The sequence below is a fragment of the Wolffia australiana genome, chromosome 1, assembly GCF_029677425.1.
Source record: "Wolffia australiana isolate 7733 chromosome 1, ASM2967742v1".
In the NCBI taxonomy this organism is placed as follows: Eukaryota; Viridiplantae; Streptophyta; class Magnoliopsida; order Alismatales; family Araceae; genus Wolffia; species Wolffia australiana.
Genome location: NC_135835.1, coordinates 15,933,515 through 16,005,603, shown reverse-complemented (window position 1 = coordinate 16,005,603; position 72,089 = coordinate 15,933,515). Strand labels below are relative to the sequence as shown.

The following is a 72,089-nucleotide window of genomic DNA, read 5'->3' as shown; positions in this document are numbered from 1 at the left end:
ACGGCAACGGCAGCTGCACGCGACCCAAGTTGTTGTGCAAAAGCAGGCGCGAACAATGTCACATGCAATTGCAGGTTAAGGCAGTGTAGGCGGCGGGTATAGGTGGCAGTAGCAGTGACTACATGTGGCATCACCGGTGTCTCGGGTGGCACGGTTGTGGCACACTCCAGGCTTGAATCAGTGCACCGACACCGACTGTAGCGGCAACGTGACCGTTATGGTGTTAGCGAAACACACTTGTGTGTGCCCGACAATCACTGTCGTCGACAGGCTGGATTTGGCGGGACGTGGGGGGGGTTGATGGGGCACGCCATCAAGGATCGTCAACGATGCCGTTCACGCCATCCGCCATCGGCATCGAAGACCGGGTGAAAGAAATGCTCGATTATCATTTTTGATTTTCACCGTCTCTTGTCGTGTTTTGTGCTTTGTTCGTGTTGTCATCACCGGGAGGGATCCTTACCCAATTTGGAACCCCTCCTTTGTGCCCTTTTATTTCTTTCCTTTTCTTTATTTTAATTTCCCTTCTACTTTGTAATGGGGGAGCCCATTTGTATAAGGGCTCCCCTAATGGACCATCCTTTCTCCCCTTTTGACCCAATTGGGGAGCCCATTGACCTCTTCCACTTTATAAGGGAAGAGGGGGGGGCGCCCTAATTCCTTAGACCAGAAAGAGAAAGGAAAAGGATTGTGTTGTTTCGTCTGGTCTCCCCCCTTCTTTAGAGATTAAATTGCACAAAGGAAGGGGGGAAGACGAAAATGAGGAAGAAAGGAAAAGGGAGAGTTCTACCTGTTCACAGGACTGAATTTGTTCCCGAATCCCTAATCGCTGGGTGAAATTCCACCAGTTGGTGAATGTCGGGCTCCAGCAGACAAAGGAACAAACGGTGGTCGCCAGAAGAATGACCCTCGATCGTGATCGAGTTTCCTCTTGCTGCCGCGGCGCGATCGAACGACCCCGAGGCCGCTCATCGATGGTCACCCCAGGCCGCTGTGGGATTTCAACCCCGGGATAACAAACATAAACCTCAGGAATTACTTGTCGACATTTCCTCATCGTCATTGACCGCCATTGGTCCGGCGGGACTCGTGAGATAGCTCGGCTACCGCCCCTAGTGTCCGGGAAGTCGCTCTGCCACCACCAATCCAGTTGACAATCTAAGAACCCACCCCCCTGCTACTGCCGTTGGTGTCGTGAATGAATTTGCCGCCGCCATTTCAGCTTTCGCCTCAGAAATCTCCTTCTGCTGCCGTTGGTGTCGGTGGACAAATTTGCTGTGGTCATTTCAGCTATCATTCCAAAACCTCCTGCTGGTGCTGTGATGGAGGCAAATTGCGGTGTTAGTTTTAATGGTCGTTGTAATTTTAATTTGCCTACAATCAAATAAATTTATAATATGTAGAAACTTACTCAAGTGTATACGTGGGAGTAAGGTCGTCTCTACAGGGACTGGCCTTTAGGTGTAAATTCAATAAAAGAGTTGTTACTTATTAAGATATAGGAATAATACTAAAGCTAATAAGAAGAGTTAAGTAATTAGTAAGTATATAGATTAATAGGGTAGTAAGAGGAATAAGAACTTATCTGATATTATAGGTATATGTATCAGGGTACTAAGAATAATAAAGAAGTGAGATATTAGATATTAGTTTCAAGAAGGATAATAATGGAGTAGTAAAGAGGTAGATAAGAATTCAATAGTAATAAGTAGTTTAATAAGAGTAAGAAGAAGTATAATTAGAGAAGATTTTATTATAATAAAATAGGTATAAAAGGGAAAATATTAGATATATGGCTATATACTTTATAGCTACTAAGAAGAAGAAAGAATTAAGGTATTAAGTATTATATTTAAGAATAGGGGTAACGTAGTTAGTAAAGAAATGTAGAGTACTTAATAAGATTAATTAGTAATAAGAAGATAGAAGAAAGAAGCGGAGTTATGTAGATGAGTGTGTACATTAAGAGAAACAGATAATATAGGGAAGTATTTATGCATTAATAAGACAGTTAGGAAGAGAATAAATAAGTATCTAACTATAATATGATAAGTAAGAATTTAGGTAAGTATAGATAGATGTTAGGAAGGGATAAAGAGGTAGTAATGAAACTTAGTAAGTATTTATACTGATATAAAGAGGTAGAATACTATTTAAAGTTAGTTTAGGTATTTATATATATTTATGTATATGATTTATACTCTTATATATAGTTTATATAATCAATTCCTATAATTAATAGGTCGATTTAGTCGAACACCCGAGAGGTGTTCGACTAAATGCCCGATAGGGGGTCGACACTAGAGAGATATGTATAGTATTTAAGTATTAGTAAGTTTTTTTGTATATATTTTATATAGATTTTATAAGGGGATATCGATTATAGAAGGGTATTTCTGTCGAAAGCCAGTGAGGTGTTCGACAGAATGCCCGTAAGAGGTCGAGTAAGAAGATGTTTATATATATATATTTATAAGATAGATATAGATCGAACTTAGGTAAAATAAGAAATATTCATCGAACACACTAGTTGTTTGATGAAATGCCTGACAGAAATCTAGGTAGCAATGTTGGATTGAAGTGGATCAGATCAAGGAAAAAACTAAGGTGGGATACTCAAATGAACCATACATAACAGTAAATCATCCAGATTAGATGCAAGAAAACTTACCAACTCAACCTGAATCGAGGTAAGGGGGTGGCGGTGCCGATCGCCACCGCCTAACTTCGGTATGCAGTCCCTCCTTTACTTCTCTCCCATGCAAGCACGAGTCTTCGTCTTACTCAACCTCCTCTGGAGCCTTCTGAAGCTCTAGGAGCTGTTAGAGGGTTGTCACACCCCTCTTCTTGCTCCGCCGCCACCGCCGTAACGGCTTAATGATCAAAAGATACTGAAATTGGGGCATTCAGCCCTTTTTTAACGGCCTAGGAGGGCTTCCCTTGGTCGTCTGATGGAAGGGGGCTGCTCTGGGGGTCTTTTCGGGCCATTGGATCGCCCAGCGGTCGCCCCCTCGCCGGTCGAGAACCGCCTCCGGCCGGCAAAGTCGACGCCCAAGGGCGAGGGTTGACCAAAATGCCCCTCGCCATTAGATATCCTTCATCTGATTCTGAAGACACGTCAGCGAGCCCCATCAGCTGCCCCATCATCGTTCTATCATCTTATTCGTCCAATCTTCATAAAAAGATCAGACGGCTATGATCATATCCGTCTTTTAAATAAGCCTGAAAAGATCCGGGCTTTGGGCTAGATTGGCCCGAAGCCCAATTCATTTTCTTCTTATTTTCTTCAGGTCGCAGCCCGTTGGGCCGCGATCGTATTCTCTATGTGGCTCGGCCCGATGCAAGCAAAATAAATAGTGGCATTTGCATCCCATATTGAAAATTTTACAAAAACAATTTACTTTATAAGTTCTAGCATCCACATGTTAATGCATTCAAGAGACATACGTTCGCGGCGCGAATGTGATTACCCTTGTAGGACCTCTGTAAGGCTCGCTGCGTGCTCTTTAGCCGACTCACTCTTAGGGCTCCTTGCGTGCCCATCTTGCTGGCAGCCAAGCCGGCTTGAGCGCTAAGCGCTCTCTGGTCTGGTTGCTGGTTTGAGGCATTGCGCGCCTGGTCAATTCCTTAGACGGGCCCAATAAGCCCCCTTTTTATTGCTTTTGCAATTATATATCTTTTTGTTCTTTTTTTATTTAATTTCATCTATTTGTTTCTTCAAATTTAATACAGGCTTCACCCCTGCACTTTCATAAACATACTGAATAGCACATTAGAAAATTTAACAACTCTGACATGTATATTTTAACAAAGAAATATTTCAATTGTATAACATGCATAAAATATGACGTTAAAATGCAATTTCTATCATTTCCTCTATTTAGTGCATGAAGTGCAATATTTCATAAAAGTAGGTAAAATACACATGAAATGATCCCAAAATGCCCTTAAAATATGTATAATTACATCACATATTTTGGGTCTATCACGCCGCTGGTGTTCGCGGACGAATTCTGTTGCAGTTCCGGCCATCGCTCCAAGAACTTCTTGGTGGGCTAATTCTGCTGACATTTGTTTCTCCTGACGTTCCTAGAGCCTGAAGAAATCAGTGCTGTTGCTGGTGTTCAGAAAGCCACTACCTGTGACATTGCTCGCTAGTGTGAGCTCGTTCGACCGACCACACCCCGATAGTCACCGCGTTATCGATCAACTATCTGCCCCAAGGGTGGATCGTCGTAACTGCCCTCGACGTTGGTGGAGTGCCCCAATAGGGTCGCGCCAACGATCGCCAGCTATTGGCTTGAGCCGCGGACACTGCTGCCCTCATCTTCCTCTCCTCTCATACCTTTATATAGAGCTCCAGCACCAACATTGCTCGTCGAGCTGCCGTGATCTCTCTAGCGCCTCTTCATCAAACCCGCTCTGACTGCCGACTGTCGATGACTCCCTGCACCACTCGCAATGCTGACGAGGTATGCCCTACCCTCCTATCGCTCGTTTAATTATCGCTTGCACTATAGTTTCGTCTCAACTCCACCGCGCTCGGGCTAGGTAGGTGAGCGAGGTCTTGAAAGAAAACTACAAAATATTTGAGTGTCTTACCAGTACGGACGAGTACGTCCGATACGTGCAAGCCCTACGGATTGATTCCATTCAGTCGTAGTCACCTTCGTCGCTTCGATGAGGTTCGAGAGGCCACCGTCGTCGCCACTGGCGACTCCGTCCAAGCTAGGAGTTCGGCGCGTCCCTCGAGTCAGAGCCTGCACATATGACACATAGGACACTCATCTCTCATCGTAGTTACATCGACCCGTTTAGGGTTTTGATCAGTCGGACGACGACACTTCGACGTTTGATACCATCATCCCTTATCGGCACCAAACCATCATATTCAATGTCGACCGAATGACGTCTCCGACGATGTTTGACATCAGGGGTCGTGTGAATGTGTGGTGTCTACCTAATGGGTGTGATGGTAGTGATTGATTGCACTATTGTACTGCACAGTCGCGCATCGCAACAGTGGGCGCATGTACCACAATAGGCTAGTGATGCTAAGGCAGGGCATCGAGGCCGAGGCTGACAAAGGAACACGGGTTTCTGATGATGGTGGAGAGGCGAATGACCGGCGGGCAACTAGGATAGCCAGGCGACATCGCTGGTGTTTGGGTTCAAGTGTGGGAGCAACCTGGCTGAGTGGGCTTCATGCTCAACCAATCAACAACATAGGCAGGCGTCGAACCAAAGGTGCAAGTGGCTTGTGGCGGTGCAAGTGCGGCTGGCATAGTGTACCACGATGGCGTCTAGTCCGCGATGCGAACACGCGCTGCTGTCAGGAACATGGCACCAAGGCATCACAAAGGTGTACACCGACGATGTGATCGTGGTGCGTAAGGTGAGGGGCATTGCAACGTTCGATCGACCAAAGGAACAGTTTGTGTCCATGTACACATTTTGGCGATGGTGTCAGCTATGCTGGGTGCTGCACACGAAAGTGGACAGTAGTGTTCGTCCGTCCCGATATCCGTCCGATATCCGATATCGGACAACCGAATTCCGATATCCAGAAAAAAATGGGACGGTACCGGATAGTGGATATTGGATATCAGGCGATTTCCGTCTATCAGTGGTTAGATGGATATCGGTACCAGATATCAGAGGGGGAGGGACAAGGCGGATGTCGGATGTTGGATATCGGTTTTCGATATCTGGATATCGAAAGCCGATATCCGACAATTTTTTTTCAGTCGTCTGCAATCCCATATGGAAAAATTCTAATTTCCTTGGGACTTTATATTCTCCCCAGCCATCTTACAGTTTTTTTTTAGCAAAAATCACGGTGCCGGGTACTGTCAACCCTAGGGTTGTGCCCGTAGTCCGATCCAGCCGTGCCCTGGATGCCACCCAGGGAGATTTTATTTATAAAGTGTAGTGTTTTTCAATGTTTGTGGGCGTGGATCGAGTATATATATCCCAATTACACGCGGCTCCCACTCGTCCACGCCCATAGTTAGGGAAAAGAAAAGATACATAGGTGGTACCTCACGGACGCTCGGGGAAGAGTGTACGTCGGCGTCTCTCTAGGGCGGCTGCACGAGGTCGTTGTAGCGCTTGGCGGCACTCTAGTGGGGGTGGGTCTTTGTCGTCGTCATGTGTGCTGGAAGTAGTGCGCAGTGACGCTCTAGTCGGGGCAGGCGCGGTCCATGCCTCGTACGCCAGCGCTCCAGGAAATCCTCCAATCTCGTGGGCCTATCCTCACGCAGAGGCGCCATCGGTTGATCGGACGGCCGTGAGGCGTGTGACTGGTCAAAAAAGATGGGCGTGGGTGACGTGGTATGCGCATTGATGACCGCCGCTGCCACTGTCAGAGTTGAAGAGTCAAAAATAGCGGGCATTGGCGGTAACTCCACCGCCAACGGTCCGCATTTTTGCATTGGATGGGGGTCCGCCATCTTACAGTTGCTTCTCATCTACGCCAGCTCGCTGCCCATAGATGATACTTGATGTAATTTTGAAAATTTTAAAAATCATGATAACGAGGGTAAAATTGCATATTGTAGAATTGTTTTTTTTAACTAACAACTAATGCTATTAAGAAATTAATATATTGTTATTTTAAGAAAATAAAATTGCATAATATAGTTAATAAATTGAATAATAAATTTAATATTACCTAACAACTAATGTTATTAAGAAATTAATATATTGTTATTTTTAGTAAAATAAATTTGCGTAATATAGTTAATAAATTGAATAATAAATTTAATATTACCTAACAACTAATGTTATTAAGAAATTAATATATTGTTATTTTAAGAAAATAAAATTGCGTAATATAGTTAATAAATTGAATAATAAATTTAATATTACCTAACAACTAATGTTATTAAGAAAGTAATATATTTTTATTTTAATAAAATAATGTGGGTAATATAGTTACTAAATTGAATAATAAATTTAATATTACCTAGCAACTAATGTTGTTAAGAAATTAATATATTTTTATTTTAAGAAAATAAAATTGCGTTATATAGTTAATAAATGGAATAATAAATTTAATATTACCTAACAACTAATGTTATTAAGAAAGTAATATATTGCTATTCTAAGAAAATAAAATTGCTTAATAAAGTTAATAACTTGGATAATAAATTTAATATTACCTAACAACTAATGTTATTAAGAAATTAATATATTGCTATTTTTGGTAAAATAAAATTGCGTAATATAGTTAATAAGGGTACTAGCGTGGAGTGTAATATATTAGTGGAATGGTTATGAGAATGACTGACAAGTGTCAAGTAATGTTTTAATGAAATTAGTACACTATATTCTTATGTGAATAAAATTGCAGAAAATATGTAATACCTTAACTAGGTAGTAGTAGCAGTTAGTAAGAGGAATAATGATATGTAATCTAAGAAATCTAAAAATTCATAATAACGAGGGTAAAATTGCATATTGTAGAATTGTTATTTTTAACTAACAACTAATGTTATTAAGAAATTAATATACTGTTATTTTAAGAGAATAAAATTGTGTAATATAGTTAATAAATTTAATAAAAAATATGAGGGGTAAGGGTACTAGGGTAGAGTGTAATATATTAGTGGAATGGCTATGAGAATGACCGACAAGTGACAACTTATGTTTTAATGAAATTAATACACTATATTTTTAGGAGAATAAAATTGCAGAAAATATGTAATACCTTTACTAGATAGTAGTAGCAGTTAGTAAGAGGAATAATGATATGATGGTTTAATAATAAGGGTATAGAGACCCATGAAATCTCAGGGAATGAGAGACATATTTCCATCATTCGCTTTGAATAGTGATGACATAATGACAGTAAATATCTAATTCAGATGATTTATTGGAACCCCACTTTCATCAAATTTTTAATCATTGATGAAAATATATAATTACTGCAAACAATACAGACTATCAAATCTGTTGAAAATTTTATTTGTGTTTCCGAGTATGGTCTACATGGCACTTTGATATATTTAGAATCCAATAAGACTATAAAGTAAATACCTTGTTCGGATGATTCAATGACATTGTAGTTCCATCCAATCATGATGATCATGATGCCAATGAAATTTATTTGAACATTGATATGAATAGAAACTTGATTAAGAATTAGAACAGACAAGAAAAAAAAGTGAGATATTAACACACCTCTCACAAAAGATTAGAAATTCCAATGAAATATGTTTAAAACCTCGTTACAAATATTATGATTATTTAAAATTGGAACGAAAATTTAAAAAGAAATGTGAGACATAAAACAAACCTCTCACAAATCAACATTTTAAAGCTTGATGAAATTTGTTTAAAATGTTGATGTAAATATTAGCTTAAAACAAACTTCTCTCATATCAATATTAGACATTCCATTGAAGTTTGTTTAAAACGTTGATACAGATACTAGCTTTATCAAAAATTAGAACAAATTAGAAAAACCAAACATGATACATCAAACAAACTCTCACAAATCAAGATTAGACAGTCCAATGACATTTGTTTAAACGTTGATACAAATATCAGTGAGTAAATGGTTTGATGACAAGAAAATAGAGAGAGAAAGAGAGAATACCACGAATTCTGCGTCATCTTCACAATATGTGTGTAGAGGACAGATGCTCTGGAGAGGAGTGGAAGAGGATTAGGAAAGAACTGGATGTATTTGATTGATAGAGAAGCAGTGATGTAACACGAAGAGTGTCCCGATTGGTTGGATTGTGTTACAACAGAAGGATGATGATCGATGAATGGATGCTCGCATTTTAAGAGATCCCAATAAGAAAAAAAGGTGGCTGTCGGTTGTATAGAAATATGATCAATTAAGATTTTGGGAGCAGACCATGGCCAAACTCCCCACAACCCACTATATCACTAGACACTTACGTAGTGGGGGACGCGATAGTCCAGAGGTGGCCCCACCTTCATCTGTTATATGAACTAGTTCGTAACCACAAGAAATAAATCATATCTCTCGACGAAGGTGGCTAATCCTACTAGTCATCGATGAACCAGAAGCAAAACTAATAGCGGAAGATAGCATTAAAGTAATAATACTACAAAACGTGAGGGAACCGAAGAACCTGATGAGGTCGTAGACCCAAAGTCTGTGACGTGGGCATCCGAGTCATCCGAAAGAGTATTATGGTGGGAACAAAGGCATTGACGCAATAGATGACCACACCAGATGCGTCAGGCAAGAAGCAAGAGGGTGTGGCTCGTAGGTCTCACGTCCACCGTGCCTGCGCCGGGCATAAGAATTTAAACTGGTGCCTGGCATGCACGCGCCCTGGCTGCGCATGCGCAGTATGGTGTCTTGCGTGTGCAACCTCAGGTGCGAGCTCACAGGCACGTCCATGCGTGGCGCTGCCTAGCGTTGGCATACACGGTAACTGGGCGTGCGCAAATGTTTCGGTGTTTGGCGTGCAGGGGCAAATTGCACACGCGCACAGATGGGTGTGTGGCACGCGCGGAGGATGGCGAAGCATGTGCGATCGCAATCTGGGTGCCGAATATGCGCGCACAAGCGCTGTGTTGTTGCAGGGCGAGCAGGAAACCAATAAATTCCCTTCTTCGCATCCAAGAAATCCAAGAAATCCCTTTTGTGGGAGGTGGCCAATCCAAGAAACAGATTCTTGAAGGGGAGGGGGCAAGTCAAATCTGCAAATGATCAGAGTGATGGAGTGGCAAAGTAAAGTGAAGAAGTTGTCGGATACCCGTTCTGGTCGGCTCGGGCAACAAATACTGTTTCTTGAAGCCAATTCAAGAACACATGAAGACAACAAGATGGGCGTCAGGATGAACAGGTCTTCTATGAAGCGATCACCACTTAGTAAAACTGGCAATGTGTGGATAATTCTCCCAAGATCTGTTACCTAGAAAATGGTAAATATGTTCTCCCAAAGGGAGGAGGCGGGAGCACAATTGAAGAAGAATTTTAAAATTCCAAATGAATTCCAAGGCTTCCTTGGGCATGTTGTCCATTTATATAGGGGAGGGAGTCCAAACACGTCACAAGTCTGCCAAAAAAGGGAAAACCATCTCATGACAAGGCTTTCCCCTTAAACGTACATCAAGAAACATGAAACTAAATAAAAATGGAGTTTAAAAATGGAGGCCTAATCCAAAATGTATAAGAAATAATCAAAATACAAGAAAATAAATGCATCGCTTACAGTTGTGAATTACTTCCTAAGATACTGTTTCTACTTGCTCATGGTGTAAAAGGGATGGAACAAGAAGTGGTGAAGTGTGTCATTCACTCTCTTCACTACTAAGGCTCAAGTGGCTCTGAAATTCTTTACTTTGTGGCGTTAGCTGATAGTGAACTAAATAACTACATTGAAAGTGGGACAGATTCCGCATTCAGGTGGGGTACCCATGACGTAAGAATTGTCATTAATCTTTCTAGCAGTCAAAAAAGGCTCGACCCTAAGAGCATGGAGCCTCGTAGCAACCCCTGGAGACAGCCTCTCAGGCCTCAGCCTAATCATTATGAATTCACCCTCGAACAAATTAACAGTCCAACGTCCCATATCAGTAGATGTCTTATACTTCTCATTTTTTGCGATGTGATGCGATAATGGATGCTATGATGCATGCTCCTAATATAATCAGAAAATGCATTTCCATCCTTGGAAATCCTAGTGTATTTCTGAGGGCATGAGATCTAAGGGTTAATGCTGTATTTGAACATACACTATTTCAAACGGTGTTCGACCCTAGGTATGGTTCACCAAAGAATTGAAGGCGAACTCCGCGCATGGTATAACTTGATCCCACGTGGTGATTTTTTTTTAATACAATGAACTAAAATGAAGTGTAATGCGTTCCCAAGGCTGCGATTGAGAACTTAGGTTTGATCATTTATCTGCGGCTGGTAGGGAGTAGAGAACTTCAATTAAGAACCTAGAGGGTTTTCATAAAGTGGCTCGTGAATCGCACATTGTGATCCGAGTCGATTGTTTTGGGTACTCCATCTAGTTTGACGATGTTATCCAAAAAATATTTTGCAACACATGATGCATCTGCAGTCTTGAAACATGGCACAAAATGTATCATTTTTTAGAACCCATCGCTACGACCATGATACAGTTGTGTCAGCGTGAAGTCCTTGAAAGAACAAAGACGGAGTCAATGCTAACATCATCCCATGGCCTAGTGGGCACTAGAAGGGGCATGTATAATTCAGTGTTCTGCTTGGTCACCCCGTGAACAAGTAAGGCATCTTGAGATGATTTTCCTAACATCTCTTTTAACATCATTGATGGCGCATGCCATCCTGACCCGTCGAAGGCACCATCCACGCCGCTGCCATCGTCGTCGACTGGCAGGTGAGTTAAACTCACTTTATCGTGTTTTGATTTATTGTCTTCTTTGTTGGTTGCATTTCATGCTTTCAGACTCGTTGAGTCGCCTTCATCGCATCACAATGCGTCCGTCGTTCTGTCCGTATTTTTGTGTTTTGTCGTTATGTTAGGAGGGGTCCTTAGCCATTTGGCCCCCCTCCATTTTCCCCTTTCTTTTCTGTTTTATTTTACCCTTATTTTTGTAATGGGGGCCCATTATATAAGGGTCCCCCTTAATGGACTATTCCCCCCCCCCCTTATGGACCTCTTAGGGCCCATTTACTCCCCCTTTTACAAGGGACGTATGGTGCCCTAGGATCTCTCGGACTTGTTTTTTCTTAGAATTAACTTTGTTTAGAAGAGACAGGTCTGAGCCCCCCCTCCCCACCCGCTTTGAAGAAAGAGGAAGAGGTCGAGAGGCAGGAAGTAAACGTTCCAGATCTGGGAGCACCGGAGTTGATCACTTCTTGCCATGAGGAGTCTCCGACGGAAGTTCGATCCTCCCTCCCGTCTTCGAGCCAGTCTGATGTAGCACCGGAGTTGATCACTTCCCGCCATGAGGAGTCTCCGGCAGACGTTTGATCCTCCCACCCATCTGCAAGCCAGTCCGACGTGGCATCGGGTCGACCTCTTCGACCGTCCTGCTGAGTCTGATCGTCGACGCTTGCACCAGTTGTGAATGCCGGTTAACGAGTTCTTCTGCACCATCCGAACGGTGCTGGAACTTTAACCCCCCCGGGAAATCCAGAACTCGGGCTCTGGTGGTTGTCATCCACTCTCTGGCTCTGTGAACATCCGATGATGCTACCTAGGACGAGCCTACACAGTGCTGTCGTTAATTGACCCTTGCATTGCCTGCAGTCAACCGCCGCTTGGACTAAGACATCCTGTAGTTGATCAAAAGCCCGTGTGACCTCGGTTACGGCTGGTCTATCTGGCCCCCCTCAAAAGGGCAGACCTGAGTGTGCCCCATAGTGGACCCGCACCTGTTGAGGCTGCGGAGCCCGCTCACACGGTGGTGCCTGGTTGCCGCCAAAACGTGTGGCTGAGCTTGGCGATCGCTGGCCACCATGAACTGGGCCTTGCTCTAGGGTCATCACACCAAGTCTCCGAGCTCGGACGTGGCCGTCCGCGAGGTCCCGGCCGTGGCCCATCTTTGGGTGTCGCCTTCGCCGGTTGTGGTCCTTTATTGGCCAACTGAGCTTGTACCACGCTGCCAAGAGACTACACTTGCCAAAGCTGCCTCGATACGAACGTCTCTTCCTTCCCTCTCCTCTGACCTTTGTTACAGATTCTGCACCCTTTGCCAATTGAGCCACGCCAATCCTCTCTGGCTCCTCTCCACCGCCACTCGCACCAATGGCTGCAACAACAATAAACCTGCACAATGAGCTGGCACGGTAACGAGGTAAGTCGTCTCTCTGCCACTTGTTATATTACCTTTTGCAGTGTACTTTCGATCGATTCCACCACACTCGGGCTAGATAGGTGAGAGAGGAAAATTGAGAGATAATTACGACCATTGAGCATCTTTATCGGTATGGGCAAGACCATTCATTACGTGCGAGCCCCTACAGATTGGCTCCGTTCGGTGCCATAGTCACTTTCATCCCCTCCAATGAGGCTCAAGAGGCCACCGTCACCGTCACCCGGTGACCCATTCGGAGCTCGGAGCTTGGAGCTCAGCATCTCTCTTGAGTCAGGGCCTGCAAGTACAACATGTAGGATGCATTCATTGCATCGTAGTTACATCACTCATTTAGGGTTGGTTTTATCTCTTGGACGACGATTCCGTCAACATCCGACATCCCTATCTTGATACCCAAGCATCCACTCGGTATCGACATCTCTATCCGGACGTCATCCTAGATGGCGTGCGACATCAAATTGGTATCGGAGCATCGTCTCGATACTCATCCAGACGATGAAATCGACGTTGTCCGACATCAATCATCCCACGGCTAAAAGAAATGATACTTGAGAGTGTGTATGGTTTTATTGGTCCTAAAGTGTCCACTAAGCCCTCCTGTGCATGTCTTCCAAATTAGGAAATCTCGTAGAGATGTGCGAGGAATGCACAACCTCTTCCCATTGAAGAGATGTCCCTCTAACATGTTGTTGTCTCATAGCTGGGAATTAGATCCACAAGTAAGGGATTAGACTATCTTGCCAAAATCAGAGCACTCCTCGTAGTCTTCCTTAAGCCTCTCAAATTCAAGGACTTGGGTCCTCACCATATTTAGGACTAATGGCCTTCTACTCAAGGCATCGGCCATGGCATTTTCTTTCCCATTTTATGATGATTAACAAAGGGGAACCTTGCAAGTATGTGATCCATTGAGCATGTGGATCACTAACTTTCTTTTGATCATGCAAGTGCCGGAGGGCACTCTGGTCCGAATATAAAACAAACTTCTTGGGTAGGAGATAATGTCGCCAATGACATAACAATGGTGCCAAGGTGTAGAACTCTTGGTCGTAATTGTCTTACATCTTCTTAGTATCGTTTAGCTTTTCACTTAATAATTCAATTGGATGCCTTCTATGGCTAATGACGCCTTTAATGTGGATGCCTAAGGCGTCACACACAACTTTGAAGACCCTAGAAAAATCCAGTAATCGCATGATCGAGGCTTCGATCATATGACGTTTGATATGTTGGAAGGCTTTGTCGGCCTCTAGAGTCCATTCAAACTTATTTTTGCCGACCATGTCAGTGATAGGCACGGTAACATCATTTGGGACAAACATACGGTAGAATGTTGCCAAGATGTAATTGCTCCTACTTTTTCTGGGTCAGTGGCTACTCTTTGTGCTGACAAGATAAACCGGAGAAAGGAGACCTTCATCGTAAAAAATTGCATTTCTTTGGGTGAGCATAGAGCTTCTCCCGTCGTAATACTGTACACACATCTCGTAAGTGTTGGAGGCATCCATCAATGTATAGATCAAGATTATATATCAAGATGTCGTTGGAGTAGATGACGATGAATTTTCATATGATCAGATGTAGTACCTCGCTCACTAGTCACTGAAAGGTGCTCGAGGATTGGAGAGCCCGAAAGGCATAACATTGCACTCAAAATGACCATCTTTAAACTTGAATGTCCTTTTCCATCCATCGCTGAGTCCAATACAGAGTATATGGTAACCACCTTGTTAGTGGATCTTTGAAAATATAGTAGCTCTAGCCATTTGGTCGAACAGGTCTTGCACCCTTGGAATTGTAAAACAGTATTTTAGCATGATCTTGTTGATGGCTCTAGAGTCAACGCACTTGGCCAAGTTCCACCTTTCTTAGGCGCGAGTAGTGATGGTACAGCACAAGGGCTTCGCCTCTCTTGGATCAATCCTTTCGACATCAGTCCATCTGGTGGTGGGGTAAATTCGGGAGTGATGCTCATGGAACCTGGTCATAAGCATATTGGATGTCACCTAGTGGTGGGACTAAGAATCCCAGTTTTGCTCTAATTTGTGTCTAAGAACACAGCCATTGGAATTTAGCAGATTCCTTGGCGGTCAGTATGAGTGGCGCCGTGTGTAGATGGTTGCACCTGGGATCATAACGATGGGTGCTAAATCAAGCAAGGTCCTCCATATATACATGAGCATGATGGGGAACCATCTTGCTTCAAAGACCCCGACTAACTACTTCATCGAGCGATGGTTCATGCGTGAGACCCATCCTTCAGAATACCCGCCTCATCAATGGCCAGAAAGGATTGACATTATCTTTCCTTATGTTTTCTTTGTTTAGTAGGACTTGTATGTGGGCCGCGTATGTGACTGTTTTCTGTTTGTTCGCACATGTTTGGACCGCTATATGGACCTACACGTTTGCACATGTGTGAGCCCAAATGTGGCCATGTAAGTGGGTTTCTCTCTCTATTAGGGGACCCCAATTACTCTCAATTGGGCCTTCTCCCCTTTATTTTTAAGGGAGAGGCCATATTTGCCCCTATAAAAAAGTGGGCCCCTTCCATAAGAAGAGAGAAGAGAAGAAAGGTCGAAGAAAATGTATTTTTCATGGAATTTTCTGATTTGTTTAGTATTTTTTTAGTTTTTGTCATATTGATGAAAATACCACTCCAAAAAATAGAGAGAGACAAAAAACCTTAAGTTCGCCGGCAACCGCAGCCACCTTCGCCGGGAACTACCACCACCGACGTCTTCGCTCGAGCTGCGCCGCCGCTGTTGGCGCCCTTCCCGCCTGCGACCGCCGCCACTGTGGCCTTCCGGCCACTATCCACGGCCGCAGCCACAACTGCGGCCGCCAGCCATAGCCGCGGCCTTCCAGTCGCCAGCCGCGGCCTTCTGGCCACCACCCAGGGTCATAGCCACGGCCGTTCACCTGCCACGGTCTCACCCGTTGGCTGCATGCGCGGTCGCAACCGCAGCCGCTAGCCCCAGTAGTGGCCGCATCCGTGGTTGTAACTGCAACCGCCACCACAAACTACAGCTTACGCAGCCACAACTCCTATACGCGGATACAACTGTAGTCGCAGCCGCCAGCCACGACCGCAATAGAGTCGTGGCCGCCAACTACCATTGCGGTCGCCAATTGCCACCACTACCGCCAGCTGCCGCCGCCGCCGCAAACCGCCGCTGCCGCAACTGCATGATAACTTGCAAATTATAATGTTCAATTGATGTATATGACATTACATTTATGTGTTTTAATGGCCATGTTTGCACGTTATCATATATAAATGGATATAAATTACTTGCACTGTGATTTTTATGATTGTTTTGAATTTTGAATATTTTTACACAGCATTTGACCTCTTTGCATTGAATAAATATTTTTTACACGACTTAGAATACTTGGCTAAAGGTTGGTAAGGGTTTTACTAATTTTCTGAAATTTATCCAAATTTTTTTATAATTTTCTGGCCATTATTCTGCCAATAAATGATTTTAGATTTAAAAGAACTGATTTTTATGATTTATTTAAAATTTAAATATGATTTTTTATATTAAATTTAGAGGCCTCCATGTCATTTGCCCAAAAATTCAGGCAAATGATTAAAAGTGCCGAAGTAATCAATTATTGGCTCATTATGGCATCTCGCATCGCGATGCCATAATGAGGAATCATTGTATGCTCAAAGTACAAGCGCGGGTGAAGTGGAAAAGGTGGGTTTCGTCGTTTTCCTTTTATTATTTTTTTGTGCAATAAATGCACGTGGAGAATCGATCTCCGCATGCATTTATTAAAAGACTTTTTGCATATATTAATCACTTTATAGAGATTCCTCATATGTGCAGTCGATTAACCGCGTGCATTGATTGCACGTGGCAACCAATACACGTGCATTTAAAAAGAAATAACATTCGTGTTGTATTTATTACAAGCGGCAATCGATTCGCTGTGTGTATTAAATGCTGCAGCAATAGATAACTGTGTGTAATAATGAATAACAAAAAGTGTTTTTTGTTTTCATAAATTTCTTTAAAGAGGGCGACGTGGCACAATTGGTCCAGGGAAAAACAAAAAAAAATTATCTTAACTTTGCACGTCTCTCACGCATTCATATTTTTGAAATTCATAACACGTGCATTCATGCATATATTCATCAATGTAGGAACTCGATCCTATATGTAGTATCTAACTAGACAATGGGTCAGCATCGTAACCCCATTCGAGGAAACTACATGATTGATCATGGATGGGAGAATGGCCTCACCACTTACAATCTTTCGACGGAAGATCAATTTTACAATAATTGTTCGCGCACTTACTTAGACAAAAACTACCATGACACCTATCCGGAGGATAGGAATCACATTTTCCCAATTCTACATCACCTCAGAAAGTGAGTTGGCCAAGCCAACGACCATTGTTGCGCTATCAGTCACCCAAGCTGGTTACCTTTAGTACTTATAGAGCAAGCCCGACTGGTGAGCTGACCGTTTCACCACCATCTCTTCAGCCAAAACACATGCCACGACAACCAGATGATCGTTATCAATAGTGAGACGATTCTTATCGCGTGTAGGGCTATCGTTACCAGGACGATCGCCATTAGAGCAATCATGATGCCTACCATGATGATCGTTACCAAGACAATTTCCATTAGGGTGACCACGATCCCTACCCCGCCGATCACTACCACGACGATCGTTATCAGTACAATCACTATCAACAGCAGAATGATCAGTATCGAGATGATTGTTAACAAGATGATCGCCATCTAGACAATCACGATCGCTTCCAGGATGATTGTTACCAAGACAATCACCATCAAGGCGATTACAGTCGCTACCTAGAAAATCTCTACCAGGGTGATCGCCATCAGGACAAAATATTGACAATAGAACGATCTCTATCAGGACGATTGCTATTAGGATGATCACCACCCAAATGATCGCCACCAAGATTATCACTATCGATTGCGAGATGATCATTACCATCAGTAGGACGATCGTTACCAGGACTACCACCCCCAGGATGATCGTTATCAACAGCAAGATGACCACTATCATCTGCAGGACGATGATCCTAGACAGTATGACGATCTATACCGATATCAGAACGATCCATACCTTGACAATTGCCCTATGGACGATCCCTACCACCGACATGACGATTACAATGGATATTCGGGTGACCGTCCCTAGCCACATGATGACCGTCGCGAGCAGCAGAGCACATCAGATAGGAGGACTACCTTACAACCACCAGGGCCTACATCACAAGGCGATTCCTGTCCAGTACTCAGCTTCAGGTGGACCATACCCACCGCCATCCCCTTATGTTGGCCAGGCCTCGCATGGACAAGGATACCCCCATGTGTCGTGGATGCCTTACGATCCACAAGCACCTCCTACGGTGCACACCTATGGGGCCCCACTCGCGCCCCAAGCCCAACATACATTTTTTGCACCTATCATGCCCTACGGGCATCCTGCACCCTATGTTGCACCCAACATGCCACTATCGCATGTCTATCCATTGGCTACGCCTACTCAATATGCCTCACATGCGTCGTCGATTCCCTATGGACATAATGATCCACCCGCGATGTCTGCGCCTTATGCGCTGGCTGCACACTCTTCGCTCTCTACGGGGTATTACTAGACCTCAGTGCCCTCACCACCACCTGCTACACTTGCGCCATATGCATCATGTGTCACAGACACCCTTTGAACAGTATGCTCCACTGGCACCGCATGTCCCTCAGGCGACTTATACACCCCCGACCACATACCAGTCTTCTCACATTGCTTCAAAGTATGACACTCTGTATGATGAGCCCTTGTGGACCTATGAGGATTACTATGATCCACAGTATGATGATTCCTATCCGCGACTACCCGACGACTAGTATTACGATGATGTTGTAGAGCCTCCTTGTGGACACCCGTCCTGCTAGGACTACTAGGACTAGGAGAAGTGCTCGTAATGCAGCAGATGCGCACAGATGCGACTTCAACTGAGTCCCTGCCAGTTGCTCTAGTCCTTAGCACACCTGATCTAGCTGAGCTCAAGATTTCTCATAGTGTTCCTTTCTTGGAAGACCCACCAAATGGGCCTTTGCCACTACCGACGCTACAATTTACTTTCATTACTGAGACACACATAGATATGCTCGATACCATGCCTAGTGATGACCTCCCAGTAGAGACTCTGCCACAATAGACCATTCGGGATAGTTTACCCACTGATTTGGAGCTAGTAGAGCTCGATGCTACGAGATGTTATTACTTCTCGATAGACTGTCCGAAAGAGTTTCCTCTACTTGGGAAACTTCAGTTTACCTCTCTTGATATGCCCGAGCTGGCTGAACTCATGGCTTAGTGATGGATTCCCGGACGAGCAATAGGAAGAGCCTCTGCCATTGCAAACGCTACATTATACGATTCCCGTACTCCTAGAGTTAGTTAAACCATTGGTTACAGTTAGTTGTCGATTTTCTGGAAGGACCCCTAGAAGAGCCTCTGTCCTCGGCGATGTTTCAGCTTGAATTTAGTACCGATCTAAACTTAGACCCACTTTTAGCTATTCTTCCCGTTTATATCCTGAGAGAGTTTATGGACTATTCACAATCACTGTAGAAGTTTCTGTGCATTATTGACCCCACGACCGAGATTGTGGTAGTCATGCTTTTTGGGTTGAGACATATACACCACATCTCCATGGACGCGAATTGCATTCACGACAGGAGGTCTGATGCACCTCAGTATTTCCTTTCCAATCATGTTGTTCTATCCGTGAGGTACCTCTAGAAGCTGATGTAGCTTCTCCGAGATACACTAGTCGGTCTTACTATGACTTACCCGTCTTCCATGGATAGATGGACTAAGGCAGACTCATCTCCAGTGTATTACTTAGTATGTTCTTGTGATACAAGTGATTTCATGATGTGTAAATGGGTTATTTCCTTGGCAGAGTTTTCTACCTTGTCACTAGCGATTTATGTTGTTGAGTTGATTATGCTCGAAACCATGTATGGCCAGATACCATGTAAGCCTCCTGACTTCTCCCTCTTAGTCATGCATTTTAGGCTCGCAGATTATGGAGTTGCATTTGTGCGTCATGGGAGAGAGTCACGTCATAACCTTCATGCATGCATTGTATTCCAACATGAGAAATATGAACTTGTCAATTTACAGCAACGCACAGTTAATTACTGTAAGGGTAGCTTGGTTTTGGATAGGTTGAGGGCTTAGAGATAATCTCCAAGGATCACTATAATGCTCTGCGCTCGTAGTGTCGGGCCTTTCTCGATAGTCCGCATGGTTGGGAAGATCGCATGCGTTGCAAGTATCTCCCCTAATTGGGGAATATGGCCCATCGTCATCGTGTCCAACCTTGATTCCTACCAACCCATGCCGCCTTTTTTCTCCACCAAAAAGTCATCCCCTTGTGGCCCTAGTAGTCTACATTCATTTTTGAGTGAGTTTGTAGTCCACCTTCTCTAGCTTGTGCCCCACTTAGGCATGAGAACGTAGAGGAGGTATTGGGGGAGATAAGTAACGTTGCAGGAAAAGGCGGCACGCGACAACTATTTCTTATTCGATGGGAGGGTCGGCCCCCTAACGAAGGACTCCATGATACGGAAGACAAGCTCCAACCTTTCGACGCGGTCTACCACCTCGAGACAATGCAGTTGGTCTCAAGCTCGACGATGCCAAGCTTTCCCATGGATGGGAGGATGATGGGGGACCAATCTGCTTCCAAGGCCCCGGCAAACTACTTCATCAAGTGAGGGCTCATGCGAGACACTCATCCTTTAGAGTACTCGGCCTCGTCAACGGCCACAAAGGTTTGACATTATCTTTCCTTATATTTTCTTTGTTTAGTAGGTCTTGTATGTCGGATGCGTATGTGTTTGTTTTCTGTTTGTTCGCACATGATTGAACCGCTGTATGGTCCTACAAGTTTGTGCGTGTGCGAGCCCATATGTGGCCGTGTAAGTGGGTTTCTCTCTCCAATTGCTCTTAATTGGGCCTTCTCCCCTTTATTTTTAAGGGGGAGGCCCATATTTACCCCTATAAAAAAGGTAAGCCCCGCCCATAGGAAGGGAGAAGAGAAGAAAGACTAAAGAAAATGTGATCTTTCAAGGATTTTGCTGATTTTTCTACTTTTTTTATTTTTATCATATTAACAAAAATGCCACTACAAAAATATAGAGAGAGAGAGAGAGGGAGAGAGAAAAAACCCTAAAGTTTGCTAGAAACCACTGCTGCCTTTGGTGGAAACTGTCGCCGCCATCTTTGCCTGAGCTCCGGCCCCACGACCGGCTTCCTTCCCGCCCGCAACTGCCATCTCCCCAACTGATCGGGCTGACAGCTGCGATTGCGGTCGCCAAGCGCTGTCGCAGCCGCCAGCCGCGGCTACTGATGCAACTTTAGTGCCTACCGCCACCCGCCACTGCCACCTCAACTACAGCTGCAGACGTCCGCCGCCGTCACAAGTACAATCGTGGCGGACATTGCCAGCCGCCTGCCACCGGCACTACAACCGCTAGCCGCCTGCAGCCTCACCCATGGCTGTTAGCCACCAGCTGCGTACCGCTCCAACGCCCAACTGTCACTACGCCTATCTGCCCTTCCAGTTCTGCACCGCAGTACCTTTCTCTCGCCTAGCCGTCGCGCCCTACTTACTTATGCGCATCCACACCCTGTCACTTTGCTGCCTCTGCGCACCTAGTGCCACGCCTTCCTGCCGCGGCCGCCACTGCCCTGGCTTTCTGCCTCGAGCCCACGCCATCGACTGTCACACTATAATCGCCACCGATGCGCTCATCGACATTGCCACCACGCACGTCACCGTTGTTGTTATTCCCATCATTGTCGTCGTTAGTCAGTGCCTCGTTGTTGCTCGTCATCGCCCAACCGCTCTTCAGGGGTCACCTGCCGACCTTATTATCGCTACAACAAATGTCAACCCAGCCGTCACGAATCAGGTGTGCTCACACTTCATCCCTCTAATGCGTTCAATTATTTCTTTCAGTGCCTCGCAAGCGTGTCACCACCGTCGGGGTTAGGTTAGTGATATATAGGAAAATGTTAGTGGGAATAGGTTTCTATTGGTACGATCTTGGTTAGCACTTTGAACGGTGCTCGCATATGCGGCAATAGTCATACTCGCACCGTACGCCCTTAACCCATCGTCCGGGCCATCGGGAGCCTAGCGACGTTCCTAGGTCACACTTGTTGTAGCCTAGTGGACATTGGTGTTCGTCGACACCGAGCTTATACTTCTCACAGATTTCACCGTTACATCTTCACCTGCATTATGTCCACCTTAGTTGTCTCCACTACATAACATAATTGCCCTCGCCCTCCATGTGGTGTAACATGAGCCATTCGATCCCGGCGTCCGTCGTGTTACATCAGAGCAAGTGTTTGCCTAAATATCATGGTCGAATAGCCTTGACCAACCAAAGAGAATACTACCAATTTTCATTGGTAGGACATCACGTAGCACCTTCTTGTCATGGGTGCTCATCTTTAGTGGTACATGACATTGAGACTTCACTAACAAATTTTAGGCATCAATCCATACGTTGTAGGGCGTAGGATGCAGCATTAAGGCGACTCTTAATTTTCCCACGGTGTCTTCCAAAATTACATTGATGCAGCTTGCGCTATATATTATCAACTTATAAGTACGTCCTCCGATTTTGGCATACAAATAAAAGATACAAGTCCGCTGGATAGTATCAAACACCGGATGAGACTATCTGATTTGACAGGGGTGGTAATATGACTGCAAGAGTAGGAATCGACATAGAAGGAGTGAGCTGAGGAGTCAAACTGGTGCACACCGGTGCTATTCATTGTGCCCTTCGTGTCGCCAACGCTATAGTGGATCGTGAGGTAACCGGTGTGGTTAATGCGTGATGCATGAGTGTAGTGTGTTCTTGCTCCAGAATATTCTGTTGAATCTCAAGATTGAGTAACTGTGGGGCCAGTGTGGGTGAGCTTAGGTGACTTGGATGTATCCTAGCAGCTCATCACTCTCTTTGCCGGCTGAGCACTCAACTTGGTATTCGTTAATCTCCAAATCATTGTCGGATGAGCAATCAAGCAGATTGTCATTTATATCCACATGTAAAAGTGACGCACACTCAGGACATTGATGTCCAAAGCCCTTACACTTAAAGCAATGCATGGGTTCACGATTGGCATTTGGTGCTCATGTAGCAGAGATGAGCGAGGAGGCGGGTTGAGCAGTGGTCATAGTGGTGGCTGGAGAAGAGATAGTCCTAGCTAACGAGTTGACTCCTCTCATTCACCCAGAAGTAATACTAGTTCTACCACCAATGGATGTGGCCGAAGTAGCAGGTGTGGTCCTTGGCACAACTAGAGCGGGTGTAGTTACGTCATCCAGAGAGTATTTGTTACTGTCAATAAAAGCATATGATCCATCCACGGTGGATGGATTCTGCTCATGGACTCAAACTCCAAGGTCGGTCCAAAGTCCATGGATGAAAAATGCAATTTGAAGTTCTGGAGTATCCACAAATTTGCACCGCACCCTAAATTCCTCAAATTTTTCAATAGACTCACTGACCTTTCGCTTACCTTGCTTATGATTTATCCATTTAAGCAAAAACTGGCTATGTATTTATTCATAAGCTTTCGAGGCATCTCATCCCAGGTTATGGGAGGATCTCCACAGCATCGAGCTGCTTTCTTCTCATTCTTCCAAAATATTTTAGCTTTTCCTCCAAGACAAGCTTCAAGGTATGATACACAAAGATCATCATCCATGTCATACAATTGGAAATAACCTTCTAAGTTGGATTCCCAATCCAAGTAGTCCTTAGGGTTCCTTGACCCTTTGTAAACTGGAACCTCCATGCATATGCTCTTTTGTATTATGGCACAATGTGACTCTCGTCTTCGGTCTCTATCATCATATTCGTAGCGACGACAGGCAGGAGGTTGTCGCCAAACATTTTCCATACCATAATAGTCACTATGTTTGGGAGTAGGCGCTACGGGTGGAGCCAATTGCAGTTGATAGTCCAAATCCTCATGATGTCTGTGATACTCATTTGTAATGGGTGCACATGTTGTGCTGGTGGGACCGATTGCACATAGTGAGCCGAGAGTGCGCACGTTGCATGTGGCACCGGACTGGTCGGTTGTCGCATTTGGTGTGCATGTGGTTGTGAGGGTGTGGGTGGCACCGGTGGTGGCTCATGAGCGTGGTCATGCTTTCGTGGCCCATAAGTATGCACGGGCGCATACGGCAATGGAGTTGTTGGGACCATCAGTGGTGCCCCATAGAGATGTGATGCCATAGTAGAGCGTAGTCCATAACTCGATGCTTGTCTAGGAGTCGGACCATATGGAGCCAGTGCAGATTGTGGTCTGGTGGAATAAGGTGGTCTACCAGGAGACGTTTGGTAGTTCTGCGTGTACAGCACAATAGGTGGAGCTGGGATTGCATCAGTAGTGGAAGCTGCTTCGTACATGTACACCTGGTGCTCATAATTTGCTAATGTTGCCTAGTATCCCATCAGAGAAGGATCGTCTGCTTGGGAAGGATACCTCACTTCTGGATGCCGGAAGTTCCTATCCTGAAGATAGGGGCGTTCGTCATGATATCACTGAAGGCAATACCAATTCATTCAACTCAGTTTTCTCCCAAGCTTTCTCTCTCCTTATCTGAGGATTCTTAATGCTCGATGTAAATTCTAATTAAAATCAACAAACATTTTCAAATCAAATTATACTAAAACTTCAATAAAACCTCTTAACCTCACTTTCTCTGTCAAGCATTCATTTTTCGTTGTACAGACGCCTTCAACACCTAATGTAAAATTCTCATTAAAAATGACAAACTAACTAGAACTAAATTAAACTAAAACTTTGAAAAAAATTATTCCTATCACTATTGCTCTAGGTTCCTGTTTCCTTGTCTAAATACTTTGCTGCCTGATTTAAAAGTCTTATAAAAATAAAAAACATCTCCACACCAAGTAGCAGTAAAAATTTGATCAAACCCATTATCCTCAATTTCTCTCTCTAGTTTTAGTCTCATCATCTAAAGACTTGCAAGGCCTTATATTAGATGCAGATAGAGAATAGAAATTACTGGCGCCAAATAACTCTAAATTTTTTGTTTACGAGTTCATTCAGCTCAGTTAATCTCCCAAGCTTTCCCTCTCCTTGTCTGAAGATTCTTAGTGTCCGATGTAAAATTATAACAAAAATCAACAAACATTTCAAAACATTTCAGCTCTAGCTCCCTCTCGGGCTCGGGCGCCAACTTAAGCTTCTGCTCCAGCTCGGGCTTAGGCTCCAACCCTTTCTCGTGCTCAGGCTCCTTTTCAGGCTCGGGCTCCGTCTCAAGCTCCGTCTTTGGTTCTAGCTCAGGCTATGACTCGAACTCCATCTTTCGCTTTGGCTTTGGCTCTAGCTCTGGCCAAAACTACAAGTTCAAGTTCTGCCTTGGGCTACGGCACCACTCTTGCTCAATCTCCGACTCTCTCTAGGGCTTGGGTCCCTACTGTGACTCCCTCTCGGGTCCAAGCTGCATCTACGGCGTCGTCTCTAGCTCAGGCTTGGTTTATTCAATTACTGAAATTAAATAACTCCAATTTTTTGTTTAAAAGTTCAATCAGCTCAGTTTCCCTTCCACGACTTCTCTTTTCTTATCTCAAGATTGTTAGTGCCCGACGTAAAATTTCTAATAAAAATCAACAAACATTTCGAAACCATATATCACTAAAAAATTCAGTAAGACCCATTAGCCTCAATTTATCTCTCCAGCCTTTGTTCACATTATCTAAAGACTCTCAAAGCCTAATTCATGGAAAAACGAAACTGTCTAAAACCTAAATATCACTAAAAAATTAAAAACATTTCTTCACGTTACTTTCTCTCTCTAGGTTTCTGTTTCCTCATCCAAATACTCTCATTGTGTGATTTATGATTCTAATAGAAATCAACAAGCATTTTGACATCAAATATCACTACTAGCTCAATCAAACCCATTACCCTCACTTTCTCTCTAGCTTTCACTCTCTTTGTATAAAGAGACTCTCAAGGCATAATTTCAAATTGTCATGAAAACTAGAAAATTTATGAAACTAATGAAATTGAAAATTAATTCAAAAAATACCCTCGTCTTACTTTTTCTGTCTAGTTTTATCTTTCCTCATGTGAAAATTCTAAGTGCCTGATTTAAACCTCTAATGAAAATCAACAAACATTTCCAAATCATATTTTACTAAAAATTCAAAAAAAACCTAGTAGCCTCACTTTCTCTATCGAGCGTTTATTTGTCATCTTCAAAACACTTTCGACGCCTAATTTGGATTCCTCGTGAAAAATACCTAACTAACTAGAATTAAATTTCACTAAAAAGATGAAAACATTATTCCAGATTTGTGTTTCCTCGTCTAAAGACTTTTAATGCCTGATTTAAAATTCCAATAAAAATCGAAACATCTCAACAACAAGTAGCACTAAAAATTGAATCAAACCATTGTCCTCATTTTGAATCAAACCATTATCCTCGCTAGCTTTCACTATCCTTATCTAACGGCTCTCAAGGCCTAATTTCAGATTGTCATGAAAAATAGAAAGTTTTTTAAACTAATGAAATCTAAAATTGTTTTAAAAAGTTCCTTTGCCTTCATTTCTCTCTCCTCATGTGAAGATTATTAGGGCCTGATGTAAATTTCTAAGGAAAAATCAACAAACATTTGAAAACCAAATATCACAAAAAACTTACTAAAACCCATTAGCCTCAATTTCTCTGTCCAGCTTTGATTTCCATCATCTTAACACTTTTGAAGTCTCATTTAGGATTCTCATGAAAAAAAAGGTGTCTAGAATTAAAGAACTCAAAAAACTTTTAAAAGGTACTCGTGTTACATTTTTTCTATAGGTTTCTAATTCCTTTTGCAAAGAATATTACTGCTTAATTTCAAATTATCATTAAAATCACCAAACATCTCGACACTAAATATCACTAAAAGTTTGGTAAACCCATTATGCTCAATTTCTCTCTCTACCTTTTACTCACCACATCTAAAGAGTATAGAGGCCTAATTTTAGATTCGCATAAAAAATACAACTTTCTGAAAATAAGTATCTTTAAATTGTTTTTTACATGTTCATTCAGCTCACTTTCTCTCTCAAGATTTCTCTCTTCTCATTTAAAGATTATTAGAGTCGAACGTAAAATTTTGATAAAAGTCAACAAACATTTCAAAACAAAATATCACTAAAGATTCAATAAAACCCATTAGGCTCACTTTCTCTATCCAGCCTTCATTATTATTATCTAAAGACTATTGAAGCCTAATATAGGAATCTTTTAAAGAAACGAACTATCTAGAACTAAATAATGCTTCAAATATTAAAATTTTTATTTGGGTCCCTTTCTCTCTCTAGGTTTCTCTTTCCTCATCTGAAGACTCTTACTGCCTGATTTTAAATTTAAATAAAAATCAACAGAGATTTTGACACCAAATATCACTAAAAATTGGAACTCATTATTCTCATATTCTTTCTAGTTTTCACTGTCCTCATGTAAACACTCTTAAGCTGTAATTTCTTCTTCTCATTAAAAAATAGAAAATTTCTGAAACCAAATAAGCCTAATATTTTTTTAAGTTCATTTGGCTCCTTTTTCTATCTAGCTTTCTCTATTCACATCCAATGATTTTGAAACCATGTATGACTAAAAATTTAATAAAGCCCATTAGCCTCACTCTCTAGCTTTCATTTTAATTATCTAAAGACTCTTAAGGCCTAATATAGGATTCTCATGAAAAAATAACAAACTCTTTGGAACTAAATGGCACTTAAAATGTTAAAATTTTATTTTGTCACTTTATTTTGATATGATTCAGTTTCCTTATCAAAAGAATCTTAATTCCTTATATAAGTTTATATAGAATAAGAAAAACATCTCGAGAATAAATAACACTTATAATTCGATCAAACCCATCATCTTTAGTTTCTCTCCCAAGCTTTTACCCTCCTCATCTAAAGACACTCAAGGCCTTACTCTCGACTCACCAAATAACTCTAAATGTTTTTAAAAAAAGTTCATTAGGCTCACTTTTTCTAGCTAGCCTTCTATCTCCTTATCCAAAGCATCTTAGTGCCTGATTTAAAATTCTTGTGAATTTACAAAAATTTTAAACCTAAATATCGCTTAAATTATAGTAAAACCCATTAGCCTTATTTTTCATCACTAGCTTTCATTCTCATCGTCTAAGGGCTCTTGAGGCCTAATTTAAGATTCTCTTGAAAAAATAACAATATGTGTGGACCAAAATACTACTTAAAGTTTTCAAGATTTTATCATTGTAACTTTCTCTCTCCAAGTTTCTGTTTCCTCATCTGAATACTCTTATTGCATGATTTAAAATATTAATAAAAATCAACAAACCTTTTGACACCAAATATCACTAAAGATTCGATCAAACCCATCATCTTCAGTTTTAATCTCTAGCATTTACCCTCCTCATCTAAGGACACTCAAGGCCTGATTTCTGATTCTCCTAAAAAATTGAAAATATCTAAAACCAAATAATTCTTAATTGTTTTTAAAAGTTAATTTGTCAGAAGATTCTTAGTGCCCGATTGAAAATTCTTATAAAAAACAACAAACCTTTTCAAACCAAATACCACTTTAAATTCAACAAAACCGATTTGCCTTACTTTCCCTCTAAAGCGTTCATTCTCATCATCTAAAGACTCTGAAGGCCTAATTTAGGATTCTCATGAAAAAAAACAAAATATCTGGAACTAAATAAAATTGGAAATTAAAAACAAATTCATTTCTGTCACTTTCTTTCTGTAAGTTTCTGTTTCCTCATCCAAAGGCTCTTAATAACTGGATTAAAATACTAATAAAATTAACAAACATCTCGACACAAAACATTACTAAACTTTTGATCAAATCCGTCATCCTAAGTTTCTCTCTCTAGCTTTCATTCTCCTCATCAAAAAACTCTCATGTCATAGTTTCATATTCTCATTAAAAATCGAAAATTTCTAAAACAAAATAACTTTTATTGTTTTTTTAAAAGTTCATTCGGCTCACTTACCCTCTCTAGCTTTCTCTCTCCTTACCCTAAGATTCATAATGGCTTACTTAAATTCTTATAAAAATACACAAACATTTGGAAACCAAATATCTCTAAAAATTCTATAAAACCTTTTAGCCTCAGTTTTTCTCTCAAGGTTTCATTCTCATCAGCTAATGACTCTTGAGTCCTTATTTTGCACTCTCATAAAAAATTACAAACTGTCTAGAACTAAATAACACTAAAACATTAAAAAAATTCATTTGTTTCAGTTTCTCTTTCTAGGCTTCTCTTTTCTCATGAAAGTACTCTTACTGCCTGATTTGAAATACGAATAAAAATCAACTAACATTTTGATACAAATATCACTAAAAATTTAATCAAACCCATCATCCTCAGTTTCTCTCTCTAGCTTTCACTCTCAACATCTTAAGACTCTCAAGGCTTAATTTTAGATTCTCATAACGTACAAAGTTTCTCAACCCAAATAATTCCATTTTTAAAAAAGATTATTTGGCTCACTTTCTCTCTAGCATTATCTCTCTTCACTCCATGATTCCTTGTGCTTGATTCAAATTCTCATAAAGATCAACACACATTTTAAAATAAATATCACTAAGAATTAAATTAAACACATTAACCTCACTTTACCTCTCTAGCTTTCATGCTATTCATCTTAAGACTCTCAAGGTCTAATTTTTTATTTTCATAAAAATGACAAACTGTTTCACTTTCTCTCAATAGGTTTCTGTTTCCTCATCCGAAGACTCCTAATGCCTGATGTAAAATTTTTAATCAAAATCACTAAGCGTCTTGACTTCAAATGTGACTTTAAATTTGATCAAACCCATCATCCTCAATTTCTCTCTAGATTTTTATTTCCCTCATCTAAAACACTTAAGATCTAATTTGAGATTCTCATGAAAATATCTGAAACCCCATAACTGTACAAGTTTTATAAAAGCTCATTTGGCTCTCTTTCTCTTTCTAGATTTCTTTCCCTTCATCTGAAATTGCTTATAGTCTTATTAGAATTCTTATAAAAATCAACAAACATTCTGAAACCAAATATCAGTAAAATTCAACAAAACCCATTCGCCTCACTTGCCCTCTCTAGTTTTCATACTCATTATCTACAGACTCTCGAGGCCTAATTTATGATTCTCATGATAAAAGACTAACTCTGTGGAACTAAATAACACTGACAATTTAAAATTTTATTAGTATATTTTCCTCTCTCTAGATTTCTGTTTTTTATCTGATGATTATTAATGCCTGATTTAAAATGCTAATAAAAATTAACAAACATCTCAACCCTAAATATTACTTAAAATTCCCTCAAACCCGTTATCCGTAGTTTCTCTCTAGCTTTCACTCTCCTCATCTTAAGACTCTAAAGGTCTAATTTCATATTCTTATGAAAAATAGAAAATTTCTCAAAGAAAATAACTCTAAAAGTTAAAAAAAATCATTCGGCTTATCTCTCTCTAGCTTTCTCTCTGCTTATCCGAAGAGTCACACTACCTGATTTAAAATTCTAATAAAAAAGAACAAACCTTACAAACTAAATATCACTCAAAATCCCATAAAAGCCATAAGCCTCACATTCCCTCTCCAGCTTTAATTCTCATCATCTAAAGAGTCTCGACACATCATTTAGAATTCTCATGAAAAAATACAACTGTCTAGAACTAAATAACACTAAAAATTTAAAATTTTATTCATGTTACTTTCTCTTTCTAGGATTTTTTTCCTTATCCGAAGACTCTTAATGTCTGATATAAATTTCTTTGAAAAATCAACATAGATCTTGACACCAAATTTGTCTCTAGCTTTCACTTTCCTTATCCAAAGACACTCAAGGCCCAACTATTGAGTTTCATTAAAAATAAAAATTTCAGAAACCAAAAAACTCTAGAATAATTTTTAAAAATGTTCATGTGGCTCAGTTTTTTCTTTCTGGCTTTCTCCATCCTCATTTGAAGATTATTAGTGCCAGATTTAAATTTCTTATAAAAATCAGTCAAACCTTTCAAAACAAAATATCACTAAAAATTCTACCAAAGCCATTAGCTCAGGTTTCCTCTCTAGCTTTCAATATCGTCATCTAAAGACTCTCAAAGTGTCATTTAAGATTCTCACAAAAAATAACAAACTGTCTGGAACTAAATAAAATTAAACTTTTAAAAATTTATTCGTGTCACTTTCACTCTAGGTTTATGTTTCCTCATTTGAAGACTCTTCATGCCTGATTTAAAACACTAAACAAAATCAGAAAACATTTCCACACCAGATATCACTACAAATTTGATCAAACCCATTATCCTTACTTTCCGTCTGTAGCTTTCACTCCCCTTATCTAAAGACAGTTAAGGCCTAATTTCAGATTCTTATTAACAATAGAAAATTTAATTGTAAGTATTTTTTAAAAATATATTTCCTCTCACTTTTTCTCCGTCGTAGCCTTCTCATTCCTCGTTTGAAGCATCTTAGTGCCTAATTTGAAATTATTAGAACAATCAACAAACATTTAGAAACCAAATATCACTAAAAATTTAATAAAACCCATTACCCTAACTTTCCTTCATTAGGTTTCATTCTTATCATTTAAAAACCCTCGAGACCCAATCTCACATTCACATGAAAAATAACAAAATGCCTAAAAAAATAGCACTAAATTTTTTAAAAAATTCATTTGTGTGACTTTCTCTCTCTTGGTTCCTGTTTCCTTATCTGAAGACTCTACATGCCTGATATAAAATTATGTTTCAAACCCATCACTCCATGTTTCTTTGTCTAACTTTCACTCTCCGTATCTAAACACTTTCAAGGCCTAATTTCAGATTCTCGTGAAAAAAATAGAAAATTTCTCAAAAAAATATCTCTAAATTTTTCTGTTTTTAAATTTAGTTGCCTCCCTTTCTCAAATCTAGCATTCTCTCTCCACATCCTAATATTCTTAGTGCCTGATTCAAAATTCGTTATAAAAATCAACAAACAGCTTCAAAAAAAATATCACTAAAAGTCAATAAGACCCATTAACGTCAATTTCACTATCTAGCATTCACTCTCGTCATCTAAAGACTCTCAACGCCTACTTTTGGCAAATAAATAGTCTTGAAACTTTAAAAAAAAATTATTCGTGTCACTTTATCTCTCTAAGTTTCTGTTTTCTCGTCCAAAAACGTTTTATGCCTGATTTAAACTTATAATAAAAATCAACAAACATGTTGACTTCAAATATCACTAGAATTTTGATAAAAACCATTATCCTCAGTTTCTCTCTAGCTTTTACTCTCCCTTTCTAAAAACTCTTAAGGCCTACTTTTATATTCTCATGAAAATTTGAATATATCTGAAACCAATTAACTCTAGATTTTATTTTAAAACTTTATCCCACTCAATTGGTCTCTCTAGCTTTCTTTCCCTCATCCAAAGATTCGTAGTGCCTTATTTCAAATTCTCATAATAATTGAAAAAGAAATCAAAACCAAACGTCACTAAAAATTCAATAAAACCCATTACCCTCACTTTCCCTCTCTAACTTTTATTCTCCTCATCTAATGACCTTCGAGGCCTAATTAAGGATTCTTATGAAAAATAAGAAACTGTTTTGAAAAATCTAAGACTAATATCCAAAAAAATTTATTTGTGTCACCTTCTCTCTCTAGATGTCTTTTTCCTCATCCCAATAATCTTAAGTTTTGATTTAAAATACTAGTAAAAATTAACAAGCATTTTGACATAAAATATCACAATAAATTTGATCAAAGCCATCATCCTCAGTTTCTCTCTCTAGCTTTGACTCTCCTTGTCTAAAGACTCTCAAAGCCCAATTTTATATTCTCATGAAAAGTAGAAAAATTCCCCAACCAAATAACTCTTAAATTTTTTTCAATAGTTCATTCGCTCACCTTTGCTACCTCATCCAGATATTCTAGGTGTCTGATTTCAAATTCTCATAAACATCAACAAGCATTTGGAAACCAAATATCACTAAAAATTCAATAAAACACATTAGCCTCATTTTCTCTCTCTAGCTTTTATTCTCATTAACTAGAGACTCTGAAGGCCTAATTTAGGTATATCATGAAAAATAGCAAACTGTGTGGAACTAAATAGCACAAATCTTTTAAAATTTTATTCCTGGTACATTTTTTCTCTAGATTTTGTTTTGTCATCCAAAGATTCTTCATGCTGATTTAAATTCTTATAGAAATCAACAAACATTTTAACACTAAATCTAACTAAAAATTCCATCAGGCCTAATTTCAGATTCTCATGAACAATATACAACTTCTCAAATGGAGTAACTCCAATTTTTTTTAAAGTTCATTTGGCTCACATTCTCTCTCTAGCTTTTTCTATCCTCATCCAAATATTCTTAGTGCCTGATTTTAAACTCCCAAAAAATAAACAAACATTTGGAAATCAAATATCCTTAAAAATTCGATAAAACCAAATACCTCACTTTCTCACACTAGCCTTCATCATCGTCATCTAAAGACTCTAGAGGGCTAATTTCAGATTCATGAAAAATAGCAAACTCTATGGAACTGATTAACACTCAAAATGTAAAAAATTTATTAGTGACACTTTCTCTCACTATGTTTCTATTTTTTTATGTGAAATCTTTTAATGCATGATTTGAAATTCCAATAAAAAACAACAACCATCTCAACACCAAATATCACTAAAAATTTGATGAAACCCATCATCATCAGTTTCTCTCTCTGCCTTTCACCATCCTCAAGACCTAATTTAAACACTCTCAAGACCTAATTTCAGACTCTCATAAGAAAATAAATTTTGTGAAACCAAATAACTCTACTTTTTAGGAAAAATTTTATTCGTGTCTCTTTCTCTCTTTAGGTTTCTCTATCCTCATCTAAAGATTCTTAGTGACTGCTTTAAAATTCTGATAAAAATCAGTCGAACCTTTCAAAACCACACATATCACAAAAATTGAATAAAAGCCAAATATTTTAGATCAGGCACTAAAAATTATAATATTTTCCGTCTTTAGTGTTATCTAAAGACTCTCGAGGCCTAGTTTAGATTTGAGTAAAGTAACAAATTGTCTAGAACTAAATAACACTTAAAAATTTTTAAAATTCATTTGTATCACTTTGTCTCGCTTGGTTTCTGTTTATTTATCCGAAGACTGTTTATACCTGGTTTAAAACACAAATCAAAATCAACAAACATTTTGACCCCATATATCACTAAAAATGCCATCAAAACCATCATCCATAGTTTTTCTCTCTAGCTTTCACTCTCCTCATCTAAAGACTCCCAACTCTTAATTTCAGACTCTAATAAAAAATATAAAATAAATGGAACCAAATAACTCTAAAATATTTTTACAAAGGTTCATTCGGCTTATTTCCTCTATCTAGCTTTCTTTCTCTTCACCTTAAGGTTCTTAGTGTCTGATTTGAAATTCTCCAAAAAATAAACAAACATTTGGTAACAAAATTTTACTAAAAAATCAATAAAACCCATTAACGTCGCTTTCTCTGTCTAATTTTCACTCTCATCATCTAAAGACTCTCGAGGGCTTATTCTGGGTTTTCATGAAACATGACAAACTGTGTGGAACTAAATAACACTAAAACTTTGAAAAAAATTATTTGTGTCAATTTATCTCTCTAGGTTTCTGTTTCCTCATCCGAATACTGTTAGTTCCTGACTTAAAATTATAATATAAATCAACAAACATCTCAACACCAAATATAACTGAAAATTCCATTAAACCCATTATCCTTATTTTCTTTCTCTAGCTTTCACTCTCCTCATCTAGAAACTCTAGAGGCTTAATTTCATTTGGCTCACTTTCTTCATCTTTCTTTCTCTCTCCTCATCTGAAAATTCTCAGTGCCTGATTTAAAATTCTTATAAAAATTCACAAGTATTTGGAAACCAAATATCACTAAAAATTCAATAAAACCCACTCAAGTTCCCTCTCCAGCTTTCATTCACATCATCTAAAGACTCTGGAGGCCTAGTTTAAGACTCTTATAAAAAAATACAAACACTCTACGACAAAACAACCCTAAAAATCTAAAAACTTTTAGTGCTTTAACATTTTCTCTCTAGGTTTTTTTTTCCTCATCCAAAGATTCTTAATGCCTGATTTAAATTTTGAATAAAATCAACAAACATCTTGGGACCCAATATCACAAAAAAATCTATCATGCCCATTATCCTCAATTTCTCTCTCTAGCTTTCACTCTACCCGTCTAGAGATTCTCGAGACCTAATTTCCAATTATAATGAAAAATAAAAAATATCTAAAACCAAATAACTCTAAATTTTTAAAACAAAGTTCATTTGGCTCACTTTCTCTCTTTTATCTTTCTCTCTCATCATCCAAATAGTCTTAATGGTTGATTTAAAATTCTTATAAAAATACACAAATATTTCAAAACCAAAAATCACTCAAGATTCAGTAAACCCCATTAGCCTCATGTTCCCTATCTAGTTTTCCTTCTCATTATCCAAAGACTCTCGAGGCCTAGTTTAGGATTCTTGTAAAAAATTACAAACAGTTAGGAACTAAATACACTGAAACATTGTAAAAATTGAATTGTGTCACTTTCTCTCTGATGCCAGACAATGGCTGTGTCGTCGTCCAGACGGGTATTGAGACGATGCTCTGATACCAATTTGATGTCGGACGTCGTCGAAGACGTTGTCCGGTCGGTACCGAGGATGATGGCTCGGTACCTAAATAGGGGTGTCGAACGTCGACGGCGTCATCATTCGATGGATGGATAAACCCTAATGTGTAGTATGTACTAGAATGTGATGAGAGATGCATCCTACGTGTCGTATGGGCAGGCCACCGACTTGGTGAGGATGCCAAACTCTGTGCTCTGAGGGGGCGCCAGTGACAGCGATGATGGCCTCTCGAGCCTCATCGAGAAGGCAAAGAGGACTATGCGCCGAACAGAACTCTGTCCATAGGGCCCGCACGTTACGGGCGGGTTCGGCCCGTACCAATAGACGCTCAAGTTTTGTAGTTCACGCTCAAATCTTCCCTCTCACCTACCTAACCCGAGCGCGGTGGAGGCAACCAAAGGTAGACTGCAGAAAGAAAAATGACAGGCAAGCAGGGAACGACGTACCTTGTTGGAGCACGCTCATTGGGATAATTCTGCGTCGGGGAGGCCTACGCAATTGGAGGATGGCGGGAGCAGAGGAACCAGTCGGAGATGGTCTGGCGGGTTCGCCAGGCAATGGAGAGTCGAGGTAGGAGCGGAGTGGAGTTGGTAGCGAGACCAGGCAAGGACGTTGGGTCGTGATAGCTTCAGCAGGGCGGTCGTTAGGCCGTAGGTGGCGAGCTTGATCGATCGCTGAGCAGCACCACTCAGCAGTGATGACACCTAGGGAGTCACACGGTTGGGAGTCCTCGGGTGAAGTTGGACTGACACGAAATGCACAACACAGAAAATTGGAGCAAGGCTCGACTCACAGTGCGTCGAGCCTAATAGTGGTGTCGTAGGGATGGTCTTGGACCGACATTTAGGACTACTGAGAACCCGAGGGTTCACCCGATTCAATCTTGGGGTGATACACGGGGCTGTTGTAGTCAAATCAAAGGCCTGGTCAAGTAGCGTATGCGGTGATGGCACGGCCAAGGCGTCGTTGACCTGGACCGGTGCAAGACCGATCGACAGCAACTCTTTGGAGAGCTGCCCAGCAGACAGACGCTGGAGCCTTCAGGTTCAGAATTGAGATATTTGTGCCGTATTTTTTAGAGCAGAGTGCCCGGGAACCCGATTCACTCAACACCATCAGTGAATCCGGTCCACCTGTCAACTGAAATTCAACGTTTGGAAGGGCGTACATCGGTTGAATGCGGCAAGGCCGGCATGGAACCATGCATTGTCCACGCCCAAATTCATACTCGGAGTAGGTGACGGAGGATCAATCTCCCGTCAGGGAACCTTCACGGGGAGATATCTACTCAGATCACCAACCTTGGGCGTCGCCTTCCGTAGTTCTCGACCCCTCCTCTTCTTTCTTCAAGGGGACCTGCTTTCTTCTTAACAAACAATTTCCTAAAAAAACAATTCCCAAGTTCTTAGGGCACCTTTCTTCCCTTATAAAGGAGTGGTAAGTGGGCCCTAAGAAGACCCAAAGAGAGGGGTCGGGGAAGGATGATCCACAAAGGGGACCCTTATAGAATGGGTCTCAATTACAATAAAATAAAAATAAAAAGGAAATGAGGGGGTAGGGGGAGGGGCCTAAGTGCCAAGGCTCCATCCCCCATCACAAAATGGAATTAAAGGGGCACACGCATGAGAGAACACTGACGTAAATCAAAATAAAATGACAAACGAATGCGAAGAAAGGAAATGAAACCAAGCGGACTCAAACAAATATGAACCTGCCTGCACCTCGGATATTGGAACTCGGGTGCCTTTACGGTCACCTTGACATGCCGGTCGGGTTGAACGCGAACCGACAGTGGTGTTGGTGAAGATGCCAGTGTCTCTGAAGACGTTTCTAGGAACTCTGGTTGCTACGCACCATCAATCCTCCTGGGTCAGAAGAACTCGACTCCGACAAGTGTGTGGGAGTAAATGGCAGAGGTTGAAGGAGATCCAATCGGAGGTGTCGTAACTCTGCCTCCGTGATCCACTTGTCGTCCACGCTTGTCCTTCCCAGCCATCGCACCAAGAACCTTCGCGATACCTCATTCCGTGCATAGTCAACTACCTCTTGCAGTATACAATCGACGGCCTCATGCCAATAGGGTGAAACAATCGGGGGAGTGGTCGTGGCAAACTCACTCACATTTAGGGGGTCTAGAAAGACCAGGTCAAAGGGGAGAGAAGGGGCTCGGTACGAAGCCAGGTCCACCACGTTAAATGTGGAGCTGATCCCCCATGAAGGAGGGACTTCAACGACGTAGGCTTGACCGCCCACTCGTTGGAGGGTCGAGAACGGGTTGGCACTATGAACATGTAGCATTATGGACAACCCGGGAGAATAACTCTCCGGCCAAGTTCTCACCAACACTCGGTTCCCTACATCGGACACTCGGAGTCGGCTATGCAAGTGAGCAACATGCTTGTACTTTGCATGCATATGCGTAGATCTACTAAGGCGATGTTGATGCAACGACAAAACATGTTGGGCAAATACATGATGAGGACTCTCTGCGGGTGCTAGGGTATGGAGTCATCGAGGGACATGGCCATTGGCAATCTTGGGTGGACTCAACTCGAAGGCGTGGGCCTCTTGGAAGTCAAGCGCGTGCTCAGCGTGCGGGGTAGGGCAACGGCGGTTGGCCGTTACCTCGTTGCTGGATGTAGTCTGTGCACGAAGAGTGCAATCTGAACATGGGGACTATCGACGAAGTGGCAGCGCATAGAGTATTCCTCGAAGTCCTCAATGTAATCACTAACCTTGTGATTTCCCTACTTGACATCCATCCACTTTAGGAGACATGTCATGTAGAGCTTAGGGATATACTTATCCTTAAGCTTTCTTGACATGACTTACCAAGTGACAGGTGGATCTCCTCGTCGCCTCATGGCATCCTTCTCATTCTTCCAGAATATCTTAGCCTAGCCTCCAAGCTTGGCCTTGGCATATGCAAAACAAAGGTCGTCATCCATGTTATGCCACTAGAAGTAACTCTCTAAATCAGACTCCCAGTCCGTGTAATCCTTCAGATTCCGTGTGCCCTCTTAGATAGGAACTTTGATTCGAACACTCTTTTGAATCATGGCTCAATGGGCTTCCCATCTGTGGTCTCTATCATCATCGTCGTAGTGACGACGGGCTGGCTGATGTCGACGAACGTCTTGTGGTTCGTAGGGATCTATGGGTTCTAATGTCGGAACGAGAGCCGGGACATGCTGGACCAGACGATAATCATGTGGCATAGGGGGTCTCAATGGCACGTTGACAGTCCTCGGGGCCAGAGGCGCCGGTTGTACATATTGGTCATACTGGGCGGTAGCCGCATACGGTACGTAGGCTGCGGGAGTAATCGGCCGTGCAGCTGGTGGCGCCGAGGTGGCATAAGAATCACGCTGCATGTAGGTCAGCAGTGGCGCATGAGTTGGCACCGGCACATAGGTCAGTGCCGGTGCATAGGTCGGCGCTGGGGCATAAGTCAGCGCCCAGGCATAAGTCGGCGGTATTGTCTCCGTGGATACACTAGGTGTCCCGTAGTAACCCTGGACGTCGTAAAAAGGTGGATGAGTCGATGCTGGACCATATGGTGCAGGGATTATTTGGGGCGCCGGCGAATAATATGGCTCCTCACGTGCCAATGGGTGGCCATGCGCATATGATGGTACATAGTTGTCACACGTCGGGTACTGAGTTGGGGCCGACTCGTAAGGTCAGCCCTAGTAATCATGACGTGGTCATTATGGCCAATATCCGGCCGTGGTGGGTGCCTCCTGTCGGGGCAGGAATTGCAGCTCCAAAAAATTCTGTGGATGTTCCTGATAGTAGTACTGGTCTTCGTTGTATCTCAGAGGATGAGATTGGCCGGTCGAAGGTTGTCGACATTGTTGTTGTCCCCATGGCATCTGACGTGGCTGAAAGGGGCGTGTCCGTGGCTCGTACGATTGAGGTGGCATGTTGGGAGGCAGGTGGGACTCCTAGTTATCTCTGGCTGGTGCTTTCTTGGGTCGCTGGACAAAATTGTCCACTCGTGCTGGAGCGGGGTGAGCGCCCAGTGCCGATAAGGACGCCAAGGGTAGTACAGTCTGTCCTAGGTCATCGGACCGAGGCGGTGCGACGGTCATCGACGGCCCGCTAAGGGAACTACGGTACCTAGGTGTGGATTCCCTACTACCTCGAGTAGTCGACTCGGCCTCGACAGAGTCAGGCATAACAGCCTGAGGAAGTGCCAGCAAGGGATCTTCTAGTGGAAGATCCGAGAGTTTAGGATCGTAAACAGGATCCTCGTCGTGGGACATACCGTCAATAGTGGACTGTAATTGGCTTCGTGTTTGAACCATCTTATGACCAGATATCTCATTCTCTAGGGTTTCCTATCTAGGATGATGCAATAGCAAATTATATGCGATGTATGAATGCAGGTGCAATGAATTTCAAAAAAATGAATGTGTGCAAGACGTGCAAAAAAAATAATTTTTTTTTAATATCTAGGACTGATGGTGCTAAACATGGAGGTTACCAACCCCTGGCTCTGATACCAACACGACGACCGACTTTGGGTGGTTCGTGTTCCACCAAAGGAGGTCGAACGGGAATACGATGAAATGCATAGTACTGATGCAAATATTTAAGAGGATTCAATGAGAAGTACGATGGAAGTCAGAAGGCCCGAGGCGTAAGCAGTTATGACACATGACGGGTGTCGTCACAATAGGCTCCCAATGACCAACGTAATTAGTTCGAGAAGACAAAGTACTGGGGGACAACTCTCATCCAAGGATGTCCACACCGTTGACTTAATACAAATTGATCCAGCACCGACAAGGAAATTTTCTAACTAGAGACGATGGCTATTTCAATCACAATCTTAATCTCTCTCGAGTCGATGAGCAGTCGAAAAACTGGCACTGAAAGTGTTAATAATACTGTAAAGAAAAGGGGGGAGGGGAGGAGACAAACCAGTAGGGTTGATTGGGTAGCAGAGATGGTCAACCAATCATTCGCCCAATGGAATAGAGAGTAACAAGACTGTAGAGTAGGAATCCTGTTCACAGAAAGCTAGAGCCCTTCAGACGGTCATCAATCGCCGTAATGCACCCGAAGTGTATTAAGTCAATGGAATATGTTGATGAGGGTCGGTAGGGCGAGATCTTTGACTAAAGGCTTCGTTGGCAGCTGAAACGTCAAGGGCTGGAAGATACATGGCAGCCAGGCTTCGGGTTGGGATGATATCCCATCTCTTGATTGTCGTTCTAGGATGGATGTCATTGCAAGTTGAAATTTTGGAGTATCCACGACAGCCATTTATCCACCGATCTGATCCAACTGCTGCGATCAGCAACACCAGGGCAGATGAACGGGCGATGAAATCGACGATGGATGGAAGTAGACGACAGATATCTTTCACAAAATCTCTTGATCACGAGCAATAGTAAGGCTGCAATATTAATATGAAAATAAACGGGATGCACATAACCCAGCTCCAAAGATGCAGACGGCAATACTAAGGCGGATGACCAGCCGTGACTTCGTCGAAGGTTGGAGGTGGACGAAATTTTCTATGACCGGATCTATTGTTCACAAGCGTGAGAGGAACTTGCTTTCTTCAAAAAATGGGATTTGCTAGAGTCGAGAATAGCATCCTCTGATGACTGTCGATGAAGGAATGTACGGTGAATTTCATTCTTACGCTGGAATCTTCAGCCGCTGAATAATCAAAGGCAGTCGGAAACGACCGAAGCCTCTTTGAAGAAGATGGAATGCTAGATCAATAGAAGAAAACTCAGCCAAGAACACACAATGAAGAACCTTCAAACCAATAACTGTCAATAGCAAAACAAGATCTCGATTCAAAGATGCGAGCCTTGAGCCTCCCACGTCCACCCTTCCTCCTTATATAGGAAGTGGCAGTCGTGGGAGGCCCAATTCGGCCCCCTTTTAAGGGGAAAGCCTAGTGGGCTTCCCCTTAAAAACGATCTTTAGGGGGGAGAAGAAGCCCAATATGGATTTCCTCCCCCCTAAAGATAGTAGCTAAATCACAATTAAGAAAATGAAAACACATGCAGGAAGCCGGTGCTCACGCAGGAGGGGCCTCCGACAATCCAAAGACAATGAAAAAGAAAAGAACACAAAGACGGCTTGGCACGCTCCAAGATGACGTGAATGTTGCTTCAAGCCTGATAGTGGAAGTATTGGTTCTTCACATCGGCTCGAGCTCTGCGTAGGGGCTAGCGACGAGTATGGACGTGATCAGCTTGATGGTCCTCCATCAGGAAGAAGAAGGAGAAGAGGGAAGGAGAAGAAGAGGAAGGGGAGGGAGAAGAAGAAGGCTGTCGCTGCACCATCGCCGAGCACCGCTCCACAATCGCACCCGCACCACGCTTGCGACGCTGTCGTCGCCGCTCACGTTGCCTGCACCTGCGCCCGTGCCGCCCCTCGTGACGCCGTCGCCGCCGCTCGCAACGCAGTCGCCGCTGTCCGTGCAGCCGCTGTCGGCCAACGCGCCGCCGCCCACGCCGCCACCGTCTGCCATCGCCGACACCAATGTTGCCGCCACCGTGTCAATTCACTTGTATGTTGCCTGCCATGCCATTTCATCAGCACCATCCGTGCGCTCCCACCGTGCCAAGCCGCCACGCTCTGCCTGCTGCCACGCCGTTGTTCGTCGCGTTGAGTCGCCCAGAATCTGCACTCCATGCTGAGTCACCCACACACTGCCCGCTGCAACGGGTCGCTCTTGTCGCACCGATCTGCCCGTGCGTTATTGCACAACCGCCCATCGTGTCGAGCCACAAATCCTTGCTCCATGCCGCGTCTTCTCTCATCAGCATCACGTCTACTACACTGCATCTTCGCCGCCAGTCAAGCAGGCGTTGTGCCTGTCCATGGTACGACTCCGCCAAACCTGCCCGCACTGGCTACTACTCCGACGAATATATCGACAACGGGACGACACGACCAAAGAGGTACCTCGCTCCCCTAGCTGTCTGAAGTTAATTTATCTTTTGTCATATATCTTTCGATTGCACTCCACCGCACTTGGGATAGAATAGGTGAGAGGGTAAATGGACATGAGAGAACCTACCAAGCGTTTTCCCTAGGTACGAGCCGAGCCCATCCATTACGTAAAAGCACCCACATACTCAGTCCGTTCGGCATCATAGACAGCGTCGTCGTTACCGTCATTGGTCCCCCCCCTAGAGCCTGGAGCTTGGCGAACCCCACGAGTCGGGCCCTGCATGTACATCTGCCTAGGAGTCTTCGCATCACTTAGTCGCATCTCCGTAGATCCATACCCGATGGACAACGTCTTCGACGATGTGTGCTATTACCCGAGTATTGAGTATCTCCTCGAAACCCGACCGGACGAGGTCCGACATCACTCAGTATCAGAGCATCATCTCGGTACCCTTGGGACGACGTCATTGACGTTGTCCTGCATCAATCCGATTCATTAAAATGGCTTAAATGGGGTTTAGACAATTAACTTATTGTGTATTGGACCTCTTTTATGATTTGACATGGCCTTGTTTCTTATTCTGGTCCAAGAAGTGGCTTAGTTTGTCCATTTCATCATATTAGCATCCAAAAATTTCAAGGTTATTCTCATAAGTCATATGTGTCAAATTAAAGGCCAATAACAAGTGAGAAAAAGAAGTAATGTGGAGTTAGTTTCATTTACTTATAAAATACTGAATATAGGTCATAGAAAAATAAATTAGACTTTTTTCATTTTAACATTAAATGGTGAATTGTGCATGTACAAACTTAAAAATAAGTGGCAAAAATTAAATAAAAAAGCAGCCTTTTATTGACTTAAATTCGATATTATCAAGCTCGCTAACACAACTTTCTTCCTCTAAGAGCTCCAACTGTTGTTCTGCTCGCAATTATCTTATTATTCCTATATCTACCCCCTATATTTTGAAAATGTTTCTGCTTTATTCTCCCCATATCTCTCTCTTCTTTATTTTCTCCAGATCTTCACTAAATCTTGCTCTCTTATTCTTGCAGTCTTTCTACGATAATACATGTTTGTCCCGTGATATATTCACCACATGACATTTAAAAAACTACACTGTGATAAATCAAATTGTGCATTCTATTTTCCATGTGAATTAGGCCATGATGCATTGATTATTATTGCAAAACAGTATTTTTCATGACTACATATTATGACGGTGTAAATGGATGTCCTGTCCATGTTATTGTAATGGAGTAATGGATTCAACATCAAGTACCACCTTGCACTTGGCTTATAGGCGCACGCCCAAACTATCAAATGAATGCCTAATGCTAGGTAGTGTGGATATCCACTCTTCCTATAGCACAAGGTGCAATTTGGTCGAATATTTTGGACAATTTCATTGAAATTGGTCTAGACAAGTATCAACACATGCTTTGTGAGGGGAAAAAACCCACACACAAGGTCATCATCAAGAAAAATAACATCTTCTGCAGACATTTGGAGAAACCCCCTGGAAAGTATAGGATGAGATCAAGGGCATATCAAACATGTAGATGACTCTTCTTCGCCATGGCTTTTAGTCGAATATTTTATACTGACGAGCATCTCCATGGGGCAAGCAAGGGAGGAATTTCATCAGCATGCCCCACAGAAAGTTCATCAAAAAATAAAAATCTACCCTAGAGACTTGTCAAGAAAAAGTCAGTTCAATGTTTATGGTTCTATGGCTCACAAGTGGTGGGCTACGTCCCAAAATAGGGTGTAGTGAAGGCCATCACCTATATATAAATGTCCCAAAATAGGGTCCCAAAATAGACTTAGAGATTTTTATTAACAGAAGGGAAATTGGTATGGATGTTTACTGATGTACACAGTGTCTCACCCACATTGACGCATGGACTGTAGAGAACAACATCACCATAATAGGCAGCAAAGTCCATTGTGTGGATGCCAAGTAGAAGCTATGTGAGCTTCTTCTTGCCCTTTTTTCAAGTCAAAGGATATCATAGGTGGTGCAAACCTGGCAAGGATTGTTCTATAACTCAAGTATGAGAATGACATTGATTCAAAGCTCTTTTCCATCACCTATGTATAATGCATCACCTATATATAAGTTCTTTTGCTCTTTTGCATTGAAGTTCATTAATCTGCCCTTTATTGTGGAGATCCCTATACCATGCATAACCCAAATTCTCAAACTTGTTGTCCATGTTGAAATTAACATTATTCATTGTTTGGAACAGTTTCTTACAAAAAAGGTACTAACACACCAATAGACGACACAGACAAACCAACCGAAGGAATATATGAGTAACCCATGGACAGCAGTACTTGTGCAACCTTACGCCTTTGAGAGTCACCATTTTCAGGTGAGAGACATTGTCAATGCAATTCTAGGCTCCGCACAAGTAGGGTTTGACAATCTTGGCTGGGTCCCAACTTTTAGCAAGGACATAAACCTCATCTAAATTTCGGTCCAGTTCTGGTCCGGTTCTGTTCCAGTCATATTGAATATTTAATTGCAAAGTCAAAGAAGAAAAGTAAAAATGGCATGGAAGAAGAAGAAAAAAGTAGAAAAAAGTAGAAAAAAGAAGAAAAGTAAAAAATGGCATGGAAGAAAAAAGAAAAAAGAATAAAGTAATAAGGAAAGAAGAATAATAAATACAAAGAGAATAAGGAAAGAATAATAAAGAGAAGAAAAATGGAAGAATAAGAAAGGAAGAATAAAATAAAAAAACAATGAAGTAAAACAAAATAAGAAAGAAAATAGAAGAATATGTAAAGAAGAAGAAATGAAGATGAAAAGATTAATAAATGTGGAAGGGAAGAACATAAAAATAAGACAAGAAAAAGAAAATGAAGAGTAAAAGAGGAAGAAAATAAGGGGGGCTGAGCGTGACCCGAAGGGGGATGATGCCCAAGGGAAAGGAGGGGGGAGTGGGGGTTGACCAAAATTATGTCGTAGTCCAGTTTGACCCTCGAACTGGATCCGCACTGACCAGCCGGTCCAAACTGATATGGTGGGCTGACGGTCCCAAATTGGTCTGATGATCGGTCCCTGGCCCACTAAATTTCCCAAAGGAACCCCCAAAAATAAATTAAAAATACTAATTTAAGTGCTAGAAAGCTCTCCAAAAATACCTTTAACTTGTGGAGAGTAGAAGTAGAATGAGATAGCATAATATTCCCAACAGAAGGGACGCGTCCCGTCCCGTCCCGTGGGCCAGCGGCGCCCTATTTGAACGGGCTTCAGATGGCGCGTTTGTGGTTTTGGCGGGAAAAAGTGATTCACATTATCGTGTTTCGGATATCTTCTTGAATCCGTTAGATTAAACAATCTTTTTTCGCAATAAAGAAAACGGAAAATTAGAAATAAACGACCTAAAGACTAGTAGTCTGAATCTTAATAAATTCCTTTTTCTTAGAAAACGAGGAAAAATAATCTAAATACGGACTTCAGCTCTCGGGTCCGAAAGTCCAAAGTTTAGTAATATTTCGGGTCCGTGTCTTTCTTCTTCCTGTTCTTCGCTTGCAAGAGCGGAGATGGCGAGGACGAAGCACATCGCGTTCGGGCCGAAGCGCAGACGAACATATCGAGGACAATCGCCGCATCAAACGCCGAAGCAGGCTAAACCGAACAAGAGAGGTACATTCATGTTCTGTATTCCTTCTTTTGGTTGAGCAGATTCCGTGATTTCGTCCTGCGCATGACCTAGATTGTCCAAAATCGTGCTTGATTTCTAGGCGAGAAGAGCTCCAGTGCCCCGGCAGACTCCTCGAGTACTCAAAGGGTAATCTCGGTTCTTTTCGGGATTTAAAATCGCCTGCTTTCTTTGCGCCTCTGGATTAGTGTGTTAATCTCTTAGAATGATGCTGGCAGAAGGGTAGAGATTGGGCCTCCTCCTCTCATACGACGCCTGGTCAGTTTCAATGATTTTAGTTTTGCAGTTTTCTTATTCTCCTTGATTTGTAGATGATGCTGAGATTCTGTCGTTTGATAGGCGGAAGTGCGAGGAAGCCGCATAGGTTTAGACCAGGCACAGTGGCGCTTCGAGAGATTAGAAAGTTTCAGAAAAGTTGCTCGCTTCTTGTTCCGGCTGCCCCGTTCATCAGAACCGTGAGATTTATCTGTTCTTATTGCCATGTGTTACATTTGCATGACTTTTCCACAATCCTGAAGAACATTTCTGGTATGATTTCAGGTTAGAGAAATCACTGGTTACTACAGTAAAGAAGTTTGTCGGTGGACGCCTGAAGCACTCATTGCAATTCAAGAGGTAATGAAGATCACCCATTTATTTACTGACCCGTTTTGCTTTGCCTCGTTTTATCTTTAGTTCAATTTCATTGAAATGAAAAATCGTTGCGCCTACCTTCTGGGTCTTCTACCAATTTACCGTTTTTCTTGTTTCTTGAATTTTGTCTGCTTTAGTAGAATATCTTGCTGCTATGTCTGGTAGAATACGAGATCTCAGTGTACTACAATATTTCAATTTCTTCAGTCATCCGGCTTATTGAACTTATTTTCTATTGATCCAACATACAAACTGAGGAGCGTTATCGCTGGATTCACATAATAGATGAGTCTGTGTACATGAACAATATATTCACTGATGTTTTAACTTTTAAGAACTATCTGTCCTCTTTTTTCCCCTTTCAAGAACGACATATAATAAGAGTAGGCCACACTTCCGTGGAGATTTTAAGGAGGCAGATTTTTCTTTCCAGGTTGAGTTCACAGTGAGATATGAAGTGAATTATTTTTTGTGGCTGCATTAGCACTGGGGCTTTCCTTCGACTAATATAGTAATTTCCGGAAAAAAATCTATTTTGGGTGCATTTTGGATCATAACTTGTCGGATATCTGTGAAACCAGGTAAATTGCCACAATTTACCTGTCAAAATGAGGACGCTACATTTGTTTAGGGAGAGTGACGTTTCATGTTTGGGATATCATATTGAACTGTATCTGGGAAGCATGTTTACTATCGTGAGTGAGACATAAAACTGATATGTTCCTCGCAGGATGTATTGTGTTTGACGTAATTCCAATAATGGAAACCTCAGTTGGATAGAGATGACAGATCAATAGGGAGATGAAAGAAAGAGTTTCCAGGAATGGAGAGGAGAACCAGAATGGTCAGGGAAGAGGCTGAAGGGAGGAGGTAGGGATCGACCAGAGAGAGCCACCTGAAGACATGGTGAAGAAGAGACTGTCACGAGACTGTCACGAGGAGGATCGTAGGGGAAGGAATGGGGTGTGGACTTGGAGGGGAGAAAGGACAAGAACAGCTACTAGAAGAATACTCTCTGTCTGCCCTCGTAAATTGAGGGCTGTGCTATTTAAAGGAAACATGGGAAGGGAAAGACATAGATGCCCTTAATGGCCAAAAGATGAGACTGCCCTATATAGTTCGGGATCGTCCCAGACGTGGAAAATAGACGAGACGGGACGAATTTTGTCCTGTCCGATGTCCGGATTCAGTGTAGGAACAAAGGACTGGACAAATTTTCGTCCGATGGTACAAAAACTGTCCCGTCCAGTTCTCCCGGGATGAATTTTGTCCCGTCTGGGGAAAAAACCGTCCTGTCCCTCGTCCCGGACGAAAAAAAACCATTTGATATTTTTAGTATATTAATATAGATTTTTCCAAGTTTTTTAGGGAAATATGGAGAGAGAATTCAAATGGACATATATACAATTATTTCTGAACAGCGTCAGTTTGCACGCACAAAAAAATACAGGGACTTTGATGCAAATTGTTATAGCGAGGCCACGTGGCTACATCTCAACCGTCGGATGTGAATCCGGCGGTTTTTTGTCCACATTCGTCCGTCCATCGTCCAAGACCTCCGGACGGACAGTTTTTTCGTCCCGTCCAAGAGTATGGACGAAATTTTGGGACAAAAACCGTCCCATCCGGTGGTCCCCAAGGCAAATTTTCGTCCCAAATTTCGTCCATACCCTCGGACGGACGATTTTTTTGTCCCGGGACAAAAAATTGTCTTGTCCGCATCCCTGAACTATACTGCCCAGGAGGGTCAGAGATCATATCATTAACTTTCTGACCTCTCTTCATCCTTTGATGTTGTTGGTTCGGAGATATTTGATCCAGTTGCGAGCTCGAGTTAGCTACCCTCATTAGGTGAATCCAGTCAAATTCATTTTTCAGATGATTTCGACCATCACTAACGGTGGCAGACAAATGACTGAGCCATGAAAATTATTCCTAAATCTATGATGATTTGTAGCTGGTAGGGTGTAGAGAAACAACGGTGCCTCTTGAGAAAACCGTCTTTCTTTGAGAATCATTATATTGCTCATGAACATCATAACCTTTTTGTAGAAAAAAGGGAAAATAATGCGTTTCACAGCTATTGGTGTTCATAAAATATTTTCCTGATTATAAATCGTTATCTCGAATCTTTTCTTCCACTATGCTATCAGTTCACGTATATCTCTCCTAAAACAATGTATGTTCATTCCAGGCCGCAGAAGACTTCATAGTCCATCTATTCGAGGACGCAAATCTCTGTGCAATCCACGCGAAGCGCGTTACGCTCAGTAAGTCAAAAGAATTATCCACAACGTGATTCAATTTAATCGATTACCTATCGCTTACAAGATCTTTCTCAACATTTATCCATTCATCTGAAACTAAATTGCTGTCGTCCGCGTTGACTAAGATGCTTCAACTTTCCGGCGCTGCTATCGCAGTGCAGAAGGATTTGCAACTGGCGAGAAGAATAGGCGGCGGCAGGCATTTCTGAGATGGACTTTGGTGGTATCTGCCGCCACCGCTGCCGACGTCGTCTCCGGTATGGTTGCCGTGGCGCTGCCCATTTTTTTTTCTCATTGTCTGTCCGACTTTAACGCTATTCTGTGTTCCACTTTGTATGATAATTCGCTTCTCAAAAGTCTTTCAACGAAGTCAGCCAGCCCGACCCATTTGAGTTGATGAGAGTGATTTCCATCGTCGTAATATTATCATTGCCAAAGTCGGTCATAACATCATTAAACTTGACTTGATCCATCCGTTGGGTGAGCTACATCAGGCTGTCTCCTGATTATCTCCGGCTGCTGTCGTATTCTCCGTTTGCTGGGTGGAATTTACTGCAAACGTATATTTTAACTTCTGACAGATTTTTAAGTCATGAAAAGGAAAAAGACTCCAGAAGTATTCGAAGTGCTTACACAGTTGAAACTGGTCGTTAATGTACGTTATTGATCTCACCAGAGCTTCCAACGTGTCTCTGGTAACCCGAAACTTCAAATCGACTTCATCCGGCGGATGAGTTGAATATTGCAGCTTAAACACATTACAGGCAAAAATATTTTCAGGGTTAATTTATGTCTATATGCTGTCTTCAAAAAGAAAATTTCTATGTGTTGAAAGATATAATTAAGTACTCAGTACCTTCATGAAGACAACAGCAGCTCGTTCAGATGGCCCTGAATTTGGATTCTCAATGGTCCAGGTCATTGACTTGAGAAGAGGAAGATTACCCTGAAAAACCATGAGAGGGAGATTTATGCATTCATATCGGTACTCGGTAAGAGATTTTGGAACAAATAGAAGAAAAGAAGTCAATATTTTCCTGAATAACATACAGTGAAGTTCCAAATAAACTGAGGTTTAAATGGATCACACATGAGAAGCGTGTCAAGCTAGTTACATGATGATTGAAAACAAATGAAGTGCATTGCCTACCCTGATGTTTGGAAAGTTGAGCTCTGGGCCTGGAGATAGTGCAAGAGAATCATCGCCTTTGTTATGATAAGATGTGGAGTCATCTCTTCTGGGCCATAGAGGGGCTGAGCTGGTTTTAATCTGATTTGGAACCCTACTTTCCTACAACAAATGTTTGAAGAAAAAGAATATTGCAAGTTTACCACAAGAACTTGAAGGAAAAGAAAGCAAATGAGTTGCCAAATTCGAACTTAATGTTTCTTCTTTTGATGAAAATGGTTTTATTCGAAATCAAAACAATCTGATGTGACAAAAGAAAAGCTCTAGGAAGCTAGTTAATCGATGAGTTCGAATGCAGAGAAAATGACAAAGCAAAATTCTCTAAGACTATAATTAAGCATATTTTATCTAAGTAAGCAGTCAGAAATGTTTAGCACCAATTGATCATGAAGGAAGATGGTACCAAAACTCTCGGTTCTTGCTCTCCCCATTCACTCCGATGGCTTTTCAAGATCGCCAAAAAGGTTTCCTGAAGATTTGGTTGAAGGTCACGAGGAAAGAGCTTCCGGATTTCATCATCAGTGAAGTCTTGTTGGCGAGACTTTCTCATCATCGACCGGAGACAGACCAGTACCTTCCACCGGATATTTAAAAAAAAAAAATTTGAGGTAAATCACCTGAATAACACTACCAGAAGCAGAAGTTTCTAGGGTTTGTGAATAAAATCTTCCAGTTTCACACGTTGTGAGCACAGATACACAAAAAAGTGCTCAGCTAAATCGAATTTCTCAAATTTCTCGCAGAAACCTCGCGGAACCTCAAAATCATGAAAGCGGTTCGCCGGAAGCTTACAGGATCGAGCTCCCGGAGAGATCCAAGAACAAGACGAGTCTGGAGATCGCGCTTCTGAAGTTGACTGAGTCCCGTGCTGCGGGTGTTCCAGAGCGTCTCAAGAACATGAACGAGATCCTCGCAAGCGATCGTAGCGGGGATCTTCAGCAAGTGATGGTTGACGTCGGCTGCGGTGTCGTCCATTTCCTTGAACTGAGATCGCAGCGCCCCTTCTCCCGCGTCCGCTAAAGCTTTCATTCAAATCAGGTGAATATTATTGATGACGATGATGACGGGACGGTAGAGTTGACCTGTCGTCATCCCGCTATCGGATACTCACTGGTGGGCCGGGTCGCGTTATCGGATACTGGCTAGGGGGTATCTGTTCCGATATCAGATTATCCCAAATCCGATATCGCACTATTAAGAATTTTTTTAAGGTGGAGGCCATATTACAGTGGATTATTAAGAATTATTAAGAATTTTTTTAAGCAGTGGGCACCCAGGTAAACTGGCGAATTATAGAAAGACAAGCCTGGCTCATCATGTTTAGATGCTACAAAGAGCTGGAGTGACGACATAAGGGAGCTTCAGACACTGGTGACACGTCAATCATTGGTTTCATTCTGCGAGATTTATAAGTTTTTATGCATCTCAATAATTATATATGTTTGTTCTCATGCTTAAAATGATCAAACATAATTTTAGAGCGGTATTCTGTTTTTCAGATTGAATGGCATTTTGAAGGATTTTTCCATCATATTCTTAAAGAAATCAATTTTCTGATGCATAACAATTTTTATGATATTTTTGACATTATATTTGTGGATATATATAGGTTATATTTATATGACTGGATTTTACTTTCTTGTGTTTATTTAAATTTTCTGGTCTTATTTTCCCAACTTGCCATGTGTCGCCGTTATATTCTATTGAATGGCAACCAATCACAACTTTCGCAATGATTCACACAAGTAATCATTGTGAAAATGTGCCATTATGATACCATGAATCTTGATGATATAATGCCAAATGTTCGGCTAAGGCAAGTTAGCTTTTTAACCTGCAAGAGGCAATGATAAATAGAAAAATAAGTGACTAAAATTACAATTAAAAATAATAGTTACTTCAAATGGATTTTTTTAAGTTGAGAAGTTAAGGAAAAGGGTGCACGTACGTTTTGTCGTAGGATTTGTAAAAAAGGGAAACAAGATGTGGTGTCGCAATCTACGTCGCCACATCATCCGATGATTGCAATCTTTTTTTTTTTTTAAAAAGAATGACATGCATCATCATGTCATTTAATAAAATGAAAAAGATATTGATGTGGCATGTGATGACACATCACCACGTCAGACACTCAATTAAATAATCAAAACATAACTTTCATGCAGCATACGTGGTACTCTCGCAGCTGCCGATCATGAAAGATGAGGAGATTATGCAAAGAATTAAAAGATGATGTCGTGTGATTCTCAACCACCAACAAAAAATGAGGAAGTGACAGCGCCACAAACTTAATCAAACAAACGACTAGGATTTCTCCAACTTCAGAGCTTAATCAATCCACAACGCCAATCGAGCTAAATGTTAGGATAGCTTTGTCTTTATCTCAACGTGCTTCCCGTAAACATCATCCTTAAACTTGCTTCCTCTATGTGAGGGCCGATTCAAAACGAGTGGATTTCTGAGTTCCTCCAAGCATGTTCTTTGTATTCTGGGTGTTGGAAAAGAAGAACAAAAAACTGGTGGAGCTAACTTTCACTTGAAAATTATCGTGATCTTGGTAAAACATAAGGATCTATGGTAAGTGGCATCTCCTTACATTTTTTTTCATCATCAGTGTTATCTTAGATCCATCTTGTCATCACATTTTATCATTACATCTCTCAATCTTGTCAATCACTGTATATGTTTCCATATCTTCGTCACCTTAGTTTCACCCCCCTTACATGAATCATTATTTTGATCGCATCTCTACCATCTATTTACCTTCTTATCTCATTGTTGTCACTCCCTTTGCTGCCTCACTCGTTCTAATATCCCTACTATCACTATCTAGTATCTGCTATAATTGTCTTAATCTTTTTCTCGTCTCTCAATGCCATATTTTTATATGTATCCACCTCTATCTACTTAATCACCATTTAAATAAAATTAAATCCTTGATTATTTTTCCATGTGGAGGCGATCTGTACTCATCACTAGCTAGATTTACCTAAGTGCGTGAATGTTTATATTTTTATTGATTAAACTCAAAAGCACTAATGGGGAATTAAAACCCTAATTTTGAGTTTCTAAGACATTGACTATGAGTTATTTGTAATTAACATGTCTTCACATCTATGCAATATGATTCCCATTATGTTCAACTTGGGACAAAACACTTGATACTACCCTATCTCTTGATGTCCATATATCTCATACCAATATCCGGCATACAATATCCAAACTCCGGTATTGAAATCCACCAGCAGCCACAAGGTAGTCTTATATCTCCTACTATCCCATATCCAAAGGAATAAGTAATACCAACATTAGAATAAGATTCCAATCAGATCACAATCACCCAATGCCAACTGTTTGAAGATTATGATTATACATGAGTAATCTGATCAAGATTTTCTAATGATCCCCATGTGATCCAATCCCCATAGTGACCAATCACCATTTAAAACATCATGATCCATTGAATTGTATGTACATGGTTGGAAAATGGTCCTCCTTCCCTTTGTTTTTTTGTCACTACCCTAGGGTCTCATTTAGATATGCGTAGTTTGCGACGGGCAGCTCGAAGAAAATTTTGAGACGTGCATCATGTAACACGCAAAGCAGCCACACTGCACATGCTTTAGTATGGTGCGGTCGTTTATCTATTATTAAAATAATAAATAGACAAAATAACTTCTGCTAAAGACCTCAAATTTCAGAAAGTAGCAACCCAAAATGCCTGATGTATTGAAGTTACCTTTCTCCTTTCTGCCTTTGATACTCAATTGTATTTGATGGGGGACCATCCGGTCAATCGCGCCTCGACCCGTCGCCAGCCACGTCGCAGAGCCCGAGCCGACATGAAGAATCTACAGTTCCACTATCAGATTTGAGAAGCGGCGTCGTCGTCTCGCTTCATATCAAGTGGCTTTATGTAAATTTTCTATTTTTTCGTCATTGTGGATTGTCGGGAGGCCCCTCCTACGTCAGTACCGGGCTCCTGCATGTTTTCTTTATTTAATTCTGCTTAATTGTACTCTTTAGGGGGAGCAAACCATGATGGGCTTCTTCTTCCCCTAAAGAGTCCTTTTAAGGGGAAGCCCAATAGGTTTTCCCTTAAAAGGGGGCCCAATAGGGCCAACCCACAACTACCACTTTCTCTCTATAAGAGGAGAGGAGTGGACGTGGGATAGGAGCTTGGTCATTTTGTGAAAGGAATTCGAGATCTGCATTTTTTATTGGTAGTTATTTTTGTTTCTTTCTTCTCTTCATCGTAGTGTGCGGTCGTCACCGGCCTGGGGCCGCGGGACGCGGCCCCAGGGGCCGCCGTCCCAGTGCACGTCCAGGAGCGCGCGGCCCCTGGGGCCGGCGGCCCCCCGGCGACTCCGTCTCGCGTCCTGCCCTGTGGACGGGACGTGGTGACGCGGCCCTTTATAATATAGAAGCCCTAGAAGGGAGTTTCCGATGACTCTGCAGAACTCGCGGCCCCCCCTTCAGACCACAGTCCACAGGCTACCGTCCAAAGTCCAGACTGGGTTTCCCCCTGCAGACAGCGGAGTGCACTACCCAGCTCTTAGTTGATGAGGTAAAAATCAAGTTTCATTATCTTCTTCTTCTTCTTCTTCTTCTTCTTCCTCTTCTTCTTCCTCTTCTTCTTCCTCTTCTTCCCTCTTCCTCTTCTTTTTCCCTCTTCCTCTTCTTCTTCCCTCTTCCTCTTCCTCTTCCCTCTCCCTCTTCCCTCTTCCTGTTCTTCTTCCCTCTCCCTCTTCCTCTTCTTCCCTCTTCCTCTTCTTCTTCCCTCTTCCGATCTAAATCTTCCGATCAAATTCCTCATAAGAATCTTTTGATTGCAATATTCTTATTGTAATTTTGAATGTTTTGTCTTATCTTGAAGCGCATGCCGGATGACGTGTTTGCTCCCGTCAACAGTTCTCCATTTGGTAGTTAATTGTCTTGTTTTTCTTTTATAGAACTATTGCAGTTATTACACTAAAGACATACATGTGCAATGGATTCGTTTCTTTCTCCATTTGAGAATATAAGCAGGCAAGGCACTTTGCTGGAATGTGTTATTTTCGTGTTTGAACTTTGAATGTGGTCTTTTCTGGAATTTAGGTAGTGGAAGAGGAAGAGGAAGAGGAAGAATAAGAAGAGGAGGATAAAGAGGAGAAGAAGAGAAATTTGGAAGAGGAAGAGGGGGAAGAAGAAGAAAAGGGAGGAGAAGAGGAGGAAGAAGAAGAATGTGTTATTTTCGTGTTTGAACTTTGAATGTGGTCTTTTCTGGAATTTAGGTAGTGGAAGAGGAAGAGGAAGAGGAAGAATAAGAAGAGGAGAAGAAGAGAAATTTGGAAGATGAAGAGGGGGAGGAAGAAGAAAAGGGAGGAGAAGAAGAGGAAGAAGAAGAATGTGTTATTTTCGTGTTTGAACTTTGAATGTGGTCTTCTCTGGAATTTAGGTAGTGGAAGAGGAAGAGGAAGAGGAAGAATAAGAAGCGGAGAAGAAGAGAAATTTGGAAGAGGGGGAAGAAGAAGAGGAAGAAGAAGAATGTGTTATTTTCGTGTTTGAACTTTGAATGTGGTCTTTTCTGGAATTTAGGTAGTGGAAGAGGAAGAGGAAGAGGAAGAATAAGAAGAGGAGAAGAAGAGAAATTTGGAAGAGGAAGAGGGGGAAGAAGAAGAAAAGGGAGGAGAAGAAGAGGAAGAAGGAGAAGAGGAGGGGAAGAGAATTATCTATTTTCTCAAGTAAAAATTCAAAAAAAGTATAAATGAATGAGAAATTGAGAACTCTGGGCCCTAGAGTCTGGGGTGCGGTCGACTGACCAGGGAAGTGGCCCCAGGGCCGGAACGGAGTCCCGTCCAACGTCCCCCTTCACCGCCGGGGCCGGGGCCGTGTCATCCGGGGCCGTGAGCCCCCAGGGCCGGGGCCGGGACCGCGTCCCGTCACGCATCCCAGCCCTCCGCGGGGCCGGGGCCGCGTCCCGTCCGGACGGCCGCACACTGCTTCATCGTGCTTGTGAAAGGAGAATTCATCGAGGGGAAAGAAGACAGGAAATATCGTCTATTCCTGGGTACTGACCATCGCTATATCAAATCAGTACTCACCTGCTGAAGAATCAATCCGTCGCTGTTGTAGGTCTTCATTCAGCTTCGACATTTCAACAAGTCAGGGAGACCTTAGAATTTCCTTCTCCTTTCCCGCCCCTTGAGTGTAGCGGCCGTATTCCTCTTGAAATTTTCAGCAAACAAGGTTGCTTGGGAGGGTGTTTGATCGTGGCTCCAAATTGTTTTCTACACGAACTTAAATTTAGGATCCCGATGCACTTATTACTCATATGTCTTCTTATTGAAAGACCGTACAAGCCAGGGGTGTCTTCTTCATCAGATTTGGTTGTTTTGCGCTCCTTGCATTGACCTTTTTTGACGGATTCTCGTATGCCCGGACCTTTTGAAGACTTGTATCCGGTGAGCAAGATTGAAGATGACAGACGCCACTTATGAAAATATTCTGCTGACATGCCCTGTTTCTTCGGTGACGGGAAACATTTTCATATTTATTTCCAGGCATTATTTCTTCTCGAGGGTGTAGACAAAGGAACTCCCCCCATGGTATTGATGCGAAGTCTTTGACTCCTCATTGAGTGTTCTATCTGCGATCGCCATCACCGGGTTCATCCTTCTGCAAAGTTCAATCCTACCTGCCCTCGACAAGACAACTTGGAGAAGAATTGCCCAACGTAGTTTCTGGATATTGTTGCTGTCCGAATTGTTGGGTTTCCCCTTCATCAATTTCTGCTGAACGTGACCCATCTAGAGTACACGGATTCTAGTCTGCGGGAAAATTGCATTTATCCGCTTGACTGTTCTGCTCAAAACCCACAGGTCACATTCTTCTCCCCTTCTCTCAACGCAGTGCAATTTACTTCCCTCGGTGCCGAATTTGCATGCTTCATTGCTTTGAGTGATATTGAGTACAAGTTAGGATACTTCCTTGACGGTATTGGGTCTGATCGATTACATTGATGGTGCGGACGCTCTTGGATGAGATTCGTTCCCCACTCTTCACCTTTTCGATCTGCTCACATGGGTCATTGGGAGCTTGCTCGTGGCAAAACCCATCACGTATCGTCCAATTGAGTTGCGTCTCAAGTCATCCGATGACTGACATACTTCTCATTATTTATTTTATCAAATTATAAACATTATTCCTCGTCATTAACTTCTCATTTACAGTTTACCCTCTGAACGTAACACGAAGTGTCAAATTCTGCCCGCCATGTTACATCAGTTCTTTCCTCTGTTCCTCTCACTTTTCTTCCTCTTTTCTTCTTCATTTGTTCTCATTTCCTTCCATGTCTCTTATTTTATTCCTCTTCTTCTTCATCATTTTTTATTTTTATTTTTTATTTTTATTTTTTTATTTTTTTTTATTTTATTTTATTATCAACTACTTCATTTTTGTTTGTTGCTTGTTCTTTTATTCAAGCCTCTCTATTGTTTTCTTCATTTATCCTTTCTTCGTATTTCCTTCCTTTTTCTTCTTCATTTTCCTTTTTTCTTCTCCTATCCCACATCTTTTTCTCTTCTAGTACCTTCTCTTTCTTCTTCTTTTCCCCCCTTTTATACCTCTTTTATTCTTCTTCTCTTCCCCCTCTTCTCATCTTTTCTTCTTCTTTTTTTCACTCTTCTTTACCTATTTCCCTCATAGTTTTTTTATTATCTTCCCCCTTTTCTCCTTCTCTACCTATTTTATTCTTTTTTTTCTTCCTCATCTTCCTACTTTATTTTTCTCTTTAATGTGATTTTTCCCCTGAATTTTCTTATTTTTCCTTTTATTTTCTCTTGGTTTCATTCTCTTTTATTCTTCTCTTCCCCCCCTCACTCTCCGCCCCTTCTACTAGCATGAACCTCTAGTAACAAAGCGCTGTAAGACGGCAGGTTTTCTTTGTTTGCAGAACCGAATGTTCAGCATTCAATGCATTCAGGCGCGACGAGCAGAAGGGGCGAACCAGAATTATTGGGTAGTAAAAATATAATATAAGATAGAAAGAGATAAGGAAAGAGGTGAAATATGTGTACCCTATCCCTCTTAGCCCTTATATACTAACTCCAAAATTTTTGGGGATAGGATTAGTTGATGAACAGCATGGATCCACATGCCTTATTGCACATATTTGGAAATGGATTTTCTAAATTCAAATTTTGGACTAGTTCCATAAGTCTTGCCTTAAATGGGATCCAAAATTGACTTCTTGTTTTATGTCTCTTTTGTGTTCTAGGAAATGGCTTTAGTTTCTTGTTCTGTCCACTTGCATTCCACCTTATATTTTGGATACCAGAGTGGTGTTAGAAATAATAAATCACATATCAATAAATGTCTTCCAAGAATTTTTGTTTACTATCTTTTCTCACGTTTCTCCCTATCTTTTGTCATTGATTGAGGACTTCTGCTTTAAAGTTTCTGCTTCTCTTATGGGAGTGATTGAGAGCTAACGGGGTGGATCAAGACATGTCCATACTCCTTTAATTTCCCCTTTGAAAGCCAACAGCTACATTTGATCCTCTTAATTCCATTTTCTCAATAAGTTGGCTCTGCTGAATTTTATACCTCATTGAAAGTTGTCCCCTTTATGTAAATTTTCTACACACATGAAACTATACAGTATTTATCAGTAATCAAATCGCCTAACTTCAGAGAATTCAAATTAGGTCACCTAAAAATGTCCATAATTTTTAGAAACTAAACTTTATAAGGGGCGTAGGATTTTTTAGCGAATCAATGTAATAATAGGACAAATCCAATTTTAATCATTCTAATATCAAATAAAGTATATATAGAAACAATAGAGAACATATCGTATGTAATGCATGATTAGGCCATGGCAGGTGTATGATAGATAGTGTAATCAGATGGATCAATCTATGGATCTAAACAAATATATTGGTGAGAATAAGAAGAGTATGTAACTGAAAGGAACTCACCTTACACCCTTATATTACCTAGGATCAAGGAGATTTGTGGCATTGGGATGAGATCATGTACTTATCTTTTATCTTCAAACTTCAATCAATGATTTTCACCAAGGAGCTTTCTGGATCTCAAAATAAATTTCTTTTACTTGTTATAGCAATGTGTGAAAAAATGAAAGATGTTCTTACAAAGATACGTAGTTTATTATTATATCAAAGGTATGGATGAGTATATAAGGGAGATACAAAGCTTCCCTCAATTTTTTGCTGAAATCTTTGACATAATTTTTATATAATTGTATAGTTTTTACGCTTTATATTTTTATTTTTCTCATTCATTGATCTATAAAACAAAATATGATCACCCTTGACTTCATCCACCAAGGTCCATAGCTCTTATGAGTGTGACCCTCTAGGCTCATATATCAATCCAGATAATAATTTAATGACCTAATAATATTTTTGGTCAACCTTATTAATTAACTATATCAGCATATAAACTAATTAATCAAGGATAAATTTAACCTAATCAATAGATTAAGTTTCCTGCATGTGGGGTGCTAAGCTTTACCTTTTGAAATTGAATAGACAAGTCTTGATATATGAAACATTTATTGACTTTGGGTATCTTATATGTATAATCCTTTGTCCATCAGAGACATTTAAATGAGTTGGGCCATATTTGATCATCAAAACCTAATTCATCATTTATGTTAGTATTCATTTGTAATGGTGGATCATTTGTGAATATCTGTTTTCACTACCCCGGCCAAGGATTTTATGCATCTTTTTCCACAATTTAATCTCGTCATACACCTAAGGCAAATGATCTCATCTTGACCACTCAATTCAAGTCATAAACTTATTAAAATATTTGAACCAAGATATGATTGAATACAATGATTACAAACTCGTACATTTTAGTAAAGACATAGCCATCTATCCATGTGGTGTTTTGATGTCTCATGTCAATATGACTCAGGAATGCATATGGATTAATTTAGTGAATTCTTTTCTCAAAGTCCACCCACCATTTTTCCTTAGTATTTTTACACCATTAGCCGTAGAATAAATCATATCCATCATATAATTATAACCAAATAGTGTTATCCCATCAAATATTTTTATAGGCAATTGATCTTTGCATTATGATCTCCTCATAATTCACTCAATCCTTGCATGTATACAAAGACTTCATGTAAATATAACAAATTAATAATAATTATCATCCCTTAATGCAGAATGATAATAATATCATCCCTAAGGTTCTCATCAAGCTCATAATTGTTAGCCATATTTCTCATGTCGAGACATTGATTCCTCCACACAACAATTTTCTTCTCGTATCGATGAATTAGAAGAGATGTCAACTGGCAAACATATATGGAAACAACAATTAGTGGATATTGGTATTGTAACTGCACAACAAAAGAATTGGGGATTCAGTGGTGTAATGTTAAGAGGCAGTGCGACATGAAGACATTGAAAGCAATATGGGGGAAGTTCCCTTCAAGCAACTACAGTTCTGCCTGACCCTACTCAAGCATGCATATGTTGTTAGTAAAGATTTTGTGTGAAGTTTTAGAGACTTCAGGGCTAGGGTAAGGTGAGGGGGGACACTGTAAGTGACTATTCATGGCAGGATGGGTTCCTTTGAACAGTGTTGGTCCTACGAACTGTGAACGGCTTCGCGTTTAGTCTATGGGCATGTCGGAACTGTATGAGTTCACCGAGGAGGAGCACGGTCCACCAAAATCAGCACATATTAGGTGCTATTGATGGAACGTGGTAAGCCCACATTTTTGTATATGGAAGCGCTACGGGCACATAGACATGTGGATTTCGGAAGCCTCCAAAATCTAAGGCTGAGCAGTAGATCACTTGACCTGCACCCAAGCTGATTGGGCTTCCTCCTAGATCAAAGCATATCAGCTCGCCTCATAGGTTGGCTCCTAAAGTCGATTTTGCCCCTCGCGCACACTTAATTTTTTTTCATAACCTTTGCTCGCTCGCTCCTAAAGTCGTACTAAGTGCCTTCATCAAAACCAATAGAGCGACTTTACAAGTGGGAGCAAGAGGATACAAATTCTTGCAAAATGTTATATTTACATAAAGTCAAAAATAAAGAAAAGATCAACATCATCTTCAGAATGAATTTTGTTTAGGAGTGGGATCTGCCCAAACCTGTGGTGGTACAAAAGACACAGCCCATTTTCTAAGGCCTTTTGGCAACTTGTGGCCCAAGAAGAAAATTCTTTTAAAACTGAAAGTATCTACAAAAAATTATCAAGAGTCCCGCAAAATCTGCTAACAGGATTTTCTCTTACAAGATTTTCTCTAACAAGATCTTCTAACAGAATCTTATGACAGATTATTCTTCTACTAGTATCTTTACTTAAACTTGTCAGAGCTGCATATCTTTTGATTTGTCCAATTAGAATCTTCTTGAACCACACAAATATCTCTTGACAGCTTCTACATGACCTAAAATCTATAGGATATCTCTCCTGTCAGACTGCTTATTCTCTATTTTAGCTTGTCAGAAGGAGCTCAACAAAGTTCCCCCAATGACTTGGCCTAGGCCTAAGTTAAAGTTAAGTGGTGGGCCTTCCTATCACAACCTGGGATATTCTGGGATTGGCAAAGAGTAGCACCTTACAATGTTCATGACCAATCCGATACTGACACTCCAGTAGGGTACCAAATATATCACTATGATTATTACTGTATATGTATCAAAGAGATGCAACAAAGTGTTCGAATCATTGTGCAGTGTTCTAATAAAATGCCTAGTGACATAATCAAAGCCAATGATCGTTGGTGTGTACTCCATCATGAGGTTGAATGATACTATCCATGGAGTCCTGCACATGTAATGTAGAACATCGTCAATCATTGTCACTCTTAATGGAGACTCAGGTTATGCTATGTCTCAGCATCATTGTGGGGTTGAAGAAAAGCATCCCAAGGATGTTTAGATGGGTTTGGAGTGGAGTAAAGCATCCCAAGGAACCCAAATTACTTTCTTCAAGGGAAGCTAGATATCAAGGTTGTGGCTTGATGATGATCAATAAGCTGACACATCAAGGTGATGCGGTAGCATTGGTGGTGGTGCTTTGTCGCATGTGTTGCATTGTCTCTCCCTTGGATTCTTTCTATGTCCGCTTACAAGCTTTCGAAATTTGCTTCAGAAGAAAATTGGGGTTAGTCAATAACTCCTTTAGACTCTTAAAAACAACGAATATCGTGATACTTAGTTAGAGGAAATGCATCTTCTTTTCTTTGAAGATCACATTGAATTCATTGAGTTTTTTTTTAAATTTGTTTCCCGAATTTTCTTCACAGCGTATGTGTCACCCGATTATTGACGATGTGGAAAAGTACTGACGTAGTGTCCAAAACTGGTGAAGAACCGGACAATGAAATGAAACACAGAAAGTCGGTTAAATTTGGGAAACAAATACAAATCGGTCGACCAATCAAAGACAATCAATCGAACGTATGAACCGAACGGAGCGATCAGCTAGAGCTAATACGTTTGAGCCATCATGGCGGCAATCAAACCAATAGGGAATCAAATCACTCGTCATTTCGCTCCGCGGATCATCTAATGAATAGGGCAAGGATCACGAGATAAATAAAGAATTCGGAAGGAACGAAAAAGCGCGTAAATTGAAGCGGAAGTTTAGAAGGCATCAGGTCTCCGAGGTTTACCATCACAGTGATGATTCAGCCGCAAATTACCCATTAAAGGAAATTTCATCACCTGCCAGGACTGAGAAGAACACGATAAAACAACGGAAAAGAGTACCGAAAATTAGGAGATTTCACAGAGAAGAGTTCTGAGAAAAATTGATGGAAGGCATCAGGTCTCCGAGATGTCTACCATCACAGTGATGATTCGGTCGCAAATTACCCATTAACGGTTAATCTCATCACATGCCGAGGCATGGGATTGCTCGGCTATAACAGAAATAGATCGTGAGAAGTAACAAGAACACGCAACTAGCTAAATAAAATATGCAAGAGAATTAAACGCAGCAATCTACAGTAACGATGCAGCATCCCACTTTGAAGAGGACGTCACTGCCCAAATTGCTCATCAAAGATCGGCCTAGAAATTACTGATGCGCAGTTGAGGAAGACTCCGTCCGTATATATACTGAGAGCGAGGGAGAGCTAGGGTTTCGGAAATCATAGGATTTATAAAAGTTCAATCCTGACCGCCCACTGCCACCTAAAATCATCTAATCTGAACCGTCGATTTAAAATAGGCCATGAGCTGTGCCACTGCAGTTGGACTCTAGGGGGCTTCAGGCTTCCAGCTTTTTTAATATTCTTAATGTGTATTTTTAATCCTCTTCTTCTTCTACATCTTCCTTCTCTTCATTTTTTCATCTCTGTTCCTTATTCTTCCTCTTCCCATTTATTCTTAATCTGAATTCTGAATTCTTCTTCTTTTTTTTCTTCCTCTTCCTCATTTTCTTCTTTTATTATTTATTTTATTTGCCCTCTTTTTCTTACTTTTCTTTTTAGTTTTTGTCTTTTATATTATTTTCCTTGTTCTTCTCTTATTACTTGTACTGCTCTTTATTTTCTTCCTCGTTTTATTATGCTTCTTATTTTTTGTTATTCTTCTTATTATTTGGTATCTTATTTGTCTTCTTCTTATTCTTGTTATTTGTGTTACTATTTTTATTGTTATTCTTCTTCTTCCTCGTCTTGTTTTTCTTCCTCCTTTTCTTGTTCAAATTATTATCATTTGTTTTTATCCATCCTGTACTTTTCCTCTAACTCCTCTTCATTATTTTTCTTACTATATGTATTATTCTTATTATTATTCATTTTCCTCTTCTTTTACTCTTTGATGTAACACGACAGCCGGAAGAGGGCTGCTCGTGTTACACCATAGGGGACTGTTGAGAATATGTAATGCAACGAGATCAAATGATGCAAATGGCGTAGTAAAATCAACAAGAAGTATGCTGAGAAGTTGGATGATACAGGATGTAATCACAGTTGTCGACACGAACGGGATAAAGCAAGGCAGGCTCCCAATGACCCGAGTGTTTAGTTCAAAGATCAACGAGATGGGGAACATCACCGTCCGCGAGTGTCCTCACCGTCGTCGTGAGCAACCGGTTCGGCACCGTCAAGGAAAGTCCTAACTCAAATACAATGGATAAGCCTATGACACGTAGGAAATCTCTCGAAGGCAGGGGAGCAGTTGTATATCGGCACTGACGAAGATAAGTACGCTGAAAGATCGAGGGAGAGGGACGCAACCTGAGAGGCGAGTTTCGAATGCAATGGTGAATAATGGTCGTAGCAGTCTTGATGAAGAAATCAGGCACCGTGGTCTCCGAGTGAGAGGCGGATAGTGAATAGTCAGCGAGGCGCTTAGAAACTCTCGACGGTGGGACGGTTCTAGCTTTATATGAAAACTCGTCGACCAAAAAACGTCCTTTGTTGAAGATAATGCAGCATGATAATGACGTCCAATATGTTCAATCCGCGGGTTGTGATAATATAGAGAAGAGGCACGCCGGAGTGGGAATGAAGAAGAGTAGACAAGAGGGAGGGATCCACACAGGACTATCTGTTTCATGATTTTTTGTGGCAACGGTGGCGGCTCGTCTTTGCTAGGACCTCTGGTGACAACGGTGGCAGCAGCGACCTTTGGTGGCAATGGTGATGAAAGAATCGTCTTTTCTATGACGATGATGATGTTTGGCCGATTCAATCGAGGGCAGATCTGGACTGTCGAATCTTCTTTCAATCTTTCAAACCACCGAGATGATGCCAGTGGGCAAGGATCAAACGAGACCATCTAGTCTCAATTGAGATTTCTGATAATTGCCGATGATAGCAAGGAAAGTGCCAAGTGAACAATGTCCCAATCGTGAGAAGTTAACCAGTCAACGATGGAGAGAAAAGAGATCGAGCAGGCTGATAATCTCAAATTTAGGGTTAAATTCATCATTGGTGATTGAGATTATTCAATAAAAATATACATATTTAACCGTATTAAGAATACATAGTAATGAGTATGGATCGTCCCCACAAGGAACGATGATTAAGGAATTACTTTCTTATAGTAGTGATGATCAACGAGGGGATCGACGAAAACAAAATTCGAGTACGTGAGCTAGTGATATCAATTAAAAATACGTAAGTTATAAGTTAATTTAACTTAAATAAAAAAGTAAGTGCACGTGACAGGCATGATGATGGACAATGGTATGAATGATGATAGTGATTGGATTTGGAATGATACGATGGCGAGGATGAAGAGACGAAAAAAGAGAGTAAAATGAGAGTGCAAGAATGATGATACACCCTAATTACTTTAACTATGGCGTCGAGAAAGAGACAATGTAAGGCGAAGATACTTACCATGGATCCTTACTTTCCGCAAGGATCATGGTGATTTATGAGTGCCGGTAAGCTCCCCCTCTTCTCCAATGCTTCTCCCCCTTTATGAGTGCCGGTGAGTTTTGATGGATCTCAAAACTCAATATCTTTCAATCAGCCTACACAAATAGGAAGCAAGTTCAAGATGAATTTTACAATGATCCAGGCCTCTATTTATAAATCATAGGGTATAGATAGAAATAGGAGGAGGAGTCGAAGTGACGCTAAAAATTTTAGCTCAATCGAAGTTGTAGATCAAAAGTTATGGCCGTTTTAAGCTGGAGAAATCCTAGACCTTGAAATTTTCTCTCTCCTCATCATCGTCGTCATTTTCCATGCACGTTGAGAAGTCAAGACACTTTGGATCCCGCGTCGCTTGGTCTTTTGTGCACGCTTTTCGTATCCCGAGCAGCGCTTGTCGTTTTCCACGCCGCGTGCTCCTAGAAGGAAGACAAAAAGACAAATGAAGGAAAAGGACAAAAGAAAATAAATAAAATAGAGAGAGAGCTCATGTTGACATGGAGGCGCGTCAGTGCACGCCACGTTAGGCGCGCTGAAATTTTTTATATATACGAGTGGACGTGTGCGTGCCACGTCGCCGCCGTCAGAATCTGGGGAGAGAGAGAGGAAAAAGTGTTTTTTGTCCATTTCTTTCTAGGTCTTTGCAGAATTTATTACAAAAAAGGGTGTCTTTTTTTTGTTCGTTCACGTAACCCTGCGCAGAAAACATAAAAGGCACCTTTCCGTTAGCATTGATTCACGAAGATGATTGTGTGATGAAATGGTTGGATGACGCCAATCATTATCTCAGTAAATGGTTGGCTGTCGCCAATCATTAAAAATAGCTTCTAATTTGTCATCGTTGGACGAATAGAATGGCGGACACGTGTCGTGCAAAATGAAAGGGCTTAAAATAAATAAATAAATGTTTAAAAATTCATGTTAATTAAAATGAAAGCCCAAAAAATACATATATATATATATATATATTGACTCCAAAAAATCATATCGTTCCAAATTTAATGTCAACAAATTTCAAGAAATCATATTCTGTCTCAAAAATAATATTCTTTTAGAATATATGGTTAGAAAAATCACTAAAAAATGCATAAAATTCAGAATTTCATTCTAAAAATAGATTTAATCATTTTAAGCTTGATAACATGCAATTATGAGTAATTTAATCCAGATAAACATGTAAATATAATCATATAATGTACTAAAAATGCATTTTATCACTGGCAGAGGACTCTAGATCGGCAAGAGAACAGAAGATACGGGCAGGTTTCCCAGGTCAAACCTAAATAGAATGATGACAGTTCTAAGAGAGAGTCAAAGAGAGATCCATAGAAAGAAGCACAGCACGACACATTGTGGAAAAGACAACAATTTCCAATTCTCTGTATCAGATCTGGTTCTTTCAAAGAGAAAACAAGTCTAACTGCTCAAGTCCACCCCTCCCCCTCATTGTAAAATAGGGGCAGTTAAGGGGTGGCTAATGGGCCCTTTTGAAGGAAGCTTATTGGGCTTCCTTTAAAAGGGACTTTTAGGGGGAAAAAGAGAAGTAAAACATAGACTCTTCTCCCCCCTAAAAGGTACAATTAGAAACGCCCAACAAATAAGCACAAACAAGGGGGAGGCATGTACTCACGCAGGAGAAGCCTCCCTATAACCCAAAGATGAAGAGAAGAAACTAAAACAACCAAAGATGGGCCCCTACACAAGGAGTGAGCCATCATACAACCATAAATGGACACGACACATACCAAGACAATGCCAATGCAGCTTCTCAAATCTGGTAGTGGAAATGTGGGTTCTTCAGGTCAGCTCGCGCTCTGCGAAGTGGCTGGCGATGAGTCTGGGTGCGCTCGACTTGATGGTCCTCCATCACCCTTCTTCCATATCCTTCGTCTAGTTAGTATTCTCTATTTTCATATAAATATTTTTAACAATTTTTGTATTCTTTGTCTTTGTCTTTTAATAATTCTTAGTCTTCTTCGTTTGAATCTTCTAATTGTTCATATAATTATTTTCCATTTTCATAGTTTTCTCCGAGCTCTGCCCATTTCCGATAGGATTACATTTCACCTTTCTTTCAATCATTAATACAAGATATTCTAACCTTCATAACTCTTTAAGCGTAATACTATACTAGCATAATTTCAAATATTTATTGAACCCATTTCATTGATTATGTTTTATTAAAAAATACATTACTATGTTTTTTATGTACGTTATTTACATATAATAATGTTTAACTAATACTCGTAAAACTGCAGTCATACTTTTCTTAGTAACTTATGATTCTACTCTTTTCCTAGATTCACTTATTAGAGAATTTTCTTTTGCCCGTCTTTCAACCATCAGTAGAATATATTAGAACTGCACTCACTCATCAAACGTCATTTTTTACTTCTATATCGTATCGAATTTGAAAACCAATTTTATGCATTTTTCATTAACGAAAATATATGATCGAACTTTATTTTATTTAAATTACTTTTAATATAATGTATGTCTTCTGTCTATAAATTAATAAATATCTCTGGTGTTCGTAGCCTGAGATCCTATGTTTTCCTAAATTTACTACTCTAGAGAATTATTATTTCACTTTTATTCATTACTTTTGAAAATTTCACTAAATCTATTTCATTATTTAAATATTATTTAAAATGCTATTAAAGCTTACTTATTGTAGTTATTTTAACAAGTTACTGTCTACCTAATATCAGTCAAATAATAAATGTATTTGTAATTACAACAAGTTAAGATTCACCTGATTTCCCTAGTTTTTTCAATATGAAATACTAGCAGGATTTTCAAAAAAACAAAATTGTGGTAATCACACCACATAATTAGAGTACTCTGAAGATTCATGCCCAAACATTAATGTTAGAAGTTAGATTGTGGAATTAGACATTTATTTAAATTATAAATTTGGCCACGAGGGGTATGGGGTATCAGAGATTCAATCGATAGGGCTAACTTATGACATAAGGGACCACATGATCATCCCTTATGTCAAAGAGAATAGGGATTGTTTTTTTTTGTGCAATGTGGTGATACGATCCTATACCGCAAGAGTACCTTATGCACTTAAGGCCATTACGGGTATTTTAGTGTATAATCACGTGCAACCTTCCATTTAGGAGGGTAGTCAAGACTTATGGTAACATCAGCCTCTTAGCTTACCCTCTCTATTTGCCTATCTCAATCCCATCCCCATCTCATCTAGTCATCCTCTATCTTTGTGTTTGTCTCACCAGATCTTCAGCCAACTCAGCTCCAATCTGATACCTATCCCCTGCAGTACGGTTCTCTTCTAGTATCTAATGATCCCCATCCCCGCTATCCTCAACCCCTCACCACATCTTCAGACAGCTCATCCATGGTTGATCCCTACCCCGCCTTCATTTAACCCCTCTGATCATTTCTGTTTCCACTCTCCGACCCTAAGACATTTACTTCGCCTCGTCCGCTATTCTCACTTTGATACAAACTTACATGAATGTTCCGATAATGTGACAAGGGACTGGGGATTGAAACAAATCTGATTGTTTGGAAATTGATCTAAAATTTTGATAGAAGAGAAGTGAATTATGATCAAACAGGAAAATGGGCCAAGTTTGATCTACATATTTGATCGATTCAATTAGAGTAATTGAAACCGATTAAAATATTCAAACCACTCGATCAAAAGAGAACAGTCCGCAAAATGAGAAAATTCTCTCTATCTCATGCTCTCTCGTCCGCTCTCTATTTCTCTTCCACATTGTTCTCTCTTTTGGTCCTCTCTCAACTCATTTCAGTAAGCATACATATTTATTTGGTTAATTAATTTGAATGATTCTATCTGATCTGATTCGAACGGGTCCGTTATAATCAAATTGGTACTGGTTATTTGATCCGAACATTGGGCTAGATAGTTTACTACAATCATACCCAATGGATGAATAGTCCAGAGTGATCGAGTTTAAAGATTCGACCAACTTAATGCTCGATCGGGTCAAACATTCGATCGACCAGATCGAAAATTCAATCGTTCGGATCGAACATTCGACCCCTAGACGTGACGTTGCGCGGCTGATGTGCAGTGCGTCCCACCTGTCCGTCCCAATCCGTCATCCGTTCCCTACCTTATCCACATACACACAAACAACCTCCAGTACATTACATTTAACTTACCTATCGCGTCTGTGACGAGAAATTAAATTCCAACTGCACCGAGCACAGAGGAATTCAATTTTCTGCCGTTCTGCGCTTGATCTTAACCTCAAAGGTTAGAATTTGCATTGCGGATCAGCCCACGGCCGGGCGGCCTCGGCTTCCAGTTCACAAAGTTCAAACAATCGTAGACAAATTTGCGTTATCTCTCGAGACATTTGGTCAAATAGGTAGAAAAGACCAAAAAAGGCATTCAAGGTATAAGGCAGAAAGGGAAATTGATCATCAATAAATCAAAACCCCAAATCCAAAGTCGAGCGACCAAGAAAATAACTTGTTTAAACTATTGACTTCCTGAATGACATAGAAGATCAATTGGCTTAGTGATCAACACAAACGGAGAAACTTTTTACACGATGGATGACGCGTCTTGAAGAATCAACGCGATGACTTTCTCAAGAAAAGAAATCGATCTTCCTCTCAACTCGTCCGCGAATTCTGTGGCCAAAATAGTCGATTTCCGTAAGAAAATTGGACTCTACTTCTAAAGAACCTCCAACACGCTAGATTTAACAGCTCAACAAGGTGCAAAATTAAAATTCGAACCGGATTAATGTTAGCACGGGGAACGGCGGCGAGGATCGGCTCACGGCCAGACGGCCTCGACCGACACTCTCTCTCGCAGCAGCTCCTCCTCGGCGCTCAATAGGAACTCCGCCGTTCTCCCGGCCGATAATCGCACGCGCGGAACTCCATCGCCGACGGATCTACCTTTCAAAGCGCCCATCGAAGAACAAATCGTCGGCGGAGACGACGATCCAAGAACGAGAACCGCGTCCTCCGGATGAAGAAACTCCGAGAAGAGAAGAATCAAAGAAGCCATTCCGATGAATTCTTGGAGCAGAGATCGAAGAGAAAGAGACGAGTGAAGAGTTGAAGAAGGAGCAAGATCGATGAACGAAGAAACCGCAGCTTCGAGGATTTAAATACCGGACGAGTTTCGTTAAGCGTCAGTCTTTACGTCGCTGGTTTCCCGCCAAAACTGCTGCCGGGTTAGCATATCCAGTTGGCCCACGGTGTTTTTTGACAATAAAAAAAAATAGTATATCCAGCTGGAGCCGCTTTGTTCGGTGGGTTCGAAATAAATATCTATTTAGTGGGCCAAGAAGCAGGCCCATTATTATACTCCCACAGATTGCATTCATGGAAACCCACAGCTTTGCCCCGTTGAAAAATGGTGAAATTGTGAGTGGAATGACTTAGCTGAATCTCTAGTCTGTTTCACACTCATGCCAACTCACTCAGGGCTTCACCCTTTCAAGCAGCGAAAACTGTGGGTTAATGTGGAAGTAGGGTTTTTGGGTTTGTGTCCAGAAGGTCCACCCGACCCGGGTTGGCGGACCCGGTCATTTAATAAATTTTCCATTTACCCATTTGTTGAAAAGAAAAATTTTAATAATCAAAATTTGGAATTCATGCGGTTATATTGGGGGATGGTATGGCTGGTGAACTACTCTAACGGTTTTCATGTTGTAAACCTGAAATATATTTTTTGAGCGTGCTACCCTGGAGAGTAAAACATTACCATTATCTCATTGATGACATATCATGTTATCATTGCTGATTTTGGGTTGATGGTTTTATCCAAAATTTATATGCCATGAGTGACATATTACAAAGATGTATCTATGCTAAAAAAACCCATTCCACTATCCCCATTTCATTTCTTTCTCTCACTCTCTTTGTCAAAATTCATTCTCCTTTTTAAAATCTAATTTCCACTCTCCATATAAATATATTTATCATTCTTTTCGTCCTTAATTTCACTTGATTGTCCTTTTATGGAGAGTACCAGACCAATCTACCTTTCAGGTTCACATATTAGCTAACATGAGGTACATCAGTACCCCTCTCAGTGATGCTATGTTGTGCCTTCTAGCTTGTTCATTATGCTGGGATATATTCGGTTCACATGGAACTTTAACAATTCTCACAGTGGAATACATATAATAGAATCATCAGACCTTAAAATTTGATGATCAAATTACCTTTCCACAAATCAGATCCTCAATTTCTTAGTCTTAAAAGCAAGAATATTTGAGATGTTCATGTGTCTCACCTTTAGATGTCTCTGTGTGATTCTTAGTATGTCAAATTTCCTCCTCCATCTAAGAGAGAATCATTATTGAAACTTAAAAATCGTTTTACCATTCAGATTGAGTCAAGAGGGTGCATATGAAGATATATGGCCAGCATAATTTTTTAGGGCTTTCTATAATGTATAATTAAATGGATTTTTTCAT

At 41.1% G+C, this 72,089-nt stretch overlaps 2 protein-coding genes, 2 long non-coding RNA genes and 3 other non-coding genes across 10 annotated transcripts; 1 reads left to right on the top strand and 6 right to left on the bottom strand.

Moving 5' to 3' along the window:
- Positions 1-45,993: 45,993 nt before the first annotated feature.
- On the top strand, positions 45,994-49,468 carry LOC144708465 (histone H3-like). 3 transcript variants are annotated; one of them, XM_078581826.1, is made up of 7 exons: positions 45,994-46,155; positions 46,254-46,300; positions 46,393-46,429; positions 46,511-46,626; positions 46,712-46,786; positions 48,999-49,074; positions 49,197-49,468. In XM_078581826.1, the coding sequence occupies exons 1-7, from the start codon at positions 46,053-46,055 to the stop codon at positions 49,466-49,468; spliced, it is 726 nt and encodes a 241-aa protein (XP_078437952.1). In that variant the 5' UTR covers positions 45,994-46,052. The 3 variants fall into 3 exon arrangements, with proteins under 3 accessions (XP_078437952.1, XP_078437943.1, XP_078437960.1); XM_078581817.1 differs by having other exon boundaries at positions 46,390-46,429; XM_078581834.1 differs by having other exon boundaries at positions 46,390-46,429; positions 49,228-49,440.
- On the bottom strand, positions 49,089-51,387 carry LOC144708457 (uncharacterized). Of its 2 annotated transcripts, XM_078581792.1 has the most exons (6): positions 51,053-51,355; positions 50,664-50,834; positions 50,222-50,362; positions 49,928-50,017; positions 49,705-49,819; positions 49,089-49,623 (listed from the first exon to the last, which is right to left on the bottom strand). In XM_078581792.1, exons 1-6 carry the CDS (start codon positions 51,287-51,289, stop codon positions 49,562-49,564), a joined length of 816 nt encoding a protein of 271 aa, XP_078437918.1. In that variant the 5' UTR covers positions 51,290-51,355; the 3' UTR covers positions 49,089-49,561. The 2 variants fall into 2 exon arrangements, with proteins under 2 accessions (XP_078437918.1, XP_078437928.1); XM_078581802.1 differs by lacking the exon at positions 50,664-50,834 and having other exon boundaries at positions 51,053-51,387.
- Positions 51,388-61,274: 9,887 nt separating this feature from the next.
- Positions 61,275-63,522, bottom strand: LOC144708452 (uncharacterized). Its single transcript, XR_013582785.1, has 2 exons — positions 62,231-63,522; positions 61,275-62,072 (listed from the first exon to the last, which is right to left on the bottom strand). It is a non-coding gene; the product is annotated as an uncharacterized LOC144708452 (long non-coding RNA).
- LOC144714062 (small nucleolar RNA Z102/R77) lies at positions 62,722-62,805 on the bottom strand. The gene has a single exon (XR_013584228.1). It is a non-coding gene; the product is annotated as a small nucleolar RNA Z102/R77 (small nucleolar RNA).
- LOC144714049 (small nucleolar RNA Z101) lies at positions 62,896-62,983 on the bottom strand. Its single transcript, XR_013584219.1, has one exon. It is a non-coding gene; the product is annotated as a small nucleolar RNA Z101 (small nucleolar RNA).
- On the bottom strand, positions 63,066-63,156 carry LOC144714055 (small nucleolar RNA Z101). The gene has a single exon (XR_013584220.1). It is a non-coding gene; the product is annotated as a small nucleolar RNA Z101 (small nucleolar RNA).
- Positions 63,523-70,047: 6,525 nt separating the features above from the next.
- LOC144708447 (uncharacterized) lies at positions 70,048-71,101 on the bottom strand. The gene is made up of 2 exons (XR_013582784.1): positions 70,393-71,101; positions 70,048-70,284 (listed from the first exon to the last, which is right to left on the bottom strand). It is a non-coding gene; the product is annotated as an uncharacterized LOC144708447 (long non-coding RNA).
- Positions 71,102-72,089: the final 988 nt, after the last annotated feature.

Excerpts from the sequence above, each read along its gene's own strand:
- LOC144708465 (XM_078581817.1), top strand. The coding sequence starts at position 46,053 with ATGGCGAGGACGAAGCACATCGCGTTCGGGCCGAAGCGCAGACGAACA. Across the intron at positions 46,430-46,510 it reads CTCCTCTCATACGACGCCTG|GCGGAAGTGCGAGGAAGCCG; the intron begins GTCAGTTTCAAT and ends GTCGTTTGATAG. Across the intron at positions 46,787-48,998 it reads CACTCATTGCAATTCAAGAG|GCCGCAGAAGACTTCATAGT; the intron begins GTAATGAAGATC and ends TGTTCATTCCAG.
- LOC144708457 (XM_078581792.1), bottom strand. The coding sequence starts at position 51,289 with ATGAAAGCTTTAGCGGACGCGGGAGAAGGGGCGCTGCGATCTCAGTTC. Across the intron at positions 49,820-49,927 it reads CTGCTGTTGTCTTCATGAAG|CTGCAATATTCAACTCATCC; the intron begins GTACTGAGTACT and ends AATGTGTTTAAG. Across the intron at positions 49,624-49,704 it reads TAACGACCAGTTTCAACTGT|TAAATTCCACCCAGCAAACG; the intron begins GTAAGCACTTCG and ends ATACGTTTGCAG.